Source organism: Vulpes lagopus, chromosome X, assembly GCF_018345385.1.
Source record: "Vulpes lagopus strain Blue_001 chromosome X, ASM1834538v1, whole genome shotgun sequence".
NCBI lineage: Eukaryota > Metazoa > Chordata > Mammalia > Carnivora > Canidae > Vulpes > Vulpes lagopus.
The window spans coordinates 19,627,792-19,699,880 of NC_054848.1; the positions used below are offsets into that span (position 1 = coordinate 19,627,792).

At 38.4% G+C, this 72,089-nt stretch overlaps 2 protein-coding genes across 2 annotated transcripts; one reads left to right on the plus strand and one right to left on the minus strand.

The window, feature by feature from the left end:
• Nucleotides 1-2,133: 2,133 nt before the first annotated feature.
• KLHL15 (kelch like family member 15) lies at nt 2,134-37,109 on the minus strand. Its single transcript, XM_041741427.1, has 3 exons — nt 36,974-37,109; nt 22,820-23,531; nt 2,134-7,525 (listed from the first exon to the last, which is right to left on the minus strand). Exons 2-3 carry the CDS (start codon nt 23,522-23,524, stop codon nt 6,416-6,418), a joined length of 1,815 nt encoding a protein of 604 aa, XP_041597361.1. The 5' UTR covers nt 23,525-23,531; nt 36,974-37,109; the 3' UTR covers nt 2,134-6,415.
• An 11,927-nt stretch (nt 37,110-49,036) lies between these two features.
• On the plus strand, nt 49,037-68,050 carry EIF2S3 (eukaryotic translation initiation factor 2 subunit gamma). Its single transcript, XM_041741849.1, has 12 exons — nt 49,037-49,184; nt 49,762-49,825; nt 50,908-51,035; nt 51,125-51,246; nt 52,272-52,366; nt 55,547-55,705; nt 56,948-57,082; nt 59,262-59,356; nt 59,693-59,837; nt 61,224-61,393; nt 61,658-61,830; nt 67,628-68,050. Exons 1-12 carry the CDS (start codon nt 49,116-49,118, stop codon nt 67,689-67,691), a joined length of 1,419 nt encoding a protein of 472 aa, XP_041597783.1. The 5' UTR covers nt 49,037-49,115; the 3' UTR covers nt 67,692-68,050.
• The last annotated feature ends 4,039 nt before the right edge of the window (nt 68,051-72,089 follow it).

The following is a 72,089-nucleotide window of genomic DNA, read 5'->3' on the forward strand; positions in this document are numbered from 1 at the left end:
ATTGTGACCAATGAACACTTTTAACCCCACAGGGCATTTCAAGGGATTAATGGTCTTTGAAACACCCTTTGGTTTTACTTGAAATTTTCTGCCTGGATCAGAAATACTGATATATTAAGGGAAGAAGTATGTTCACAACTATGATAGCTGTATGCATCAACCTTCTAGACACGGGAATGGTTGGTAGTGGAAATGAATGGAGGAAATCCCTTAGGGAGGCTAATTTCAGCAGCCAATCAGGCTCTCTAATACAGTGCCCCTGCTCACCAGGAGCATTTCACTGATAACCTTCCAAGCTTCTGTTTTTCTTTAAGGAGGCCTTCCTGCATGCCTAGCTTAAGTCAGACTCTTGGAAAATAGAGACACAGTATCTGCCCTCAAGGAGTACAGTTAAGGGTGAGATAGAGAAAAGTCACAACCCGGGCCTCAGAAGGTGCTGGGGTTACGACCAACAGCACAGTGAACCTGGCCCAAGGCATTAAAGACTTGGCAAAGACTGATGTCCAGGCTGGTCCTTGCAGGTCAAAGGCGGCTTAGCCAGGAAAGGCAAGGGGGAAGAGCATGTGCAAAGGCAGAGAGGCCAGAGAAAACCATGTTCGGGGAGCTCCAAGTTGCTTACGTAGCTGGGACATGGGATGTAGAAGACTGGACAAGTGCTAAGGGAGCAAAACGAAGGGCCTTGTGTGGCATGCTGCTGAGTTTGGATCTTATTCTCAGGGTGAAGGGAGATTATGAAAGGCTCTTGGATCTCAGGATGATTTACCTTTTAAAAGCTCCCTTGCGCAGCAGTGTAGAAAGGAGATCATAGAGGTAGATCAGAAAGCCAGCTCAAAGAGGCCAGTAAGCATTAACCAGGGCCTGAACAAGGGCAGTGCAGATGGGCGAGAGGGCAGCAGAGTCTCGAAACCGACAGGGCTGGATGAAGCAAGATGCTGGGGCGACGGAGAGAGACGCAGAGGCAGACTGTTGTCAGGCTTCTGACTTGAACAATCGCAGGCAACGGTCCAGCCGCACAATGGAGGGAACACAGGACAAGGGGCAGGTGTTTGGGAAAGACATTATGTACTCAGGTTTGCACGCATTCAGCTTGAAATTGTGATTAAAAACGTGAGATGTTCAGGAGATGGCTGGAACTGTGGGTTAAGACATACAGATTTGACAGGTGTCAGAAGTTGTTGAAGCCACAGGTGTGGTGAGGTTGAACAGGGAATGTGCAGACTGAGCAGCAGACAAAACTGGCAGGGGACTCTCTCTTCCGAACACCTACAGCATCTGCCTGTAACTCAGATGGAATCTGTCACGTGCTGCAACATTTAGCTTGTGCCTATTGTGCACAAAAAGTATCCTGCTAGAAGTGAAGGTACAAAGGGGAATAAAAGAAGGTCCTTTCATCCACGGAGACTAGGATGTCGTTGTGGAGAAAGAATTACACCCCAGTGATCATGCAAAATGAAATGAAGAGCTATAAATATGCTGAGTGTAGAAGAGGCAATTAATTCAATGGGAGAGAGAACACAGGTTTCTGGAAGAGAGGAGAGCATCTGAGTTGGGGTGGGAAAATAAGGGGATTTCACAAGCAGGGACGGGGAAAGAAGACAAGTAATTTGAGGCTAGAAACTAACAAAGATCACAAGAGAATGGAGTGTGGGAAGCGACGGAAAGAGGCTGATAATGGTAAAGTGGCTTGAGGCCAGGACCCAGGGAATCCTGCTGAGGTTTCTCAGGAGTCCATTTTAAGGAAGGCACACAGGAGCCTATGTATATCCAAGTGCCTGTGATGTACCGGCTTCATTTCTGCCTTTTTTTGCTAATTTCAGAAATGCCTTTAAGAACAATCAATCATAAACGCTACAGGGAACCTATAAGATCACCACACTGCATTTCCACTCTGCAAAACTCTGTTAGTGGAACTTTAATTACTTGGCTTCGTTATACAATTTCCATTGCATGTAAGTGTAAATAATTTCACTCTAATGTGCTCATTTGAATCTGTGGCTGAAAGCATTGGTAGAAATCAGTTTTATGGCACTTCCTTGGCACACTGAAGGAAAACAAAATGTATACTGTTAATCAAGTCATGAGTGACTTTCAAAGTGATGGGTTGCATAAAGATAGCAAATAATGAGATAAATATTTTAAAGATTAAAAATATTTTATTTAAACTTTTCTTCATAAACACTTTTAACATTTTTTTTCAATTTAAAAACAGAATGGATAGCATAAACATGTTTGAATAGATTATATTCACGGCTTGGGAAAAATTACCTGACAAAAATGTAAAGGCTTTCAAAACAGGTATAAAAGGCAAACCTTAAATTATTCTAAGATTTTTTAAATCGGCCCTAGGATTATTTGACTACTGGCCCAAAATGTACCTAAAGGTCAAAATATTTTTCTATAGACAAAGTATGCCCAAGAGGCAGAGGGCATATGTGAGTTAGGTAGAAAATAACCTCTCTGACCACCTCACTGGAACTCTCCTTCAGAAAGCAAACACCTAATCCTTACTGATATACTGATTAATAAGGTTTTTAATGCAGTTGTTCCCAAAGATGTAAAATGAAAATCCAAGAATATTAAAGGGGAACAAACCAAGCTGATGGCATTCTCTCAGTGTTGCTCGTGTAACACCAAAGTTACACGGGTGTATGTACTGAAAGGCTAGGACTTCCACAAGCTTACCTATTCCAGGCTATGTCTATTGAATATTTGACTTTATAAACTCTCAATAAACTAATTTTTCAGGACTTTAATTTTTCAGATAAATCTCTTTTTAGAAGATATTTATTCCCAAACCAACTCTAATCTGATTGAACAAACATATCCCTAAAAATGTTGAGTACAAAAAAAAAAATCAAAAACGTGTAATAGGCAAAAAAGAAAAATGGCACTAGCAGTTTTACTGCCAGATAGCCCTCAGTTATATCTAATTTACACTATTGTCTATGTTGTGTTTTACTTCAGTCTGAAACTTTAAATTACGTATTCTCAAAAGAGCTAGTCTTTTCTGAGATAGCTTATAAACTGAAATATCAATTTATATTATAAACTGAAATGTTATGACCTACAACCACATATACATATATAAAAATAGTCCCACTGAACGTTTGACATGTTTAGATTATGCAGCTCAAATAATTTGTTATAAAATATTTTAAAGCTTAGTTTCATGTAATTAAGACAAAACTCTCCATTTTTACCACTTCTCTCCACACAAATGTGTGTGTCCTTTACTATGACTCGAGCAGGCTTCCCAGAATGAGGTGTCCAAAGGTGCTGCTTTAGAAAAGATAAGTGAAGGGCTCAGTCAATATTTCACAAATTAGAGTAACACGCACACAGAGCAGAGTAATGAGGACACAGAGAATGCTGTCTCAAGAAAAGCTAATAATTCTATTAATTAAGCTTTGCTTCTTTTAAAAACCAGTAGTATTTCTTCCAATACAAAACCTTCAATGTGAGAATCTTGAATTTTATGAAATGGTTGTAGTGCAAGGATTTTCTTTAAGCAGATTAAAATAAAAAACTGAGAAGGTCAAAGACACAGAAGAGAACAAACATTTCTAATTAAGATGTAATTAATGAAGATCAGCTATTTTTGTAAAGTCTGCTGTTTAAAATATAAAGTGAAAACACACAAAGATCACAACAGTTACACTGTATAGTTTCCAACCTCTGACTTTTTTTTAAAAAACCACTATTTTGAGCACATACAACGTATATAAACAAAAATGGTTCCAAATGAAGCACACAAAAAATAAACTTGAAAAAAACTTCTATGAAAAAATTTTCCATAGATTAGTATAACAAAAATAAATCTCTTTCAACAATTAAACCATATTTTTAAAAGGGAATGTAAGTTAATCATGGGTTTAAAATAACCTATATTAGCACTACATTTAAACAAGATGAGTTTTCTCATACATTCAGAACCCAAGCAATAGCAACTATCCTTAAAGCTCAAAACTGATAACAGCTAACATCAGGTCAGACATGACTTACGTATGAAGCTGAACCCAGAGTTAGTTCAAGTTAAGATTTCACAAATTTTCCAAAACACGAACTTTGATCTTGGTCTTTGTGTCTTGAGAAAGGAAGACCAAGAATATTCAACTGTTTGCCCAGATCTTACCCTCACTAGGGCTATGAAGTCATATCTAAACAATTAAAGAGAACCACCACTGGTGTGTGAAAGCGTAAAAGCCTGATAGGGGTACCCTGTCTCGGTCTTTTCCAGCAAAAGACAACAATGAGGAAAATAATGAAGACGTTATTGTTATTTTCTTTAAAGCAAGACAGCACACACAAACAAAAACACTAAACCAACTAATAACATTAGAAAAACAATTAAATGGCTAACCTAACTGCTAGTTTTCAAAAGTAAAATGACTAACAAGGATTTTTTAAAGGTAGGAAAAGACTTTTACCCATATTAACCATGGGAAAAAAGGTACTGAATTTTATTTCTAGAAAGTGAAAGTAAATGATAGAACCACTTAATAAAAATTTAAGTCTCATATACAAAAGAGTATCATTAATTTTATTTCTAAAATCAATGCCAATGTTTCTCTTTCTCAAAAACTACTTGTGTACCTGTTTCTTAAACTCAAATGCCTCTCAGTTCTGGAGTTTTAAAATCAGGTGTTTTTGTCATAGTTGTCTATCTCAATTAACAACAACAACAACAACAAAAAAAAAAAACAACACAAAGCAAAAGTCTTCACATTTCCATTTCCATGACTTCACTCTTCCATTTTGTGTTCAGTGGTGGCAGCAGCAAAAAAAAAAAAAAAAAAAAAGAAAGAAAAGAAAAACTAGAAAATTTATACAACAGCCATAGAAGAAGGCATTGCAATATTGCACCAACATCCTAAGATCTGGCAAGTTTTGCCAGTGTAGAACTAACTTGTCTGTATCAGATATAGACTCTACTCAGGAGAAAATGGTATCAATTTGAATGATCCACTCCCCAGTTATTCTTGCTTAATTTTGTCAACTATGTGTTTTTCCTTCGAGTTTCAAGAATTGAAAGGTGCGCGGCTAATCCTAAAACACTTATCATAAATGCTTTTAAACAGTTATTCCTGAACCATTCTGAACTTTGAGGTTCCCATCCTTCATGCTAGTAGCTTTCAGTAAATAAAACAAAGGCTGAGGGCTTACATCCCCAGTGCGACTAAGTATTTTGTACTAAATAAACAAGTAGATATGACCAGTAAGATTATAATTCTGTTTCTTACCTCTAAAGTCAAAAATGAGCTCAAATTTTCCACGAGTTGCTACTTTCCATTCAATAACAGATGCAGCAGCCTTACTGAATGTAAAGAATGGGAGTTGCACTTACTTTTAAGGGGCCTTTATTTAGGAGTCTGGTATTACCTAAATTCTCTTTAAAAGTGCTTGCACGCTGCAGGGCCAGGGCTGCGTATACCAGTCCGATTCTCACTAAAAACAGGGTAACGTTAAACAGACTGCAAAGAAAAACATTTTCAAAAAGAAGACATACATTGATAAGGAACACTAATGTTTACTTGTGAAAATAAAATATAAAATGTTAGTTTTCAGAAATCCATACGTGTTTCAGGAATACAAGGAGCTCAGATATTACTGAATCAGTATGGACTGAAGATAGGCTACTTTGATACCAAATGAGGACTCCAGTTATTTTAACTTTCTAAAAATGTTAATACATGAAAAGACGTTACATCTAAAATTCAACAAGTATGGCAAACTGTGTGTGCAAGTGCACTAGCTTAAAAATATAGAATCCTAACCACGCATAAAAGGAGATGTGCCTTATATGTTCATAAGATGTATGCAAGTATGGATATGCTTTCACTAACACAATGCAGATAAGAGAAGGCAGCTTAGAAATAGTGTTTTGAATATAAAAAAGTTACTTTTGTAGAAAATTTATATTTTTGCATTTTCAGCAAAAAGCCATGCAAAAAGGTCAAGAGTTTTAACCTTAAATAATAAAACCAAAAGGTCTAACAGACTGTAATACACTGAAATAAACGTTTCAAAAAGACTTCAGGTTGAGATAGGAACCAAAATTACACCCAGTGACACTTATCAGGTCTTCTCTTAGAAGATGCAGGACTCCTACGCTGACATCTGAAAGAAATGTTTTAAAGCATAAAATCAACTTCCCAGATAAGTGGATCACTCTATTCAACTGCTTCTGGAAGTAGTTTCAAGAGCTAGCGCTTAGAATGAACTTATTGCATGAGTTTGAGGCCACTGAAAAGAAAAATAAAAGGATGCTAGCACAGAATGAAACATTTTTTACGCTATTAGACCAATGGCTTCGATAGTAAAACTGGTGAGGTTTTTCTTTATGTTTTTTTTTAATTAACTACTTTGTCACAAACGAATTTTGTGTTTGGCTTTTTTGAAAGGGAGAAAGACGTCACTAGTTGCAGCGTCTGACCTCGTCCAGTATGTACTCCGGGAAATGCAGGTTGCACACCTGTAAACCATCCAGCTTGCAGGGCATCCGTGGGTACTCATCTTCCTTCCACTTGTTCTCTTCCGGGTCAAAAGTAAGAATGGAATCGCTGTAATGACCGTTGTAGCAAAGGCCTCCAAGAACCATTATCTGTTTGTCCAGCACAGTCACACCATGGCCACTTCTGCCAATTGGCATGGATGCTAAGATGGTCCACTGATCAGTCTCCGGGTTGTACACTTCTGTGGAAGGGCATCCCTGAGATTCAAAAGAGGCCCTCAAGATCACACAGACGCCACCGAAGACATAAAGCTTGCCGTTGTAAGAGATCATCTTGTGAAAGCATCTTGCGTAATTCATCTTGCTCTTATTCTCCCAACAGTTGGTAACCACTTGCGTTCTTCTGGTCCGCTGTTCTATGGTCCCTTCTTTACTGGGGTCAAACACGCACACTTGTTTGGAGGTGGAAGATGAGGTGATCCCACCGGTGATGAACAACTTGTTATTGAGCACTGTCCCTTCATGTCCATATTTGTTAACGGGATAAGGATCCACGAATTCCCATTTATCATTGGTGATGTCATATCTCTCAGTTGAATAGAAGGTCTCATCTCTGGTTCTGCCTGCCACGGCATAAATAAACTTGCCAATAACACCAACTGCGAACTCTGAACGTGGCACTGACATGTCTGCCATCCGGAGCCAAGAGTTCTGCCTTGGGTCATACCTGAACACTTTGGAAGAAGCATGGAATTCACCATCTGGGCCCAGTTCTTCACCACCCAACAGGAACACAAAGTTGTTGACGATAGCAAGGCAGTCCGGGCGCAGTGGAACCTGTGGGCCCTCCAGTTCCCACCAGACTCTTGGTTTCTTTAACAGGAGGATTTTACTGTTAACCATGCTATGTCCAATCATTCCTCGGAATACTGTAGTCTGGGGTTTGGCAGAGCGGATGCGGCTTGACTTCATGTCCAACAGAGGCTGCTGGTGAACATTCTGAAAGTAATTCAATGCTTGGTCAACTTCATAGCGCAGCTGTCGGGAGTATCTATAAAATTCGGATGTCTTAACCTAAGAATACAAGTAAGAGAATTTAACCAAAAGAAAGAACATCAATGGCAAACAAAATATCAAAGCCAACTAAGATGATTAGTATGTGATTCCAGACTATCCTAAAACTGCTTTTCCTGTTACAATCACAGACTTTCTTTTTATTTTTTTATTTATTTATTTATTTTTTTATTTTTTTTTAGACTTTTTTTTAGACTTTCTTTTTAAACAAAGCTTTTATCCTATTTGTTTTTATAATAATCTATGCACATCCCCAAGCCTTTTAAAGTAAACAAGCTATTTTCAAGGCACAAGCTAAATTCTTCTAACAAAATGTACTAATCATCTATTCTAGGCCAGGCCCTGGGATACAAGTGGTGTCTGTGAGGGCAGAGGTTTCACAGTAGAGGAAATCACAGCCATTGTTGTCTTAACCAAGAGGAACAATGTTAAGACCAACCATGACTGAATAACTTGGGCAATCAAGTTAGTGAGTTAGTAAAAACTTAAACGTATACAAAATTCTCTGTAGGTTTTTGACAGAAAGATTTGGTCTGATTGCATCAACTCCTAAAACCATAAGCCGGTTGGCAAGGTCCAATTTTTTCCTTTTTGTTTTTGGAGCTGGAACTACCTCATTGTGATGACTTTTTTTTTAAACCAAGATCTTATGAAGCACTTTTAAGTATTGTGCTAAGTTATATAGGGAAATAAAAATCTTAAGTATGAGACTGGGTCTATTTCCTCAAAGAACTTTGAATATGTTTGGGGAAATGAAAACAGATACAGATTGGCCAACAAGTAAATGAGGCCGTTGCCAATTGGGAAAAAGAGTGTATAGCACATCTGTGAGTGCCGCAGGACTGAAGATGTGGCACATACCACACTGGCCCCAAATGCTCACGGACTCCCTTGGAGAAGAGGCAGGGGGGCTGGACAAGCACGAAGAAAAAGCCTGGATCATAATGTCAAGGATGAGATGAGAGTCTTCTATTTCGGCGAGAAAATCTGACATTGAGAGAGAAGATGGGCAGAGGCACATGACTGATGTGAAGCAGCAACAGGGTGCAAAAGTGAGGACCCGAATTGATCTGAGGATTTAGACTTGAGGTGCTCTGGAGAGTGGTATGGTTAAGGGACACTGGAGAGGCATGCCACTTCACTGGGGATCAATCTGAACTGCTGAGAGGATGCTGAGGTGGAAATGTCTCAGAGCCTGTGGGAAATCTGGGGTGACTGCTTGGGAGGGAGCCGACACCAGGCATATATATTCAGGAGCTCCCTCTTTCTTTCCTCTCCTCTTTTTCCTCCCTCCTTCCTATCTTTCTCATTTACTTCCCACCTTGGTCCAAAAATAAAGTCTGAAACAGAAAGTACCACAAATATGTTTTAAGTATTTTGCTAAGTGTACTTCAATATAACTGGCTTCCTTTGTAATCCAAAGCATTTAACTTGATTTAAAAATCATTATTCTGAGAAGGGGTCCTTTCGTGGGTTTCACAGGGCTACCACAAGGGTAAAGGGCACAAAAAAGTTTGAGAATTCCTTGTCTGACTACATACAAGAGAAAAAAAACAGGTAGCAATACTGCACTGGGGCTTTACGTGTCATATCTCAAGTTAAGTTATTTCTCCCACCAGAGAGTAATAATCATCCCTGTTTTCCTGATGAAACCACCGAGGCAGAGAACCTTAAGTGACCGGCCCCAACTGTTCACGTGACTCACACTGGCAAAACTGGGATCCAAACCTTGAACAGGACAGTCTTGCTCCAAAGCTCAATCAATTTCTAGAAGGGGACAGCAGAGCTTCCACTACTCTTTAGGAAACTTTCTAGATGACAAACTCATTTATTAAAGCACACAACATGTTCAATGAATTAGTCTAATGACCCTTCTCAAAGAAAAGATAGTATAAGGACTCTTGAAACAAAGATTCAATCATGTGGATCACAATGACTGGGCATCCAACCCCAATCTTCCTAGCAAAACAGCAAGTGTGGAAGAGATCATATAATGAATAATGGTCAAGAAGTAATTTCAATAAAGAGACTAATAATAAATTTAAAAATCTAAGATCTGAAGTCTCACCCTCGACTACTCTTACTTCACATGAACAAATGAAATGAAGTGAGCTTTGATCTCTTATGATAAACAATGGAAACCTGTACAGCCATCAGCACTGAGTACGTACTGACACAGAATGATGTGCACAATATATTCAGTTTTTAAAAACCAACAAAAACAGGGTAGCCCTGGTGGCTCAGCAGTTTAGCACCACCTATGGCCCAGGGTGCAATCCTGGAGACCCAGGATCGAGTCCCACGTCGGGCTCCCTGCATGGAGCCTGCTTCTCCCTCTGCCTGTGTCTCTGCCTCTCTCTCTGTGTCTCTCATGAATAAATAAATGAAATCTTAAAAAACAAGCCAACAAATACACTGGTATCCCAATTTAAAAAGATTTTGTGTATGAATGCCTGCATTAATAGTGATTATCTCTGAAACTTCACAAACATCTTTGCATTCTTTTTTGTGTATCGTATTTATAAACAAAAAGTCTTGCCATTTCAAAAGTGGGTCTCTCAAAGTCATCAAAAATGTATTTGCTGGGATCCCTGGGTGGCGCAGTGGTTTGGCGCCTGCCTTTGGCACAGGGCGCGATCCTGGAGACCTGGGATCGAATCCCACGTCGGGCTCCCAGTGCATGGAGCCTGCTTCTCCCTCTGCCTATGTCTCTGCCTCTCTCTCTCTGTGACTATCATAAATAAATAAAAATTTTAAAAAATGTATTTGCTTAGTAAAAATGAGCATCTTTTCATTTTCCATTCATTTCTTCTATGAATTGCCTAATGGTGTGCCTCACCCATTTTCCTCATCTTTTTATCTGCAAGAGCTAAACAGCAATACCCTGGAAATCAACAAGAAACATAAACCTCAAATTAAATATTTAAGTGCCTACTGTGCACAGCCAGTGGCCTGAGAGCTACACGGGTTTTGAAGTAACAGAATCCTGTCCAGCACTGTAATTAAGCACCACATCAAGCAGCCCAGTGTGGCAATTAAGAATCCAATTTAGAAAATATCTGACTTTGGCACTCACAAGTTGTGGGATCTTGGGCAAGTAACTCAACATCCTTATACCCATTTCCTCATCTGTATTACTGGGAAAACAATAATAGCACCTATGCCTCATAACCCTAAGGTAGGAGACAAGCAAGATAATCTATGTGAAAAGGACAATATGGTGCCTGTCACATGGCAGTATACAACAAATAACAGCTATTATGAGCTACTATTACTGACCAGTGGACATCTGTGGAATGTCAGTCAGCTTAAGTCAATGCATTTGATGATGTGTTTTTGGTCTGTGTAAAAATTCAGCCTTTCAGAAATGAGAGGAAAAATGAGAGAAAACTTACTCTGGACCTAATCCTGCCCAATAAAACATGATCGGTAAGATGCAAGGAGGAGGAAGCTTTACAGAAAGCAGCCATGTCATTTGGAGATTGAGAAAGGAAGGGGAATGCTGCACATATTGGATAGGCAGATTTCAAGTTTTTTAAAGGAAAATTAGGATCAATTCCAAGATCGGAAACTGTGTAAAGAAGCTCAAGAAGGCTTGGAGGCTCTCAAAAGCATAATGCTGACTGCATAATTGCAAAACACACTGATGAGGGGAAGAAAAGGGGAAAGTATCTAAAAAATCTGATGTGCTGCACAGAGAGCTTTCTGGAATTCAGATGTTAAAAAACCACTTACGACAGATGGTAAAAAAAAAAAAAACAGGCACATAAAATAAGTATTACAAAGGGTGAAACGGAGCTTTAAAAATACCGTGAACAAGGCTAAAGCCTCAGGATGAACTGTGACTTAACAAAGTGCCAGATAATGAACAAATGGTGTCTTAGAGGTTAAAGTGAAAAAGAGTAGAGGCAAAAGTAAAGCCCCTCCTGGATGGGGTGGTTAATGTAATATTAACAAAGACCAATAGCCTTCTATTTTATTTCCATTCTTGGCTAAGAATGTTTTATTCTTTCTAATCTAAAGATCAAACACAATGACAAGAAGAAACTTAAATCCAAGATGGCTGAGGAAAAAGAAAAGAAAAACTAGATAGATATTCTCACCAAGTTAGTCATTTGATCTCAAAATCACATCCTGGAATCCTGAGAGGCTTCACAGATAAAGCTGCTTAATTGTTTTCTGTAATCTGTGTGGAATCATGAAGAATGGGAAAGTACTATAAATCAGACTTCCAAACTACAGACTGGTTAGCCTGAGGCTGATCCTGGATTGTTAAAACAAAAACAAAAACAAAAACAAAAAACATGCCAGTTGCGATAAGAGCACTACACGCTGGGAGGCAGCATGACTCACCCAGCAATGGCAAGACTTGACCATTTCCAGTGTAATGTTTGAGGATGTAACAGAACTGGTAGAGAATGAGAGAACCTATGACTTTGGCAAAGTAATTAACAAATCTAATCATAAAGAGAAACACCAGGGACCCACGAACCACCTGAAACTGCAGCAATAATTGTTTTAATGCATCCGGGGGTGGGGGTGGGGGGGTAAGGTGAGACGATGAGAAGTCCACAGCTTTTATCAAATGCTCCAGGGATCTGTGAACTCCAAATGTAAAGCTACAACTGACTATCCTCAACACGAACTAACAATGTAATATGGCAGAGTAACAACGTGGACTGAATTAAACTAGACAATCCCACCCTCTCCATTTGGTGAAACCACAGCTAAGAGGGCTGAGTTCCATTGCTACAAATTAGATATCACTAAGTGGACCACATCCCAAAGACAATAGAGGGATCCAAACCATAGGAAAAATGGTAAAACTGATGAGGAATGTTCAAATTCAAGAGAAGACTCTGGAGAAAGATAGCAACTGTTTTTAGGACCAGTAAGTGGAAGAAGGAAGATCTTCGGCTGGTCTACAATCTTTACCATATGCAGTCATTAAAAAGAATGAGGCTAATCCACATGCACTAACACAGATGTTCAAAATGTCAAATGATAAAAACTGCCTAAGAGTATATATAATATTCTCAAAAAGTAAAAATGGACTGTTTTATACAGTTGGCAGTATATTCAGAGGAAAACATATGTCTACCCGTACAACAGTTACCAGTGAGCTTTTGGGGGACTTGCCCCCTTTCAGGTTCTATATAGGTCTGTATTTGGCTTTTTTTACAAGGACTATAGTAAGAAGGGTATGGATACATATTTTCCCCAAGTCAGGACTGTCTATCTCTGGAGCCAGTGAGCAATCTTGCCAGTGGAGGTAATCCAAGTGTGACTGTGGATCAGGAGCACAGGAGAGGGGTTCTGGCATCACGTGAGGACGAGGCATAATGGCCTGTGACAGCCTTCCACCTTCCAAACCCAGGCTCTTACAGATCCCATCAAATTGAGTCAGCTTAACTGCTTCTTACAGTGATTTTCCTGTCTCTCATTTTCTATCCAATCTTCAGGTTCCTTTTTTCTCATCTCCATTCATTCAACTGTGTTCCTTAGAAACTCGAGTTCCAAAGTTTAAAAAGTTACTTCAACTCTGTTAAAATCCACATAACAGCTACCTATCTTTATCCAGCATATTCTACCTGTAGGCCCTCAATAATGAAAGTTGTGCCTTTGAGATAATCGATTATACAGTAAAACGTCTTCTAACCAAAGAACTTTAGCTCCTAACCCCTGCCACAGCTAGAAGTTCTAGATCTACCTTGTCCTTTTCCCAGAGCTACAATTTTCCTCTAAAACCACACAATATCAATAAGCATAATTAGTTTCTTCTTTCATGATAGAAATGGGGAATTAATGCCTCTTTGATAATCCTGGACAAAGTAATTACAGATATACTCTGCTTTAAAACAAAAAGCATAGGGCTAAAACCTATGTGAATGGAGTCATTTAAATGCATTAACAAAGGGAGCTATCAAAAGAGAAACATGTGGCTCATCTTTTTGTAGAGAGAGCATTTCTCCCAACATTCACTCCTCACATAACAGATTATCTATAGATCAGGTGTTTCCAAAGGCAAGATATGGAGAAAAATGACATTTCTTTCACGTTCTAAAGAACTACTTTCCTTATCCTTTCATAGGATTAAAAAAGCTGTCTTGTTTTAACACTTAGAATATATTATCACTTTTCTTACTTCAATACTTAAAAATCATATTACAAAAAAGTTACCTCTTAAAAACAGTGATCTGAAAATCTTAAATTGGCCATTTCTTCCTATGATTTTCTTTTAATTTAATGTAATTGTGTGTATGCATATAAAGGAGAAAATGTGAGAAATTATTAATTTTGAATGTGGTTCCTGTACATATATAGTAAGTTGAAGAAATAATAGCTAGCCATTACCACTGGGCAAAAATTCCATGTTTTTCCCTCTGCTGTCAAAACGTTACATAATCCATTAAAATTTTAACTTTTAAAGGTAATTTGTATATACCACTCTTAATTTTGACAATTAAAACATAAACAGCAATGTATCTAAAACAGGCATTTTCACAGAGCTTATTACCCTTATTTGATTAAAAATCTGCAACTTAAAAAAGCTACTAAAACTGGCTGCAGTCTAGGGTGCCTGGCTGGTTCAGCCAGTAGAGCATGTGACTCTTGATCTCGGGGTTGTAAGTTTGAGCCTCATGCTGAGTGCAGAAATTACTGAAAAATAAAATTAAAAAAAATAAATGGCTACTATCTAAACTTCTTTTAGGTCTTTAGCCAGCCAATTTCAGATATTATCTATTTCACCTTTGGAAATGTATTTTAAATGCCCAGTATAAACTAAAAACCAAAAACAACCCTTGTCTTTTATTATTCATCAGTGGGGGTGGGAGGTGGCCACTGGTAACTGGAGTAATTCCTTAACTAAAGAACCCAGGTCTTAGGCTTGACATTGTCCCCAAGTCACTGTGTGACTATGGACAAGCCTCTGGTTTCATATTTTCTCCTTATAAAAGGAATCAGCTGGATGAAGACACCTCTGGCCCTTTCTACAACCAAAAAATGCTAACCTAAATTTCAGAATGATGAATATAAGGTGTCTAGTGGAAGGAAGATGGAGTGCTGGCTATCAGTTTTATCATTCCCTCTCCATGATCCAATCTGTTCAAAAGAAATATCCAGAAACAAAGCAGTTACTAAAACAAATTATACCCTTGGGAACCAAAGCTACATTTAGTATTATTTTGATATTCAGCAAAATGTGGAGCAGTCTTTATGTACTGTATTACAAAAGCATCCATCCTGGTATGAGAAGTCTATTTATAAAATCATGCTCAGAACTGAAGCTTCTACTCATTTATGTTACAATCAGCACAAAAAAGCTAGGTGCAAAATACCTTTAATTAATCCCTTTGTCCTGAAAAACCAAGTTAATGACCAAGGATAAGGCTATAAAAAAAATCAGTTCCTGCCAAGCACAAATCCTCTAATACTGTAATTGCAGTCAAATACCAAACAGTAAAGACAAATTTTAATAAGGATTTACCTATCCTCTCTCCTTCAAGCAGGCAACAGTCTAAATTACCGAAAAGAACTTCAGAAGTAACCAGTATAAATGGGGATGAGGTAGACCCTCATTAAGATAATACTCTATCTGAGTTTCAGCACAATTTGGTTAGCTCTATCCCTTCAACTTCTCTAGAGTGAAAAATATGTAGTTCAAAAATAAGTATGCTCAGAAAGTCTAATTTCCTTCCAATTTCAGTGCAATGGTCAGAGAACACCACTAGAAATTAAGCAAGTGTGCGTGCACAAGCCTAAAAGGTAGAAAATGATGTGATTTCTAAAAAGCCGCTTAAGACCATATTATCTGATTATAGTAATATTTAGATAGCACTACATTCTAGAATTTTTCCTATTTATGGAAATACTCTCAATTATGTAAATATTTTAAAACAGAAATAAAGCCAAAAAGTTTTAATCCTAAAACTAACTTCTGAATGATCAAGGCTTACCTATGACACATGAAACATTTTCTAAGTAAATATTAAATTTGAGAATTAAAACTTTAAAGCCTAAAATCTCAGTATTTGCCCTTGTTCCTTTCCTGCTCCTAACCTTGTCTCCATTTTCTGACATCTCTGATCTTGTTTGATGTCTGCTTATCATTTGGTTTCTCCTTCGTTCATTAAAAAAAATTTTCTCCTTTTACAAGTCAATATAGCTATTTGCACTCCATCTCTTCCTTCACTTTTACTTCATGGTTAATTTCCAATTCTAGGCTTTTCATTTCTCATTTATTTTATTTAAGAGAAAAATCAGCAAGACTGAATTTGTAAACTCTCATTTTCAGTAGGTTCCTGCCTGCTTTATACACCTCGTACCACACTCTCCCAGGGGATCTAACACCAGTCAACACCCTGAATTACTGCACCCTCCAGGAACCTGCAATGAACCCAAGTTCAAAAGCAGAAAACAAGAGCACTCTGCTTCTGTATGTAGAAGATAGAAGACTTGAAGAGAAAGACACTTTGAGTGCTTTTTAAAGAACTGTGCATGTGTTAATTACAATCATACAAGTCCACAGGGCTGGGGAGGAGGTTGGCAAAAAGCAGATGGATGCAGAAAAAGACACTAAGTGAAATGCAAAAGTCCGCTTAACCTATTGACCTAGTTTCTACCCGAAAAACTGCTCATCTCTGTGCTTTCGCTCCAAGGGGCAAGTGAGCTGATTGTTAATTTAAGCAATTTCAAGTTTACAGCTGGTTAAGTACTATTTAATATATGAAGGGAATTTTAAACTTTTTCAAAAACTCAAACTTATTAGGAACTCTAAATTTCACATTTGAAATCTAGGTTACTGGTTTAGTAAAAATTTTGTATCATCAAACACAGCACTGCTTGTTTCTCATGTACTTCTGTGAGGGCTAGAAGCAAATCTTTTTTCCTCTACATTTGTCTGGCTGTAGTTGAAGTCACTAGAAATAAATTTTTTGAGTTTTCCACTAAACTGTGGTACACTACAGGTAATAATGGTCTGGTTGCTGGACAGAAATTTTGGCTCACTCAACTGCTAGATTAGTCAAAACATGTCACAGTAAAGGAATTCTGGAGGGTATATGGCACCTACACTTTACATAAATGTGTCCTTACCCATATGATATTGCTCATTACAAGTGGTCTGTACCTCAATTAACCTGGATATCACATCATCCGAGCATGACATTAAGGATAATCAATGCCCTCAAGTCCACTGTTAATGCTATCTAAATCAACTATGCTAACAGAGAAAATATTTGGAAGTTTATCAGTGTTTTGTGAAGACCAGTTCTGAGAGCTACTAATGTTGTTAAGTATCCAAGGTATACTTGGACACTTAAATTCGTAATCCTTGAATTCTTTCCATTTCAAGGTGAGCATGACACATTATCCCCATTTTAACGTGTAGCTTTTAAAGCCACAAATTCTGCACCTTAAGTAAAATAAAAAACCTTTTTAAAAAAAGTACTAGTAAGTTCTTCTGAAGCTTTTTAAATTCTGATCCTAGGATCAATTTCTACTAATAAGAAAGCTGTCTTTTTTTTCAGCAGACTATCAATATTATCTCAAAGTTGTAAATATAAAAAGTTTTCATAAAACGCAGATATGGTTTGTTAAATCCAAATATATTCTCAGTAAAAGAGAACTTTTTTCTAACTAAAACATTAGCTTTGTTCTTTAAAAGTTACATAAATCCAAGTTTGGGGGAATATGATGAATTACATTTATTACATGAAGAAAAAAGCACATTAGGGAGTCTGAATATCAGGAGGTAGTTTATAAAACATTAGGAATAAAGCAGAATACATGTTTATATTCTGCTCCTTTACTAAACAGCCAATGAAAAATCAACCGTAAAAGCCTAATTATAAGCTGAACAAATGTGTTTTTAATCTTTACAGGACTGAGAGTTTCTTTCCTTTTGAAAAATTGGAAGATATTATGATTAATATAATTTCTAAGGGAATCATTGGCATGCTCTTACCTTATACATATTTATGATACTAAAGATTCCCTGGGTTCAAAAATATTAAAGTGTCACTGTACTAGAGAATCAACATACAGGTATTTTAATGAATAATTTAACAATTTTGCTACAAAAAAGTATAATACGTATTTTGCCAAATTTACTTCATAAAATGTTTTTAATAAAGCAGTAATTGTTTTTTAAAAACCAAAAGACCACAGAAAGCAAGGTTTAAACTATTTAAATCTTCACATCACTGAAATTAAAGGGACAAATGTCAGGCATTATCTCTGTTAACAGATGCAAAAAGACCCTCAGAGCTAGGGGAAAAAAAACATGCCAAAGACATGTGTGTAAGTAAAAACTGAAAATGAAGTCTAGATTTAAAACTGGGAATCCACTATAGACAAAAGGAATCATGAGAACTCTTCAACAGCTAGTATTAAAAGGAGATACTTAAATTTCTTTTCAGCTTTCTTTGATTATACATTGAAATCCCAGAATCATGCTTGCACATATGAAAGTTTTCCTACACCTTGTACCTTTTTTCAGTACCATTAAATGTCTCAGGCTATTTTATTCACACAAACACACTGGGACTTTCCTGACTCTATATTCAACAACTTCAAAATGACCCAAGCTGGGCCACAGGGTAAGTGTTAGCTTCTGCCCCTCAGGGTCCTGTCTCTCCCTGCTCTAGTGGCTGTGAATAGGAAGCCCCTGAACTGGGAAGCAAGCAGACCTGCGTTCCATTCGGAGCAGTGCCACCTATTCTGGGATAAGATTCCTAACCTTTCTGAGCCCGTTTTCATATCTATAAAATGGAGATAACCTACAGAATCTACCTATGTGTAGAGCACTCGATGCACAACGTGACATATATAAGGTGTTCACTTAAGTAGATTCACTGCTTCTAACAAACTCTGGTAAGGAAATCTGGAAGTCTTGATCTCTTGGTGATGGTCACATAGAGTACTCAGTACAAAAGTTAAGATCGTCTGTTTTCAGCTGGGGAGAAAAGTAGAAGACAATGGGGAAAGATATTGCAGAAGAATAAACCCAAGCATTTCAGCATAGCTAGAAGGCATGGTTCAGGTCCCTGCGATGAAGGAGGGCTATTCCTTGGAGGAGAAGCAGAATGCCCCATTCCCTATGAAGCCTCTGCTCAGATCTGTTGATAACTACCAAAGGAAAAATTAAAGTCTCCACAGGCTTATTTCACCAAGCTTTGTTCACTTGCTTTTTATTTTCCTGATGCCAGGGTTAAGGATTCTGACAGAGATGCTATACTCAAGTTAACTTCATCAGTCATTCTATGGAACAGTTAGGTAGGTAGGTAAGTTCATTTAACACTAAACTGCAGAGAACATCTCAAATGGCTGAGAAACCAGGAGAAGGGTTTAATATGTGAGAAAGGCTGTTTACTGCACACATATTTAGAGAGTTTCTAATGAACAACTCACTCCTTGAACTTCTAGAGCAGCGCTGTGCAACAGAAATATGAAGAGCCACAAATGTGAGCCAATGATCAATTTTACACTTTCTGGTAGCCACATTTAAAGTAGTAAAAATGGTGAAGTTGATTTTAATAATGTATTTTATTTAACCCAGTATACCCAAAATATCATTTCAAACTATAATCAATATAAAAATGAGTAACGAGGATATTTACACCTTTTTTGTCATCCTAATTTTTTAAATCTTAATTCAGACTTGCCACATTTCAAGTATTCAATAGCCACAAGCAGTAACCGTATTGAACAGCACAGCTCTAGGATCACAGATATACACTAATTTTTTTATTAGAATGAGTAATCTTTTATTCTTGACTTCAGCTAGTTTTAATCCCATTTAATTGAATGGAAAGACTCAGTTTTTTTTGTAAGGAGGTAAATTTTAAGAATCTAAAAGAAATCTAACAATACTGTGAATAAAATTCTTGATTATCTTTGTCATAGGATTGGGCTACATAGCCTAATGAAAAAAATGGTAAATTCTAAGTTTGATCAGAGTTGATAAGTGCCAAAATGTCTTTGGCATTACAACATTTTCCTATAACTGTTCCTGAAGAAACACAATGCTGAAAAGTAGGTGTTGTTAACAGGACACGTAAGGAAAAGAGGAACTAAGTTAACACCAACACAAGGAAATAATCTGATAAATCCAGAATGTGGGACACACTAAGACAACCAGTGTTCTGATCTTTCTCACACACACACAAAAAAGCAGGGGACTGTTTTAGATTAAGATTAGACAGAAGTCATAACCAAAAGTAATGCATAAATAATGACTGGATTCTAGGGCATTCTGAGAAATGGGAGAATTCAAATATGGACTAGCTATTAGATGATATTGTTAATTTACCTAGATGGAATGGCATTGAACATGGGTAGGAAAGAGTCCTTATTTGTATAGGAGAGGCATGTTAAATTTTTAGGGATGGAAGTATTATGATGTTTGCAACTTATTTTTGAAGATTCAGCAAAGAAAAACCTAGATAAAGCAAATATGGTAAAATGTTAACAGTTCTTGAATCTAGGTGACAGCTACAGTTATCCACTATACTACTCTTCCAACTTTTTGTGTGCTTGAACATCCTCATCATAAGCAAGAAAAAGGAGAGAAAGTTCTAGAGTCAAAGACATAATAACTCAATATGTGGTATGAACCTTGATTAAATCCTAAAAAAAAAAGCTAAAAAAAAAAAAAGACACTTGGGGGACAAGTGAGAAAAATTAGAAAATGAAGTGGATATCATATGACATTAAGTAATGACTGTTAATTTCAACAATGGTATTATGGTTATGTCGAATTTCCTCACCCTTGGAAAATGAGCTGCTAACTCAAGTAGTTAGGGATGAAGTACCATATGTCCACGACATTCTTTCAAATGGTTTTACATTGCTAAAGCCAATGTGGTAAGATGATAACTCTAGTAACCTATAGTATATGTTTATGGGTGATCATTCCACTATTCTTTCAGACATTTATGTTTAGAAAATCTAATAAGTATTTTTAACAATTTAAAGCTAAAAATAAGTGCCTATCTATATTCCATTTTTCTAAATTTCAGCAAATAGGAAAAAAAAACACAAATCAAAACTGCCTGTAGTTTTCCCCGTGTAAATTCTCTTACTAAAGAGATCAGCCCAGATGTAACATATCTTTATTTCTGTGCCCTTTCTGGCACCATGCATATATAATAGGTATTAAAATGGCTGTGTGTGAGACCTGCAGCATACCAAAGGTAAAGGAAAAATAGATGGGCCCTATTTTCAAGGGAGATCAAAATCGTATGGTACAAAATAGTTCAAATTATTTCCCAACCCAATTTTCCATTTTAGTTTGGTCTATGAAGAGCAGTTCTCAAAAATCTGCCTAACATAGTGTTTCTCAAAATTGAGAAAGCCATACATTCCTCCTAAAACTAATATAACAATATATGTTTAGTTCTACTGGAATTAAAATAAAATAGGAAGCCACAGATTCCTTTGATAAGCATTAATTCTCATACATCGCTAAGACCAGAATCACGGACTACCATTTATCTTACCAGTATTACTAAAATAAAACTAAGAGATTTCCATTATATTATCAAAAACAACGGTTTCTCTGTGGCCAGAGCCTTATTAAGTTTTTCTAAGAAATTAACTCAAGAAGGAAGCCTTAACATTTTTATTCTGAGGAGATACCCAATACCTGGCTAATGGTTAATAACCACCTCCTCTGCTATTATAAGCAAACAAAATCCATCAGAAGGTACAAGTGATGCTTCATATAATTTATAAAACTATCCAATGGTATTAATTTTCATTTCAGACACTGTCACTACTGACCACCTTGAATTGGTAATTAGAATATAAAAAGGCTCTGCACTCAACTGCTAACAATTATCCATCATATTGTCCCACAAAAGGAGAAGTTTTATTTCCTATTTCACCAGTACTTCCATTTAGATTGAAGTTGGAGGGTTTTTGTTTTAGTAGTAGGAAAGCATTTGCATTTAATGTATAAAGATAAAACAGGATTCCCCAAGGAAAGAGAGCAATAAAAACATATAGTAAGGGAAAAAAAATCAAATCAGACAAATGATTTACATAGTTGATGCGGAGCCGATTATCACCCAACAAAAAGTAATTAAGAAATGTATTTTTTAATTTCAATAATTTCTGCCAGATCAAGTACATTCTGAGAATAAAGATAAAATCCTGTAAAATTGGGTTTTCTATTAAAAGTATAAGTTAATGATATTCCATAGCATTTGGGGGGGGGGGTGGAAACATGCCACGCTGCTGAGTGTTATTTTTCAAATGGTGTAAATAACTCCCCCTTTGCAAATATTATATTTTTTATCGCCAGGTGTGGTAACTAAAGCTGAAGAACTATTTAACATGAAGGGTGTCGAACCAAAGATTTAAGTGTGCTTTCTAGAAAGAAGAAATGATGCAAGAGGTAAACAGAGCCCCAGAGGTAACCATGTGATTAGAAACCAATTAAGTTAAGCAATTACTGAAACTGCTTTCTCTCCTTTCAGCACGAAAGGACCACAAGTGAGACTCTGATATAAAAATGAAATATGCTTGCATACAAAAAGGCCAAGGCTGTTTTGGAGAAAGACTATTTTTCAGATAGCAGAACTATTACACGGTAAAATGTGCACAGGGATGTTTCATTGATGTAGACAGAGGATTTATAGTCTATTAGTTAGAAATGCCAAAACAATGGTTTTAGACATAAACGTTTTCATGGTTAAATTCGGTTAGTATTCATAGTGAAAGAGGAGAAAAACAGAACTACTTACGAGTAGGGGAAAAAATCAACTAGGTCAGGGTAGGGGAGAATCACCACTAGAGCCTACTGGCTTTCAAGAGCAATTTTATGTTTACTCACTACAGTTTAGAGGAATACAGAACTGCATTAACGCACATCATTCAAAACTAACGAAACTCCTCTCAATTCTAATTTCAGCATGTATTACTTAAATTAACTTTTAAAAATAGAGCTAGCCTGACCCAGTTCAGATTTAATTACTCTGTGAAAAGAAAGAAAAGTTAAAGCAAACTTGGAATATTTTGAGTTAAATACTTATGTTCCAACTTTAAAAGTATTTTTAAAATAAAACTACTCTACTACCTACCTGGTTCATCTTTCACCCACAAAATGTGTTTCTTAAACCTAAATGCAAAAGCTACAACAAATCAGACTGCTTGTACATAAACTATTACAAATCAGACTGCTTGTACATAAACTATTCTTTTTAACTCCTGACCAAGCCTAGAATCTTACCTTAAAAACATACTGCTTTAACTAAATAAGTCCTATCTACTGCTTTCAAATGCACTGACCTTCTCAAAAACACTGGATGGAGTCATCAAACAAAACCTGATGTTCTGAATGATGGTATCGGTATGTCTCCAGCGTCTTCTATCATGCCGCAGCCAAGACTGCACAGCCTCGTACAGCTCTATCTCTGGGAACCTGCTCAGATGATCATTATCCAAGTAAGACATGAGCTTCTCAAAGCTCAGATAAGACAGGAAGTCAGGCCTGGACATGAGTGGTACAAAGTTGTCTAGCAGAAAGGCGTCCAACTTCTCCCTGACTCCCTCGATGTTAACACCAAAATCATCTAAGAGTCTCATAATTTCTGCACAATTTTCTAAGCAGATTTTCGCTAATAGAAAAGAGCAGCAGAACTTCACCACTTCTATAAGTTGAACATACATGGCAGCCTGAAGGATCTCATGAACAGTATTCATACTCAGTTCTATAGTTCCATAGTACATAAATTGAAGGACGTGGCTGAAACCAGTAGCAGTTAGACCTTTTAAATGAATTTTGTCCTGATCTCGCTCCCTCATGTCTGCAGTAAACATAATTCTGAAGTAATCACTCTGGGTGGCCAAGAGTGCTTTATGGGCCTGGAACTGATGATCTTCAATAACCAGAGTGACATCAAGAAGCAATCCCTCCTCATACAGTGCTCTGAACCCAGCAGAGACACTGGTGTCATGGATGGAGGAACAGAATCCTTCCACGTCCCCTGCCATGAATCACCTGGAAAAAAGGTAATCAAAGAAAACTGTGTTAATCATTTCCATGCATTCTGAAGACATTATTAGTTTAGGAGCTTAAACAATTTTTCATAATTATCTCAATTTCACTGCCTCAGTCTTAAATGTACAAGCCCTTTGGGAGAAGACAACCTAAAGGCTTCCCTTTTTTTGGCTTCCTCACCTGGGGAAAAAAGTCTATTACATACCTATCAAATAATGTAAATTGTTAACTTAACAAACAGTATATGCCCAGCCCATTGGTTTTACACTGTTCACCAAGTATATTTCAATATGTCCCCAAATTATCAACACAAAAAGATTTCTCTGCCAAATGCTGAATTATGAGAAAAAGCAGCAAAAAAGAAATCAAACCAAAAAGCACTGCTGTTGACCTTGAAAAAAACCTAGAAACTTACCCAAAGGAAGTAATAAGATAAATATGCCAAGTTATACATACAAGATTTTTTCTTTCTAGCCTTACTTATAACAGAAAACTGGAAAATATTCAAAAGCCCAACAACAGATTATTAAATAAATACGGTGCTGTTGTCTAATGGATTACTGTAACAACTAAAAACAATGGCAGCAATCTACCTATTCTGACAAAGGATGTCTATTAGGTATTGTTATGTGAAAAAACACTGAAGGAAACTGCAGTTTATTTGGTCTATTTTCCAAAATAAAATATACATATGTATGTTGAGATTTGAAAAAGTCTGGAGGAACATATGCCAAAATGATATCCCTGGGTAGTAAGATTTCAAGAAATTGAGGTTTGCCTTCTCCTTTTTACTTACCTCATTAACCTTATTCTAAAATACAATGATCACACATTGCTTACATATTTAAAATACAAATAATTTTTAAAGGGAATGAAACCATATTTTTTGCATATCAGAGAAATGAAGCCAAGATAGTTAGAATAATTAGATCTCCTAAGCAGAATAAACTAATTCAGTCTATTATACTGTTTATGAAGCAAATTTTCTCCTTTTCACACAACCTCCTTCCCACCCTGTCAGCCAATGGCCATCTATCCTCTCTTCTGCTCAGGGGCCTCCTCCCATCCCAAATTCCCTCCCTACCCTTTCCTCTGTGCCCAGTGGAACCTTGCTTCAGTGTAAACAAACTTCCCTACCAGCTCCTGCTAGTCACCAAATTTTCTCCACAGTCTGATTTAAATACCAAAAAAACCCCTCTTGTACAGATTAAAACCTACCTTCTAAGCCTTCTTGTAGGTGTCTACTGTCCTTTTTCTAAAACATACCCTTTTGCTCAGATAAAAATCCATCTTCTATTCCTCCTTGTCACTTATCAAATACACACATCCTGATCAATCACTCTCTCCTGCAAGTTCACGGACAACTCTGGCCGAAGCTGATGTTCTCCACTTCTTCAATGTTGGATCACTCATGCAAAACCCGAAAAGTCCAATTTCCCTAGCCACCTCAACTCCTACAACCCCCCCCCCCCTTACTCCATTTTAAAACCTTATTCCCATACCTGTTGGATCTCACCACAATCGAAAACCGGTCCCCATCTAAAATCTAAACGGTCAACTTTTCACTCAGGCTTAACCTCCACCTCTCTTTTTACTTGGCCTATCACTTCCAAACTTTACCTCTGTCCTCCAGCTTGGACTTTCTGGCATTAGACCCAATCTCCCCACTCTATTACCAAGGCCGCCTCCTTTACTTGCTGAAAGAGTGCCTCATGTGTGCCAGGCATTATGTTAGGCATGGAAGTATGGGCCTTTTGGGAATCCCCTCTGCACCCTAGGTTTGGCGGAGCCCTCTGATATGACAGTGAAAAGGCAGCTTCCATGGACATGCTAAAAGCACTATTTCTCCACTCTTGTGAGTAGGTGATCACTGTGTTTTTCTATTTTGTCATCAATATGTTATCTGTGAAACCCTATGTTTAATTTTTTGACACATTAACCCATTGATTCAGCAGTTATCTCAGTCTAAAGTCATCTTAACCCACAAAACTTTGTGAATTAGCAAGAAAAAAGTCAGAAAGGATAACATACCAAAATGTTAAAAATGGTTATCTCAGGATGGTAGACTATCAAGCAGTTCTAATTTTTTCCCTTTTGCTAAACTGTGTTTTCTAATCTATCTGCCACAAAAGTGTATTATTGTTTTGAAAGTTCATTTTAAAAATTTTTTTTAAAAGGCGGGGGGGTTGGGGGTGGGTGGCGCCTGAGTGGCTCAGTCAATTAAGAAGCTGTCTTCAGCTCAGGTCATGATCCCAGAGTCCCAGGATCCTGCATCAGGCTTCCTACTCAATGGGAGTCTGCTTCTCCCTCTCCCTCTGCTCCTCCCCTGCTCATGTTCATGCTCTCTCGCTCTCACTCTCTCTCAAATAAATAAAATCTTAAAAAAATAAAAAAATAAAGATTATATCCTAGTCCCTATTTCTCAGAATCCTTCTGCAGCATGACTTACTCCCTTGGTTCAACACTTTCTCAGTTTCATGACACTATTTCCCTGATTTTCTTTCTATTCCTGGGCTACTTATTTCTCAATCTCCTCCCTGGGCTCATTTTTCTTGAATGAACACTGCTGTTCCCCCAGAATTCTGCTCTCAGACCTTCTTTCTTTTCATCTAAACATTGTGTCTCCTTAAATGACTTCTTAAAAACCCATGGGTTCTCCTAATACCTACCTTTACCAATACCTTGACCATCTCTGTCCAAATGGTGAATGGTCCACTAGATATTTCTTCTGGGTAACTGGGATCTCAAAATCATCATGCCTAAAAATAGTCATAATTCTACTCTCTCCCAATCGGTTCTTGCTTCTGTATTTCCCATCTTACCAAGAGGCATTCTAAGTGCCTCTTGTCCCAGTTTGTCCCTAACTTACCTTTCAGTCTTAATGATTAAACGACATAATATGTTCACTTACCTAAAACAGCAAGTATGCACAAGGTGAAATTATTATCAAGTTTATTAGTACTCCATTAATCCAAAAGCTATACTTTCATTTTGGAAAGGCAGAACACAAGAGGGCTGTTTATCATTTGGAAAAGAGATATAAGATATCTTAGACACTGTAAGCAGAACAACTTTACTAATACATTCAAGATTAAAGTAAGCTACTAGGGTTTTTCTTTCCCCCATGTTATTTTTAGAGGTAAAATTAGAATTAGAGCTTTGAATTTTCTAAGTGATATGAGGCATATACACACAACTGCATACTGGGAAGAAAAGGAACATCACACAGTGTGGTATCTGAATAATCGAACATTATGGTTAATAGAGGACTATCCACATCACACTAATGATCAATTTTCAAAATAACTGGAATTAAAAAACAGTAAATTAAAACAGATGAAATATCTGATATTTCATTATCTTTCTCAGGATCACTATGGACACCAATTATCACTCTGACTTGTCAAGATATTGGTCACATTTAATGAAGATTTAGTAATAGAAGATTGGACATCGGCATTCATATACTGAGAGTAGATTGCTTTGTGTTTTATTAATCTGTTATTTTGATAAAAATAACCTAAAATACCATATATTTCACTTCCTGTCAAAGTTAACCCTCTCAGGACACCTGGGTGGCTCAATTGATTAAGCGTATGCTTTCGGCTCAGGTCACAATCCCAGGGTCCTGGGCTCCATACTGGGCTCCCTGCTCAGTGGAGAGTCTGTTTCTCCCTCTCCCTGCTGCTCCCCCAGCTTGTGCACTATCAAATTAATTAATTTAAGTAAGTAAATAATTTTTTAAAAAAAACAAAGTAAACCTATTTAACAGTTATCACTATCTGAAAAGGTCTCAAACAGCTTTTACCTTTCTGAAAAAAGTTGAATCTAAGGAAATTTTTAAAAGGAGATACTATACTGCAATAAACAAAGAGGTGCATATACCTTTTTGGACTTATGTTTTCGTTTTCTTTGGGTGAATAGCGAGAAGTGGAATTACTGGGTCATATGGTAATTTTATTTTTAATTTTTTATGGAACCTCCAGACTCTTCTCACAGTGGCTTTACCAACCTGCAATAGCCAATATATGGAAGCAACTCAAGCGTCTAGCGATTGATGAATTGATAAAGGTCACATGGTGTGACACACACACACACACACACACACTACAGAATATTACTCAGCCATAAAAAAGAATGCAATCTTGCCATTTGCAACAAGATGGATGGACCTAAAAGGTATAATGCTAAGTAAGTCAAAGAAAGACAAATATGATTTCACTCATATGCAGAATTTTAAAAGACAAATGAACAGGAAAAAAAAGAGACAAAAACAGAGTCTTAAATGCAAAGAACTGGTGGTTGCCAGAGGGAAAGTTGGTGGGGAGAATGGGTAAAAAAAAAAAAAGAGGATTAAGAGTACAGGTCTCTCTCTCTCTCTCTCTCTCTCTCTTTTTTTAAGAGTACAGGTCTCTTGAGCACTGAGAAATGTCTAAAATTGCTGAATCATTATATTGTATATCTGAAACTAGTATAAGACTGTATGTTAATTATACTTAAATTTTAAAAGAAGTAAAAATTTAAAAAAATAAAAGAAACTATGCTTTCTGAAATAAATAGATAGTTGGTAGATAGATAGATAGATAGATAGATAGATAGATAGATAGAAAGAAGCAATCTAGGTTCCAGATACTTACTATGGTAAAAACATCACAGGGCACAGAATCAAAGGGGGGGGGCGCGGAGAGGAGAAACTGGAGTCAAAAGACCCTTAAACCATAAAGACAGCACTTGTACTCCTCAGGGCACCCAGCCCACTAAGGGGGACTCCAACCAGGCAGGCTTCCACTCCGTGATCCTGTCTAGTCACATAAGGTCAGAATGGGGTGGGAAACGTGAATCAAGATGAACACTCTCTTGTCAAGAATTTAGAAAAGGGATAAAAGAGACATGCACTGACTGTATGTATGACTGGACCTGGAATATGTCAAGGAGCAGCTGTGGGCACCAACTTCTGCCTGCCACGCAGGCTGAGTTATCAGAGAAAGCCAATGGGCTAAAGAATAAAGCTAAGATGAGAGGATAGGGAGTGCTCCCCAACACCCTCATTTTTCCAGTTGCTAATAGGGCCCACCTCTATTCCTGTTCCCGGGTTCTAAGAGAAATTCTTCTATGCTTAAACTAAATCCCTTCTTACTACCTCGGGTGGGTTTTTCCTTCATATTACCATCAAGGTCCCTAACTAACATGGTTTTAGAACAGAAATTGCTATACTTGAAGTTACTCAAACCTTGGTCTTATCTCTGCATCTGTAAAATCAAGAGCATTTAACATGAGCCACCCAAAATTTTTAGTCATAAAATTCTCACTTATTCTACTATTCTCCTACAGAGGTATAATAATGCACTTACAAAGGCATACGGTTATTTTTCAAGTCTTAGCAATTCATTTGTCAAGTTTACTTGATCTAAATGGACTTCTAAAACTAATTTGTGATAGCTGGGACATATCAGTAACTTCTTTTCTCCATGAAAAAGCTTGGTGCATCTATCAGTAAGACTAACAGCTTTAAAGCAGCAGCAGTATTTTACATTTTAATAGGAAGTATGTGTATAAGCAGAAAATGATGAAATATTCAGTGATTAACTGACCCAAGATTTAATCTCTAAATGAAAGTAGTGAATTAAGAGTACAGGTGTGGAGTTAGAGGCCTATGTTTGAATCTCCGTTCTACCTCTTACCAGCTCTGTGACATAGGGGCAAGCTATTTACCCTCTCTGGGTTCTCATGTCCTTATTTGTAAAAAAAAAAAAAAAAAAAGTGACATCAAAGGGGCACCTGAGTGGCTCAGTTGAACATCTGCCTTTGCTTCAAGTTGTGATCCCAAGGTCATGGGATCGAGTCCTGCAACAGGCTCCCTGCTCCATGGGGAGCCTGCCTATCCCTCTCTCTCTGCCTCTCATGAATAAATAAAATCTTAAAGAAAAAAGTGACAACAATATCAATAGAACCTTCCTCACATAGTGCTGTGAGGATTACATCAGTTAATACACATAAAGACTTAGAACAGTATACAGCCCTTAAGGACACCAAAATGTTAGGGCTTATTATTATACCTCTTCAGTTGGTGCTACTGGAACCAATAAAATAGACCTGACCCTTTAAAAGTCTGGTTGTCTCTGGAAAAACCCTTCTCCCTAGGCACAGTACTTCTTTCAAACCCCAACCTGCCTTATCAGTTAAGTCTCTTAGGACCCAGGCCAACTTAACTTGATAGACACTAGGGTTGATGGGTGAAATTTTTCAAGGTCATACGACTAGTTAAAAATAGAGATAAAACCAGAATCTGATTTGCAAAAAATATAAAGGAATTTGTATTCTGTTGTAAAAAGCAAAACTTTGAAATTAAGAGTGGTTCATTAGTACTTACCACCTGCATGATCTGAAGAGTCTCTTAACTTCCTGACTTCATTTTCCATCCACACATTAGGAATTATCATCACTACCTTATTATTGAGTGGCAGTGGTGATTAAATGAATTCACTTAAATGCCTAGCCCAGAGCAAGGCACTCCACCAGAGGTCACTCAACGTTGGCTCCCATTGTCCAACTCTTGCCTATTGCTCTTTCACCATTCACAAAACCATAGGAACTTGATACCCCTCCAAAATCAATTCTACAGATTCCACACCCTCCTAGAATTCATCACAATGTAAGTTTATGAGAGATCAAGAGATGTACTAGTAGTCCAAACACTGGACCTCATTTTGCAATGCATTTTTTTTCATTTTTTCTCATCACACAAATATAATTTTGTAGCTTGTATGGGCTCTTCAAGTTTTTCTGCCCTAACCTGAGTAGCTAATTTCTACATATGTGCTGTTCAACATACAAGCCACTAGCTACAGGGCTATGGAGCACTTGAAATGTGGCTAGTCCAAATTGACATGTGCTGTAAGTTTAAAATAAATGCCAGATTCTGAAGAGTTAGTACAAAAAAGAAAGTGTAAATTTCATTTACACAAATTTTTGTACTGATCACATGTTGAAATAATATTTTGGATATAATGGGTTAAATAAAATATATTAAAAGTAATCTCAGGCAGCTCCAGTGGCGCAGTGGTTTAGCGCCGCCTGCAGCCCGGCGTGGTCCTGGAGACCTGAGATCGAGTCCCGCATTGGGCTCCCTGCATGGAGCCCGCTTCTCCCTCTGCCTGTGTCTCTGCCTTTGTCTCTGTGTGTGTGTGTGTGTCTCTATGAATAAATAAATAAAATATTTTAAAAAATAAAATAAAAAAATAAAAGTAATCTCATCTGTTTACTTTAAAAAAAAACCACGGCTATAAGAAAATTTTAAATTACATGTCTTATATTCCATTGGACAGCACGGATCTACAATATCAATGCTTAAGGCATCAAACAACCAAACTTACAAATGAACACATGAAACAAAACCAACTTGTTCACAATTCATACCCTGGAAGCTACAAAGAAAAGGAAAAAAAAAGTGAGGCTTAAATTAAAATAAAAAACACAAAACACACATATAAGCAAATAAAAAATATTAAATATTAAAAGGAAAGTAAGAATACAAAAAGTAAAACATAACTTACACATAAGAAATCTCTAAGAATTATAGCAACTTACAGAATAAGTAATTTTAAGAATCACTGTGAAACTAAACTCAAGAACTACATACCTTAAAATAATAAAAACAAACAAACAAACAAACAAAAAAACCCGAGGGGCCCGCGTGGCTCAGTGGTTTAGCGCCGCCTTCAGCCCAGGGCGTGATCCTGGAGACCCACGTGACTCAGTGGTTTAGCGCCGCCTTCGGGCCAGGGCCTCCCACATCGGGTCCCACATCCGGCTCCCTGCATGGAGCCGGCTTCTCCCTCCGCCTGTGTCTCTGCCTCTCTGTGTCTCTCGTGAATAAATAAAATCTATTAAAATAAGTAAATAAACTTAAAAAAACTACATATCAATGAGAGCTGGTTAAAAAAAATCCATTAAGGGGATCTGAGGAGAGAGATTTACTAACATACAAAATGTTCAATGTACAGAAATTCTGTATCCTCACTTTTCAAAAACGGATCATCAGATTAAAGGAAATCATGGTTTATAAACCCATATATATATATATGTGTGTGTGTGTGTGTGTGTGTGTGTATATATATATATACATTCTACACTTAGCCTTCAAATTTTCAAATGGCAGGTTTTATTCAAAAGCGGAACCAGGGCAGCCCGGGTGGCCCAGTGGTTTCGCGCCGCCTTCGGCCCGGGGCGTGATCCTGGAGTCCTGGGATCGAGTCCCGTGTCCGGTTCCCTGCATGGGGCCTGCTTCTCCCTCTGCCTGTGTCTCTGCCTCTCTCCCTGGGTCTCTCATGAATAAATAAAAAATCTAAAAACAAAAAAAAAGCGGAACCAACTTAAACTAAATGACAAGACATACACTACTGGGAAAAAATACTTAAGAGTATTTCATCAACTTGGCACTGATTAAAGAAAAAAAAAAGCCTCATATTTTCGACGCATAATGATTAGTATAGCAATTTCCAAAATGTCGTCTAGGGACAAATGGGGTCCTAGTCCCCTAAAGGACTCTGCCAAAGTCAAAACTATTTTCATAGTAATGATTTTAAAAGTTGGGTTTTTTCGGGCAGCCTGGGTGGCTCAGCGGTTTCGTGCCACCTTCCGCCGCGGGCGTGATCCTGGAGACCTGGGATGGGGTCCCGCGCCCCGCTTCCTGCATGGAGCCTGTTTCTCCCTCTGCCTGCATCTCTGCCTCTCTTTCTCTGTCTCTCTCATGAATAAATAAATAAAATCTTTAAAAAAATAAAAATTAAAGTTGTTTTTTCACTTTCATTCTCTCAGTATTTTCTAGAAGCTAGACGTGCGATATGGTTAACAGAGTAAATGCAGAAGCTGGTAAGAAGCCCATTGTCTTTCATTAAGTCAGACATTAATTAGATCTGCAAAAAGGTAAAAATGATGCCACTCTTCTCACCAAATTTTGTTTGGTTTTGGAAAACATTTAATTTTCGGCAAAAATGCTAATTAGATTTTTTAATTTTCTAGTTTTAACTTAAATTTGGTAAATATAAACAGATACAACCCACATAGCTAGAAGCTCTTTAGGATCTCCAAAATTTTTAATAGTATGAGGTCTTGAGACCAAAAGGTATGATCAAGAGATCAATGCAACACACGCATATACACAAAACATACTTTTCCTACCTCTGCCCTGAAAGACTATTAATGCTATTTATATCACAGAAATTTCTAACAGTTTAAACTCTCTAGTGACCAGTAAAGAAAGAAGTCTAGTGGGGGTAAAATTGGACAGGAAATTAAAGGCAAAGAAATTAAATGCTTCCTTTTCAGTTAGAAGGCTGCCATTCCGATTTGAAGGCAAATTCTAGGCAATAGAAGACATTTCAAAATTAACCTCCATGTTTATGCCATAAGCAATAATTAAATGCTTTCATATTCCTCCCAAAGCTCCTTAAAAATTCATACAAAATCCTAAGTCATTTGGAACAAAAGCTAGATTCTCAGAGCTTGATATACTTTTTTCAATGAAAAATTTAAATCATTTCATACTACCTTTATCCTCAAACCGGTAGCTTACCAAAGTTGATAACTAATGCAGAAAATCCCATAGTTGCACACTGAAAAGAAAATGCAAGGCTTACTACGGATAAAAATAGAATTAATTTCTGAGTCATAAAGTTTCTCACCATTTCTGTAACTTACAAAGAAGAAAATTTAAAGTCTGGGAATCTCAAAGTGGCTAAATTCTCAATCTAAAAGGCAAGAAAAATTTAAAAACAGACTCATTGTATTAGCTCTATCAACAGTCATCTTACTCTTGGATAACACTATTCAAATGGAGAAACAACTCAGTTTAATATGGAAGGAAAGGCTGCATAACTTTAATTTGTTTAATACTGGAAATTCTTTCTTGTCTATCTAAATGTTTTTACAGCTCAGTACCAAATTGTAAATGACTGTTTAACTAAGCTTTTAGGAAGGCTCTGGGTTCTCCAGTCTCAGGTTGGCACCTATTATCCAAATTACTTCACTTTTCAGGTATGTTTAGTATTTAATCATTCTATAATACAAGAAACCTTGTAAGAAAAAAGCCACTCCTGCTTTAATGCTATTTTTTCATCAGGAGATTTTCATTTAATGCTCCTCTGCCTATTCCTCAGTACGAGCAGTAGTAGTCCAAGAGTGATGTCATGGAAAACAGCTTCCCTAGCCTTCAGAGATTGGATCCAGTGAGAATTCTAGGAAAAGCCTCTATTGGGGAATAAAACCCCAAATCTTCTAAGTTATTTCCTAACAATAAATCATCAACATTATAATGTTAACATCCTAGTTCTCTACAAGAATTATAAAAAACTAAATCTTTTGGAAGGTCCTGATGTTCTGATACAGATTTCCTGCAAATCTTTAAGTGATGTACAATCATTAACTAAATTCAATGATTTTATCAGAGACAAAGGAATAAATTTTCTATCTGTTCTTATTTGTTTCAATGATTCAGCCAGATGAGCTTTAAAGGCCTTATATTAAAAACAGAGTATCTTGAGGAAATACCTTGCCTTTTCTAGTTTCTTCCAAAGTAAAAATTTCTATATCTGAAAAGGCCTTCCACCCAGTAGCAGTACAACATATACCTACAACAAAGATGAATCATGAGAGCCCCTCCAATGATTAAGATGGTTAATAATAATGCTCTATTACTCTCCCCCCTTGTTCATCCTGCCCCGATACACTGGCCTCTTTTGCTGTTTCTTGAAAAACAGCCACACGCCCACCTTAAGGCTTCTACACTCACTATTCCCTCTGCCTGGGATGTTCACTAGATTTCCAGATATATAGAGAGCTCCCTCAGGTCTTTATTCCAGTGTCATCTCAGTGAGGCCTTCCCCAAACCCCATCTTTAAAAAAAAAAAAGAAAAGAAAAACCAAAAAATCTCACCCGCCCCCACAATCAGAAATCCTCACTTTCCCTTTCTGCTTTATTTTTCTCCATAGTATATTAAAATAGAGGTAACAGGCTCTTTTACTTATTTAGTTTACTTTTGGGGTTTTTTTTTCTTTTTTCAGTTTTGCTTTGTTGTATCCTTCACAACCTAGAAATAACAGCACTTGGCACATAGTAAGTGCTTAATAAATATTTATTTGTTGGGTAAAGAGATAAATTTAATCCTCATAACTCTCCAAGTTCTGTAACTATCCCTGATTTAAAGATGAGAAGAATCAAAACTCACAGAGGTTAAGAAACTTGCCCAAGGCTATGATTCTTAAGTCATGGTGTTGGGGGTCCGCCCCACTTCAGAGCCTCTGTGTTTAAACAGTGTCCTACAATGCTTCACCAGTGACTTCTTCAATAAAAAACTCCACACCAACTACACCATTCCAGTTAAGGGGAAATATATGCTAATAAATTAATTCAACCCCTCAAATTAAATATTCATTCTCCTCTCAGTTAATATTATTTACTCTTAAAATATTTACAATGTGAAGGGCAAGCTGACAACAGGCCAGCTAATTTTCAGGGCCCAAGCGAAATGAAAATTTGGGCCCCCTTATCCAAAAGAAGGAAAAAATGTCGTTAAAAGTACTAAAATAAAAAGCCTTCTCCTTTCTTCTGAGACTTCTCTTGACTTGTCATGGTGTTTTTTTGTTGTTTAATGCGTTCTAAGTGAAGAAAAATTAAACATTTAAATTAGCATGAATTTTACCATTCACCTTTATATTGAACAATGCCAGTTTTATATGCAATTATACCAACTTCAGGGCTCTTCCGAACACCCACAAAGCCAACCCAGCCCTGGTTCCAAGATTTTAGCCCCAGAGAACCCAAATCAAGGCAGAGAGAAGGTCAAACCTTGAAATTCCCAATAAAGCGGTGATCTGCCAAAATTTTATCTTCAGGACAAATGATAAGTCCAATGCATAAAAGCTAGAACATTAAAATAGGCTCTTCCATTTGCTAATTTAATCCTGCCCGCTTAAATTATTTTGTCTTTTTACACAACACAAAGGCATCCTATACAAAAACAACTGGTATTGGATTATAAAATAAAACATTTCAGAAAAAAATCAGAAAACCATTTGCTGGCTAAAAATAATAATAATATAGTTTAAAAAAATGCTTCTCTTTCACTTTTTGTGAACCATTTTTAAGCCAAACCATACTACATTTTTGATGTACCCAGTAAGAACAATTCCATACTGTTACACATATATATTATAAATTCTGACAAATAATAAATCCAATTTCTCAAACCACAAATATTTACTCCATTATTCCTAAGTTAAATCAGCAAGAGTGCAAATTAACACCCATTCCCACTGAAAAACTGGTTCTAAACACCTACTAAGTGCTGTGACGATTTAAAAAGAGAATTAAATTATATAAACACTATTACATTGTCAAAAAGTTGAAAATTTCTACATTTCTAGATCTTTTAAGAACCACAGACATCTGAATGCATTTGTAAGCTCTTCAAAAACAATTCTCAAATTAGTAGATACTCAGGCATCCTGTTCCCTAGACACGAAAAACAGCATTAAAATTGGAGTATATATCTTAAAAGCATTTTCTAAGACACAATTTAATGAAATCAACAAAAATAAATGTAAATTCGGAAAATATGTAAGACTAAAACACAAGTGTTAAATAAATATTCCGAGTAAGAAAAAGGGCATAAGCGGCCTAGAAAAATGAAAAGCAAAGCAGTAGAGTAACGTTAAATTTGAATTAAAGAATACCGTTATTTAAATAAGCAGTTAGCATTTCGTAGGAAGAAGGCCAAGCAACGTGACTATTATATATTTCTAGTCGATTCACGGCACTGCTTCGCTATTCCGTACTTATTGCTTATACTTATAATACGGGGGGGGGGGGGGGGAGAGGCAGCAACAGTTAGCCACTACAACATTAACCACTCTGGCAAGGGTTACTTAAAAAATTGCTTTGCATTTTTACAACACTTTACAGCTATAGGTTATTTTCACATATATGACCTCATATAGTCCTCGCTACCCTGTGATGTGGCTATTACTGACTAGATTTCATAGATAAGAAACCGAGGTTCGGTAAGCGATTTTCTCAGCGTCACCCAGTCGAACCCAGACCTTCTTATTCCACGTTTTATGCTTCGCATTTCGCATAGTTCTATTTCAGGCATAAACAGAATTTTTAAAGGGAAGGAACGGGTTAGGGAGAAAATAATCATGGTACCTGCAGCTGTGTGCTGCAAAAAATGGCTGAATTATGCTTCTTCCGTTTTTTTTCCCCTCCTTAAAAAAAAATTATATTTCAAACAATTTAAGTAAACTCAAAGACAAATTAGGTCCCGGCGTCTACCAAATGTTTGACTCGGGTCTGAGCAGAAAAGGCTACCGAATCCGTGCCGAGCACGGGGCCGCGGACGAAGCCCGGGCTCCCGCAGGCCGGCGGGCCAGGGGCGGCTACGCACCTCGGGGGTCTGTCCAGCCTCTAGTGGACGGCAGTCTGCATCAGGAAGAAGCGGGCCGGCGGGCCGGGCGGTGGGCGGTCGGGCGCCGGGATGGCACTCGGCAGGCTCCTCGAACCTCTTACAAGGGGCCGCTCCCGGGCCGGGCCGGGGCGCTCAGGCGGGGGGCGAGTCTGCGCGCCTGCGGCCCCCTCGGAACCAGTCCTGGGAAAGAAGACAGCGCTGAGTCGCGAGTCGAGACAGTCGGGCTCGGCGCGAGGCGGCGCGGCGTCGGGGCCGGGCCCGGCCTTGCCAACACCAGGGGCCTCGCGGCGCCCGGCGGGGCTCGGCTGGAGGACCGACGCGGGGCCACAGGCGGGGGAAAGGGCTGGGGGGCCGCGGGCAGCGGCAGAAGCGCCGGCGGTAGCGGCGTCGACGACGGCGTCTCCGGGCTTCTGCCCCGAAGCGCGCCGAGCCTCAGGATCACCCACGCCGGGGGTGGAGGAAGGCGGGAAAGGGGCGGGCAAGGGGCGGAGCGTGCGGGGCCACGAGCCAGGGGCCGCTCCGGGCCGCGCGCCCCCTGCGGGCCGCAGGAGCCGCCCGGGGCCGGCCCAGGGAGGCGGGGCCCGCCGGCAGGGGGCCCCATGCGGCGTCGTCGCAACGCGGAAGCCTGCCACGCGGGTAGGGAGGTCGAAGGGTGGGAAGGCGAGAGTTGGAAAGCAGGCTTCGGAGGCGCCGTCGGCCCCCATCGGCGCCTCGAGGGGGCCCGCGCGCGGGCCGCGGCCCGGAGGGTGTTTACCTTCCCCCTGGTCGAGCGCCAATGCCGCCATGTTTCAGCCAGCGCGCGTCACTTCCGGGACCGGGGGAGCGGGAGCGGGTGTGGGAGCGGGGTGGGGGCAGGGCCGTCCCACGCCCGCGGGGCCCCACGCTCAGGCCCGCCACGCCGGCGGGCCCCACCGAGGGAATGAGGCTGCCCGGCGCTGCACTGCGGGCGCGACCTAACGCGTTTTCCCTCGTGGCGTCGCCGTCGGGGCTGGGAATGCTCGGTGGTGCTCGTCCCGCCGCAGCGGTCCCGCTCGGTCTGCGCGAGCCGGGGGCTCGAGCTACTGCGGCGCGCCCACCCTCCACAAGTTGTGGAGTGGGACGCCCGGAAAATGTCTTTTTGCATCTCGAACACCACGGCGGGGGCGGGGGAATCTGCGACGACGGGGAGGAAGCCTTGCCATAGCTACCTGTTATAAAATTGACTACATCTGCGCCAAATGACATCATTTTTGCACGGCAACTTGCAGGGTATTATTGCGTCATAGTTCACTCGGCTTATTGCACAACAATTACACGTTTCGGAAATGCATTTCCCAGAGGTGGGAAAATTCATGGAAAACGGCATGTCTGCACCGCACAGAAATGTCGGCTCTAAAAGCGCTATTCTATTTGCGTCAAAATAAGATGGCAAGAACGCACATTCAGAGAGCAGTGATTTGGGGAGGTTCTTTTTAAATAAGCTACAGCTGTAGCGTTCTAGCGAATGCTTTTAAAATATCGCCTTTTTTTGATTTAAGAATATTAAAACTACACCATAGGACTGCTCTGTAAATTTGTTGTGAAATCTCTTTGTGAGAAAAATGCAAATAACAGAAATACACAGCTGGAGGCCAGTGCTTCTGCAACTAACCTTAAATTAAGCCATCCATTGCCCATTTCTAATCCTAAACTGAGGAATTTCTCCTACCCCCACCCCCACCCCACCCCCCGCCGCCATTTTCTCTCTAGACCAATATCCCGATGAATTTACAGTGAGGTGTGTGGCTGAAAGCGATCATTATCTCTTTCTAGCAAACTTGAACATGCCATGTTTCCCAGGAGGCCAAGATAGCACACGGTGTACTGTTTTGCTGAAGTAGCTAGTTCGTGGGAAAAAATAGAGAATCACCTGAACCCTTCGGAGACAGGGAAATAAGCTTACCTTTTGTAACTTAAACTATAAAAACAAGCTTTAAAAAACTATAAGCCCTGAAATATACTTTAAAATGGCATACGTGCAAGTTTGAACATTTGAGTTTTCAGACATTATTCTTGAGCATTTAAAAGTAATGAATTTTGATTTCTGTATATGAGCCAAATAACATTAATTTTGAGGTGTACATTACATAGGGTAGCAGCGACCTGTCTGTCCAGAGAGAAACTTACGTTCTTCATTCAAGCAGGAACCAAAATGTGTCTGTGCTCCGTGTAGCTGGTATATATACCTATGACACAATGACACAAACCATAAACCATTCTGACCAGTACACCCTTATTATGACATTAACATTACATAGCCTCATATGTGATATTTCATTATGTCCAAAAGGTCCTTTTTAAAAATACTCTCTGAAACTGGGCTGCATCTTTTCACCAATCTATTTACTATGTAGAGTCCATTCCTAGGGGTAAAATGTTCTATGTAATGACACCTCTTTCACTCTCATTTTTTTAAAGTATTTTATCAAAGGGTCTATAGTACAGTAAGGAGCATTCTGCTTCCCTGAGACCAAAGTAAAACCACGTCATTTAAATAAACTAACTCCTCCAGGTAATTCCTGTATTCAATTACTTTCCCCACCAATTACTGGAAAGTAATGGGAGCTCCCAAATACCTTGAGGGCATCCTTCCACACTGGTGGATTCCCACGGGGGCAAATGGAAGCTGTCTTTTCCTAGCCCTCTAACTTAAGTGTTTGAGAATGCTCCTCAAATCTGCTACCTTGCAGTCTGAAATGTCCTGAGGCATGCTAGAGGCTTGGGTCTAAGAATGGTGGTAGAGTCGGAAGGAAGTTTCTACCTGGAAGTTCTGAGGATTTAGGATACTGTATAATCTCCCCCTGCCCCACTTTACTTATTTATTTTTAAAAGAAGTCGAGGCTTGGGACGCCTGGGTGGTTCAGAGGTTGAGCATCTGCCTTTGCCCAGGGTCCTAAGGTCCTGGGATCGAGTCCTTGGGCTCCCTGCAGGGAGCCTGCTTTTCCCTCTGCCCATGTCTTTGCCTCTCTTTGTGTCTCTCATGAATAAATAAAATCTTGAAACAAACAAAAAAAAAGTCGAGGCTTTTTAGAAACCCAGACTCTACAGTAAGGTAATTATCTTGCTAATCACTGCATGTATCCAGCTCCCACCTTAATCTATGGGAATCAAAGAATTATATTTTCAGTGAACTCTAATAAGGTTACATATGCATTCTCTTTCCCCTTGAAAACTGTTTTGACAGGCACTCTATAGCTTTTCAGGGGTTTTAAGGCATCTTGTTGGGGTACAGTCCATCTCAGTCCCTCAAAGTTCAATACCCTCCCCCCCAAATCAGTACCAATTTCTGCCAGTACACACCAAGACCTATACACTGACACATTCCAACAGGATGGTGGCTGTTGGGCAGCCTGGGTGGCTTAGCGGTTTAGCGCCGCTTTCGGCCCAGGTCGTGACCCTGGGGTCCTGGGATCGAGTCCCACATCGGGCTCCCTGCATGGAGCCTGCTTCTCCCTCTGCCTGTATCTCTGCCTCTCTCTCTCTGTGTCTCTCATGAATAAATAAATAAAATCTTAAAAAAAAAAAAAGGATGGTGGGTGTTGTCCTAAACTTTATTTTTTGGTCCATATACCACAGGGAACCTTCAAAATGCAATCTGAGGGGTGCCTGGCTGGCTCAGTTGGAGGAGCGAGCAACTCTTGATCTCAGGACTGTGAGTTTGAGCCCCACATTGTGTGTAGAGACTACTTTAAAAAAATAAACTTAAAAAAAAAAGCAATCTGAGAGGTTCCACAAATTTTCCAGCCTTTAAAATTTGTTGTTTTTACAGCCCAATAAGTTGAGCCTTTATGTTGCATGACTAATCGGAAATCCATGTCTTCATGAATGTTGGAGGATTCCTAGCTAATGCCTACATACCTTGGTTGTTGCTGGTCACCTGTCCCTTGGAATTATTCCTTGTTTTTTTTTAAGATTTTATTTATTTATTCATGAGAGACATGGGGGTGGGGTGGGCAGAGACACAGGCAGAGGGAGAAACAGGCTCCACACAGGGAGCCCGATGTGGGATTCAATCCCAGGACTCCAGGATCACGCCCTGGGCTGAAGGCAGCACTAAACCACTGAGCCACCCGGGCTGCCTGGAATTATTCCTTGTAACTTCTCTCCTATTATTTTTAGCCTTCTGGTCTGTCACCACCTCTCCACATTTCTCCAGGTCTCCCTGTGTACTTCCCAACTCACAAACTTGATTTTCCCTCTGGTTCTCTAGCAAAACAAAAAACTAGGGGGAATCCCTGGGTGGCTCAGCGGTTTAGCTCCTGCCTTTGGCCCGGGGTGTGATCCTGAGGTCCCGGTATCAAGTCCCACATCAGACTCCCTGCATGGAGCCTGCTTCTCCCTCTGCCTGTGTCTCTGCCTCTCTCTCTCTCTCTATCATGAATAAATAAATAAATCTTAAAAAAAAACAAAAACAAAAAAACTAAAGCCATCAGAAGGAAAATTCAATCTCTTTAAACAGGACATGGTTTCTAGAGATCCCTAGACAGGGATGTCTTCTCTGGTCGTCTCTAAGTCAGATCTATAGCCATTAGGTGGGAACCCTTTCTTAAGGATAGGAAAGGGGGGATCCCTGGGGGGCTCAGCGGTTTAGCACCTGCCTTCATGCCCAGGCCGTGATCCTGGAGTCCTGGGATAGAGTCCCACATCAGGCTCCCTGTGTGGAGCCTGCTTCTCCCTCTGCCTGTGTCTCTGCCTCTCTCTCTGTGTCTCTCATGAATAAATAAATAAAATCTTAAAAAAAAAAAGGATAGGAAAGGGTTTGTCCCGTCTCTATTCCAGTTTCATGAGCCTTTAAACCCATCCCCGGGCCCTGCTAGGAGAGTACCAGATCCCTAAGTATCCGAAAGGAATGTGGGCACACGCAGAGAAAACCTTCAAAGGGTACTCCCCCACCACAGAGTATATTTGAAGTATTTATATTTGTGTTATTTCATCAATGTGGGGAGTTACCTCAATGAAAATGAATTGATAGCTTGACTTAACCTTGTATGACCAAGGGGACTCAACAATGTGATTCTTTCTGGAACCAAATGCTTCATATTTCACTTCCATCCATAAAGCCCTAGCAAGTAATTCTCTGCTGGCAGTTGTGAGAATAACTGCTTTGTGCTTGTGGCCAGCTAACAAGGGTTTAGAAAGATTCAGGTTTGGTCTCAGAGTCCCCAACACATTGTGACAGGTTTAGACCACATGGGTGCTCTGTGAGAGAGCACAAAGGTAAAGGGATATAACCCGGGCTTGAGAGGGTCAAACAAGGCTTTGAATTTTACTTTTACAAGAAAGTAATTTCTTTTTTTTAGATTTTATTTATTTATTTGATGGAGAGAGAGAACAAGAGAGCCCAAGCGGGGGGAGCGGCCGAGGGAGAGGGAGAAGAAAGCAGGCTCCCGACTAAGCAGGGAGTCCAACGTGGGGCCCAATCCCAGGACCCCAGGGTCATGACTCGGGCTAAAGGCAGACACTTAACTGACTGAGCCATCCAGGTACCCCATCAGAGGAAGTAATTTCTAAATTCAGTCCAAAGGGAAAGGGAAGAGAGTAAAGAACCTCCCATAGCACAGTCTGTTCCAGGCCTAAGAGAGGCAGCAAGGCAGCTTTATTCAGAGAACCACTGATAATTTCATAGGCTTATAGTGTAGGACACAAGAAGGACAGAGGGAAAAGAAGAAAAACCAGACCGCTGAGTATAGACTGAGGCCTTCCTGCGTGGCCTCTCTCACCATGCTTTTTCAACTCTAATACTATTATACTAGTGAACATATTAAATGATCTTGCATTTTTACTCCTATATAATTCCATAAACTGTTTGTTTACTATAGTAATCTAATCAATACTAATCTACGCTAATTTACTTTTTCATGCCATCAGTATTTATGAGTGCCTACTGTGTGCCAAGTCCTGTACTAAGCCCTGGGGATCTGTCAGTGACCAAAACGTATGACAGCCCTTGCCATTTCAAAGATTAAATAAATGAGGTAATAAATAAGCAAATTATGTGGCCTCAGAATGTGATAAGTGCAATAGGAAAAAACAGAGCAGGACAAAGAGATTAGGAATGTTGAGGAGGACTGTTCCAGTTTTAACTGGGATGGTCAAGTTAGGAGATTGCGTTTGACTTAAAGCAGGTGAAGGACCAGACTGTGTAAAGCTTTGTAGACCATTGTAAGGGCTTTGGCCACTGAGAAACTGGGAACCACTGGAAGCTCTTGAGAAAAGGCGCAATATAATTCACACTAAGGCTGCTGTGTAAATAATAAGAGTTTAGGCATATGTAATGTACAACATGATGACTATAGTTAACACTACTGTATGGGATATTTGAAAGTTGCTGAGAGAGTAAATCCTCAAAGTTCTCATTACAGGGAAAAAAACACATTTTTTTCTCTGTATGAGATGATGGATGTTAACTTACTATATTTCACAATATGTTTATGCCAAGTCATTATGCCATACACCTTTAACTTATACAGGGCTGTATGTCAGTAAAACTAAAGAAAAAACCCACTGGACATATAACACACATACACATATCAATAATAAAATAGGCTATTTAAAAATTTAAGTAGACAAATGTGAAAGCAGGGAAATGGGTAAGGAGACTTGTCTAACAAAGGAATAGAACACTGGCTAAAGGAGAGACTGTAGGAAGTGGCCAGACTGCAAATATTCTGAAGGTATAGCCAACAGAGTTTCCTGGATATTGGGATAAAGGGAAGACAGATGTCAAGGATATCACCTAGGTTTCCAGCCTGAGTGACTGGAAGGATGGAACTGGCATTTCCTGACATGGGGACGATCTCAAGAGGAGCAGGCTTGAAGAGGGGGTGGGGGAGAAAGGAGGAGGGGGCATGCCAAGGGGAGGGAGCTATCCCGACCGAACAGGGAGCTGGTGCAGAAGACTAGAGTGTGCTATGCTTACCAGCTGGAGAGATAGGTACTAGAAGTTGCTAAATGTCTGTCATCAATAAAAGGTGCCATGAATGTTGCCAATTTAACTGAATAGATTACTTGGAAATGCAGAGTAGACAAGGTCCCCTTGAAAATGAACAAAGAATGTTTAAAAAGCTAATCATTTTTGTACTCCTGCTAAAACAGCAAAAAATAACACTATGTTTCAGAAGCCTCAACATTGCAAGCCACATGTTCATGAGGTGTTTATGAGATTACAAAGGGGCTGAATGAAGTAAAGCAAGGACTGGGCCTGAGGCACTCCAATATTAGGGAGTCATCCAGGAAAAGATAAAGAATTGTCAAGGAGACAAGAGGAGTAGCCAGTGAGATACGGGTTAAACAAAGAATGTGATATGCCAAGCCAGATAGAAAAGTATTGTAAGTTGTTAAACATCCACTATCTATAAAAGACGAAATGAATGTCACCGTTTTTTAATGGACTATATTTACTTTGAAACACAAAGTAGACAATGCCCCCTTGTAAATGAATGTGTGAAAAAGGACAAATTCCCCCCCCCCCCAAGTTAATCATTCTTATGTTCTTTATGAACCAATGAAAAGCAACACTATACTTTAGAAGCCTCAGGGTACAAGCCACATATTCATAAGCACTGCATTTCAGTAGATGTGCATGAAAACACACACACACACACACACACACACACACACACACACACACACACACACACACACCAAGTGTGAGCGCCAGAGCTGAGGTGAGTGGGAGCAAAGACGAGCTGCTATATGGTGTTTGCTCAATGAAAGAAGTGAAAAAAAGCCTTCAGTAATAACTGTTGCCAGAAGCACAGCTTTAGGGTTTGGGGAGTGTGGTTAAGGATAGAGACGGGATTGAATCCAAGCTCTGAGGTTATTTATTGGTTCTAAAACTAAGTTCTTTAAAAAAAAACAGTGATTGCATAGCTCTCTTGGGACAAAATGTCTTTGTCAATACAGGGTAGAGAGGGACTTTAGGTAAGTTAGTTCTGGCTGCCACAGCTTGGGGCGGTGGTAGCTGAAGTAGAAGCAGGGAAAGCATTACATGAACAGCAGGGCTCAAGCCTGGCTGAAAGGACCACTGAGCTTCATGCTTTCCAGCGACTTGAGAGAGGAACAGCACTGTTTTGGTGAGGGGCGTTTCAATGCTAAGTATAGGTAAGGCAGGATAGCCCTATGGGATTGAAGTTTCAATACTGTTGAAATGGTGATTCTCCCTAAATTGATCTGCAGATTCAAAACAATCCATATAAAAAACCTGGTAGGCTTCCCCCCCACCCCCTATCCCCCGCTTTTTTGGCAGAAATTGACAGGCTGATCCTGAAATTTATATGGAAATGCAAAAACTCTACAAGGGCCAAAACAGTTTTGAAAAAAAAACATAGTTGAGAGACTTACACTTTTCAATTTCAAAATGTACTATAAAACTACAGAAATCAAGACAGCGTGGTACTGGCATAAGTATGGACATATAGATAATGGAACAGTATTTAGAGTCCAGAAAAACCCCTTTTATGGTCAGTTTATTTTTTACAACAATGCCAAGGCAATTCAATAGGGAAGGGACTGTCTTTTCAACAAATAGTGGTGGGACAATTGCATGTAAAAAGATTTAAACTTTTGGATGGAGTTAAATTCTTTCCTCACACTTTACACAATAATTAACTTAAAATAGATCATAGGCCTAAATATAAGCGCTAAAACAATATTTTTTAAGATTTTATTTATTTATTCATGAGAGACACAGAGGGAAAGGCAGAGACGCAGGCAGAGGGAGAAGCAGGCTCCCCACAGGGAGCCCAGTGCAAGACTTGATCCATGGACCCTGGGGTCATGCACTGAACCAAAGGCAGACGCTCAACCACTGAGCCACCCAGGCGTTCCAAAACTATCAATCTTTAAAAAGAAAACCTAAAAAAAAAAAAAACACCCTAGAAGTAAATCTTCGTGAACTTCAGCTAGGTAAAGCAGTCTTAAATAATGATACCAAAAGCATGATTCATAAATGAAGAAATAAATTGGACTTTATCAAAGTTAAAAATTTTGCTCTTCCAAGATACCATTAAGAAAATGAAAAGACTGGAGCACCTGGGTGGCTCAGATAGTAAGTGCCTGCCTTTGGCTTAGGTCATGATCCCAGATTCCTGGGATCAAGCCCCATGTAGGGCTTTTTGCTCAGTGGGGAGCCTGCTTCTCTGTCTCCCTCTGCCTGCGCACTTGCTCTCTCTGTCAAATAAAATCTTAAAAAAAAAAGTGAAAAGAGAAGCGACAGACTGGCAGAAAATGTTTGCAAATCATGTATCTGATAGAAACTTGTATCCAGACTATATAAAGAACTCTTGCAACTCAATAATAAGAAAATAAGCAACCCAATTTAAGAATGGGCTGGAATAGCTTTTTTGCCGAAGAAATGTTAATGGCGGGCAGCCCGGGTGGCTCAGCGGTTTGGCACCGCCTTCAGTCCAGAGCGTGATCCTGGAGACTCAGGATCGAGTCCCATGTTGGGCTCCCTGCATGGAGCCTGCTTCTCCCTCTGCCTGTGTCTCTGCCTCTCTCTCTCTCTCTCTCTCTCTCTCTGTCTCTCATGAATAAAATAAAATCTTAAAAAAAAGAAATGTGAATGGCTAATAAGTACATGAAAAGATGCTCAACACATCATTAGTCATTAGAGAAATGCAAATGAAAACTGCACCTATTAGAATGTCTTCAATAAAAAGAAAAAAACAGAATCAAGCATTGGGAGCATGTGGAGAAACTAGAGCCCTCATAGATTGCTGGTAGGAATGAATGGTGCAGCCACTTTAGAAAAGTTTGTTCCACAAAATGTTAAACATAGATTTACCATTGCACTCAGCAATTGGACAGCTAGATATTTACCAAGAGCAGTGAAAACATGTTTTCATAAAAATGTGTACAGAAATGTTCATAGCATTATTCACAACAAAAACTTGTACACCAACGTTCATAGCAGTATTATTTACAATAGCCAAAAGTGCAAACAATCCAAATATCCATCAACTGATGAAAGGATTAACAAAATATGATATGCCCATGTGATGGAATTATTCTAACATGGATGAATCTCAAAACCACTATGCTCAGTGTGAGAAGCCAGATGCAAGAAAACATTATATGCTTCCGTTTATGTGAAATGTCCAGAAATTGTCTGTAGAGACAAAGATCTTTAGTGGTTGCCTGGGGCCAGAGATGGAAAGGGGGATTAACAGCAGGTAGACATGAGGGGTCTCTTTGGGGTGACAAATATTCAAAATTTGGACTGTGGTTACACAGCTCTGTACATTTACTAAAATCACTGACTTGTATATTTAAAGTGAGTGAATTTCATGGTATGCAAGCTTTACCTCAAAGCCGACTCTTTAAAAAGAGTATGCTTGTAATTGCCTATGAATTCCAGTTCTGCTACTTAGAAGCTGTGGGACTAAAAAAAAAAAAAAAAAGAAGCTGTGGGACTGTGGGCATGTTATATAATCTTTCAAGGACCCACTTTCCTCACCTGTAAAAATGGGGTAATACTATCTACCTCATTGGATTGTTGTGAGGGTTAAATAAAATAAATAAATGCCTATTAAGTCAGTGCCAATATTTATAATTCTTAATAACATTATTTCTTGTGACATTTCTACTTCCAGGATACGTTTGACAATAAAGCATATTATGTTCTATTCATTATCAATGAATTTTATTTTTCACTGAGATACAATTCACATACAAGATTCACTCTTTTAAACCATACAATTCATTGGTTTTTAGTATATTCACAAAGTTGTGCAACCATCACCACTAGTTCAACATTTATCTTTCATTATAGTTGACATACAATATTACATTAGTTTCAGGTGTATAGCATAATGAGTTGACATTTCTACATTTTTATCACCTCAATAGGTTTCCTGAATTGGCTGGTATAACTATTTAGAATGTAAGATAAATTCTAAATTTATAAACTTACAAATTTATAAGTTGTTAAATTTAGGAAAGAAATGCTTCCATTCAAATACAATACATTGTACAGTTCTCTACCATCACTTAACCAATGAATGCACTTACTGAAATAAGATTTCCTATTTTAGGTAAACTGTTGTAACCTAAAACTTATGTGATAGAAAACCTATATTCCTATTAATCTTACTTAAGTATTCAATAAACACAGGTAATCTAAATTCTTAGTCGCTTCTCCTTACATTTTTTGCTGGCTAGAAATGAACAGCTGTTCATGACAAAATTTGTAAAAGTGTAGAAATGCATGGGGAGAAACAAAAATTACTCGGCTTCTTTTTGATACCCTGTGAAAAAAAGTAAAGTCCCCGAAGTCTTTTAATTTTAAAATACCGATTGGATGGTAATTTTTCCATTAAAGAAGTTAGTTTTTCTGTATGGGCTTAAAACAAAAGCAAACCTTCTTGGGCGCTTTTACAACACTTCGCTTCTATCCTACGTTAACTCTATGCTGTGCAGTTTAGAGCCACCATGGACCCGCCTTCCGGGCCCTAGAAACCTGTCTCTGAGAACAAGTTAGGGACTTGGCTCTTCCCATCCCTGGGCCTCTGACCACTTCATGAAATCTCCGCGCGAGGGCGCCCTCCCCGCCACTCGCCAGGTGACGCGCAGGGCCATGAGCGCTGCCAGCGTGGCCATTACAGGCGAGCCGCACCCCGAGCCGATCTCGCCTTATTAAATTATGGAAATCAGTAAAGATGGACAGCCCCTCCGTCTAGCCTCACCCCCCCCCCCCCGGCCCCCGCGAGAACGTTCCCAGGTTCCAGGAAACTTCCGGCCATCCCTACGGGAACCGGAAATGGCTTCTCCCTCGCCAGCGCGCTTGGCGGTTGCATCACCCGCCTAGCAAAGGGTCTTTTTTGGGGCTGCCCTTAGCGTTGCCTACACAAATATCCGCCAGGGCAGCAGCGTATGGATTCCGAAGCTTTGCCTCCTGTTTTCTAGTGAGTCTTCAGGCAGGCACTGCGTAAGCCCAAGCGGAGAGAAGTCCAAGCAGCGAGGCCCCTGCCGTACCGGCTCCCCTCTTTTCCCAGGCGTGGGTCCTAGTCGGCCTTCCCGCCCTCCGTTTCCCCGCCCCACACAAGGGGACCTGCTTTCGGTCAGGCAGCGACTGAGGCGACTTCCTTCCTCTCGGAGCAAGATGGCGGGGGGCGAGGCTGGAGTGACTCTGGGGCAGCCGCACCTTTCTCGCCAGGATCTCGCCACCTTGGTAAGGTTACGTTCTGCAGGGATGCGGAGTGAACTCAGAAATGGATCATCGAGCCTCCCGGGAGGCGTGGAGACGAGGCAGTGCCGGGATGTCGGGAGCATGTGTTAGGGAGATTCGGACTGGGGCGCCCTAAACCGTGTTGGTGCCGCCGCTTGCACCTCGGCACGTCCGCGCGAGCTTTGCGTGGGGATATGAGGTTGTGGGACCTCAAATCCCTGACGGATTCGGCTGGAAAGGCCTAATGCTAAGTGTTACTAAGGCTTTTGCTTCTGAAGATCTGGGAAGGGAATATCCACATCATCCTCAGTGCTAATGCTGTCAAAGTGGGAGGTTGGGGGGTCTCGGGCTTTCTCATCTCCCATAGTGAGTGGAGGTGTAGTCTCCTGAAACGATGAAGGGCTTTTAGGGCTTCCTATTCATCCGAGTACAAGAAAGCACTTTTGCAGGAAAAGTGCTTTAGGGAGTAGAGGAGAGCTGTTCACATGGTGGCAAGCTGTGGGTAGCAAATGTAAAGTCAAAGGAAAAGCTGTGATTTGTCTTATGTACAGCGATTTAAAATAAAAATGTTTCATTGTAGGATGTTACCAGGTTGACTCCACTTTCACACGAAGTTATCAGCAGACAAGCCACAATTAATATAGGTAAGATAAGAATAACTTGGTGACCTGACTTGCTTGATCAGGACGAGTAATTTTAACTTCTCCCTTTGTGTGATTACCTGAATTTTGTGAGGTCACAGACATTCAGGAAATAGACATTGAGCTTGTGTGAGCAAAGCACCTGCCAGATTTTGTGGGAAGCACATATTGTTCATGCTTAGTTTATGTATAGGTGAAAAGAAAAAATACAGACACATGAAAATTTTAGTAGCATAAGGCAAGGTGTAGTCCTATGTAGCAGAAGAGATGAAAATGTGGTGGTATTTGCCATACAGGGTTATTGCAAAGGCATAATTTTCTAAAGTTTTATTTGGTATATAAGCTATTAATAAGTAGAAGGGTCCCCCCTCCCCACAATTGCCATCTAGAACTTTACAGAAGAAGATATGTTGACTGAGTGTAAATTTAGGGTATTTGACAACCTGTACAGACAGCACAATCAAATCTAGTTAATAGTAAAGCTCTGCCATCAGGTTATTAAAAAGCTATAAGATATATGCTATCCTTGATAGCATTACCATAATTAAACCTGGGTTGTTTTCCTGTTTTCATAGATTCTTTTTGATTGTGTCAGGACTCATACCTACTTACTTTGCTCTGGTTATGCTGTAAAGTTCCTTAGTATATAGAATTCTTTCTTGTGGAGTGTTTATTTTAAATGAAGGCAGTCTTTTATGTGATTGGAAACATAAGATGAATAACTTACTATACTGACTGTAGTGTTTTTTTTGTTTTGTTTTGTTTTTTGAGATTTTTAATTTATTTAGTAGAGACAGGGAGAAGCAGGCTCCATGCAGGGAGCCTGACTTGGGACTCGATCCTGGGTCTCTAGGACTGAGTGTAGTTTTTGAATGAGATTGTCATTACATGGAAAGTTCCATTCAGTCCTGTACCAGAATAAGGTTTTAGTAGGAAAGAATATGAAGGAGGAAAAATTGAAGTCACTCTTTTACATTGATATTTATAGTAAGTTATAGCTTTGGATTTTGTACTCCAATGCTTTTTGAAATAGTGTTTGGTGTAATTGAATGCACATGAATTAATTTCTTAAACTTTGTCTATAGGTACAATTGGTCATGTGGCTCATGGGAAATCCACAGTTGTAAAAGCTATTTCTGGAGTTCACACTGTCAGGTTCAAAAATGAACTAGAAAGAAATATTACAATCAAGCTTGGATATGCTAATGCTAAGGTGAGCTGTGTACTGTGGAACTAGAAATAACTTTGATTATTAAATGTGCAGATAACAAGTTCGAATATTTTCTTCGTTGGAATTTTTAGATTTATAAACTTGACGACCCAAGTTGTCCTCGGCCAGAATGTTACAGATCCTGTGGAAGTAGTACACCAGATGAATTTCCTACAGACATTCCAGGGACCAAAGGGAATTTTAAATTAGTCAGGTGATCTATTTCAAAAAACACATTGTAATGAAACTAATTGCTGAATGTTTTTGTTGCCTATCTATTTTTTGAGTGTGATTCATATCCTGGTTCTTTATCAGAGGATACAGCTTCTACCTAGTGATGTTACTGGGGTTTGGGGATGGCCCACAAGGAAATTTTTTACATTGGGGCAATGCTGGGACTGGGTAGAGGTGAGTGAGGCCCTTGCCTTGGGCCCAGAATATAAGAGAAAAAATCCTAAACAACAACAACAACAAAAAAACAAAAACCTCAGTAAACAGTATTTCGTAGTGGTGCTTTTTGAAAGTGATGCAAAGAATTGTCATAAAATATCGTTTGTTTAAAAAAAGACAAGCTCAAAATCACGGATCTTTTTCCCCTTGCTTCAGTATCACTATTTTGGGCTCAGTGTGACATTGTTAAGTTAATTTTGATATTTTGCCCATCATGAAATTTTTGGCATTAATTTTGTTTTTAAGTTTAAATATTTATCTTGATTAGTGAGTTTTTTGTCACTCCCTTAAATTTTGCCCCTGAAGCAAATATCTCACTTGGCTTCACCCTACTTCTGGTCCTCAGATGGCACTGGGAAGAGGCTACTCATCTCTGCCTTTGTATTATGAAAGCAGATGCAAATAATATGTGCTTAAGTGGGCATAGGCAAGATTTGGCCTAAGGGCTTTAGTTTGCTAACCCCTTTTTAGATCATAACAATGTGAGCATACATTCTTTAAAAATAGTGATTTTCAGTAAGTAGCAGTTTTGCTAAAATAGTACTACCATCTCTACTTCAGATTGGCAGTTCCAGCTTTTCAAGGTGCTAGAGGAATTTTTTTTACAAATCATTTTTTCAGATGGCATTGCCCATTCTGTAAACACTGTTTTAGCTTTCAAATTGGTGACATTTCTAGTATATTTTCTATACTATATTCTATACCATATTCATTTTGATTGGATTTGGGGATTTCTATCTTTTGAAATTGAATTGATCTTAGGACTAATCGTTATTTCTTAATTGCTAGACATGTTTCCTTTGTTGACTGTCCTGGCCATGATATTTTGATGGCTACTATGCTAAACGGTGCAGCAGTGATGGATGCAGCTCTTCTGTTGATAGGTAAATATATCAGAATTGGTTTTGACAAATCAATGTGGAGCAAATCCAAGATGTTATATTTAAAGGGGAACTAAGGCCATTAAGGGCCATATCCGTTACCTAAGAGCGACACAAATGGGAGTTAACATGTCATCCATGATGACATCCCTGCCTATCAGGTATCATAAAATAACTAAGCAAGATAGCTCTGGGGCTGTATAGGTTAGTATATATATATATATTTTTTTAAGATTTATTTATTTATTAATGAGAGACACACACAGAGAGAGAGAGAGACACAGGTAGAGAGAGAAGCAGGCTCCATGCAGGGAGCCCAATGTGGGACTTGATCCTGGGACTTCAGGATCATGCCCTGGGCCAAAGGCAGGCGCTGAGCCACCCAGGCATCCCGGTTAGTATATAATTTTAAATTAAAGTCAGTAGTGCATTTTCCCCACCTAGATCACATGAGATGATTTATTATTCTAGTTTTAAATTTGTGTATAAATGTATGTATATTTTTTGTCCACTGCAATAGTTAACGTATAGTGGTTTTATTTGGATGCAAATCTCATTTATAATAAGTGCTAAAGTGTAAAAAAAATAAAGTGCTAAAGTGTAGACCTCATTGGGATTTTCTTTTTTTTTTTTTTCTCATTGGAATTTTTCAAAGCTAGAGTTGTACTACATTCCTTATGTGAGCTGTCAGATTTCATTGCTAATGGGACATAATTTTTATTTATTTATTAATGAGGAGAGAGACACAGGTAGAGAGAGAAGCAGGCTCCATGCAGGGAGCCCAATGTGGGACTTGATCCTGGGACTTCAGGATCATGCCCTGGGCCAAAGGCAGGCGCTGAGCCACCCAGGCATCCCGGTTAGTATATAATTTTAAATTAAAGTCAGTAGTGCATTTTCCCCACCTAGATCACATGAGATGATTTATTATTCTAGTTTTAAATTTGTGTATAAATGTATGTATATTTTTTGTCCACTGCAATAGTTAACGTATAGTGGTTTTATTTGGATGCAAATCTCATTTATAATAAGTGCTAAAGTGTAGACCTCATTGGGATTTTCTTTTTTTTTTTTTTTTTTTTTTTCTCATTGGAATTTTTCAAAGCTAGAGTTGTACTACATTCCTTATGTGAGCTGTCAGATTTCATTGCTAATGGGACATAATTTTTATTTATTTATTAATGAGGAGAGAGACACAGGTAGAGAGAGAAGCAGGCTCCATGCAGGGAGCCCAATGTGGGACTTGATCCTGGGACTTCAGGATCATGCCCTGGGCCAAAGGCAGGCGCTGAGCCACCCAGGCATCCCGGTTAGTATATAATTTTAAATTAAAGTCAGTAGTGCATTTTCCCCACCTAGATCACATGAGATGATTTATTATTCTAGTTTAAAATAAAGTGCTAAAGTGTAGAACATCATGGGATTTTCTTTTTTTTTTTTTCTCATAGGAATTTTCAAAGCTAGAGTGGTACTACATTCCTTATGTGAGCTGTCAGATTTCATTGCTAATGGGACATAATTTTTATTTATTATATTTTTTTATTAAAATTTTAAAAAAGATTTTATTTATTTTTTTTTTTTTCTCATTGGAATTTTTCAAAGCTAGAGTTGTACTACATTCCTTATGTGAGCTGTCAGATTTCATTGCTAATGGGACATAATTTTTATTTATTATATTTTTTTTATTAAAATTTAAAAAGATTTATTTATTTGAGAGAGAGAGATCGAGAGCAGGGAGGAGAAGGAGAAGCATGCTCCCCGATGAGCAGGGAGCATGACGTGGGGCTGGATCCCAGGACTCTGGTGTTATGACCTTAGCTGAAGGCAGATGCTAACCTACGGGACATAATTTTTGAAAGGATGCCAAGTAGATAGTGTAGGACACCTGAACATCACTGCCTGGGGAAGATGATTGTTGGAGGGCCCAAGAAAACATGCCAATTTCTTAATAATACACTGTTCTAGCCTTACTCTAGGTTCCCCCCCAATCCTACCCCACCCCGCATTACCATAGCCATCTTTATTTGGAAAAATCCAGATATAAAATGTATTCTCTCCGTCTTTCCAAGTTTTCCTTTTTACAAAAATAAAAAGACACATAAAAACCATCCCTGCGGGATCCCTGGGTGGCGCAGCGGTTTGGTGCCTGCCTTTGGCCCAGGGCGCGATCCTGGAGACCCGGGATCGAATCCCACGTCAGGCTCCCAGTGCATCGAGCCTGCTTCTCCCTTTGCCTGTGTCTCTGCCTCTCTCTCTCTCTCTGTGTGTGTATGTGTGTGTGTGTGTGTGTGTGTGTGACTATCATAAATAAATAAATAAATTAAAAAAAAAATCCCTGCTTATCATTCCCATAGACCATGTTTTTCAGGCAGCCCTCTCCCCTACCCCCCATATAGCTACATGCTTCATTCCAGAATGTCTCGCTTCCCCCACATGCTTCGGTGCTTTCCTACCAGGGTAGAGTTCTGAATTCCAATACAAGTACACAATGAAGGAGTATAAAGAACACTTTACATCTAGTGTTCTTATCTCGTTTTGTTAGGGAGTACCCTTTGGTAGTAGTTGAAATTCACAGACTGTAGTGTCTTCTCTTAATTATTCTCTGCCTCTCAGGAGCTTAACTGGGCCATAGCATCTCTAAGACTGGATACAGCCAGAGGGTATACCTTATACCTGAGCAAAGGCTAGGGGCAGACCCTGGGATGCCAAACTTGTTGATCCAAGCTTCTTGCTTAGCACCAGGGATGAGAGCCAAATTATCTGAAGACTCCAGTGAATGCAGGCACAGAGTGTTAAACAAGGACAAAAGGTGGACGCTTGGCAGTGATATGTAGGACTTTTGCTGGTATAGCTAGGACATGCAGAAGTTTTCTTTATTAGATACCAGGTAAGCTTTTTTTAAGTAGTAAAATATACATAAAATTTACCGTTACAACTATTTAAGGTGTACAACTCAGTGACATTAAGTACATTGACAGTGTTCTACAAGCATCACCATTTTCTGGTTCCAGAACATTTTCATTACCCCAAAAGGAAACCTCATGCCCATTAAGCAGTCACTCTACGCTGTGTCCTTCCCCCAGCTCCTGGCAACCACTAATCAGCTTTTTGTCCCTATGGATTTGCCTATTCTGGATATTTCCAGTTAATTCTCATGCATCTTTTTTATTCTTCATCATCTAGCTGGTAATGAGTCTTGTCCTCAACCTCAGACTTCTGAACACTTGGCTGCTATAGAAATCATGAAACTGAAGCATATTTTGATTTTACAAAATAAAATTGATTTGGTAAAAGAAAGTCAGGCTAAGGAACAGTATGAACAGATCCTTGCGTTTGTACAAGGTAAGAAGCCATAATCTATAATAAATCTATGAATCACTTTGAGAGGTATTTAATCCAGATACCAGATGTTAAATTAACTTTTACTAAAAGAGAATATCTGAAATAGAGAAGTTTATGGATCTTAAAACCTATTTCTCTACCTACCACTTCGTAACCACCAGATAGTTAGTGAAATCTGTGTTTGTGAATTTGATAAACTAAAGCGCATACATTTTTTCATCCAGATATATCTAGAATATTTTCTTTTATTCAAGTGTAGTTGACGTACTCTTGTGTTAGTTTCAAGTCTACAACATACTGATTGGACAGTTCTGGTAATTCTGTGCATTATGCAGTGCTCAATAAGTGTAGTTACCGTCTGTAACAACAAAATTGTTAAAATATTATTGACTGTATTCACATTTCATCCCAGTGAATTTTTTTTTCAGTGACTTATTTTATAATTGAAAGTTTAAAGTTTATTTTTGCTGGCTGAAAGAACTGAAGTTATATTCTGGAAACTGTTAGTTTAGGAAAAAAGTCCTCCTTAATGAACAGAAGCATCTTTTGAAAAAACTTAAGTCTTAGACTATTCTTACTGAGTACTTTGATCTTTGGAACTGACAATGATATATTAAATCTTCCTAGTGTTCATTTCTCTAACAGCATAGGGTTTTTCATTTTAGGGAAGACATGATGCATGCTATTGTTGACAATTCTCTCTCAGCCTTGTTGGAAGGGTTGACTCTAATGAACCTAGTTCTGTCATGATGAAAAGAATAAGTCATTTTGATTAAAAACTAATTATGTTTGGTCCATTTCTTTGACCAACCTGTTTAACATATAATTAATAGGGAGCAAATATTATATAAGCCAGTAGTCTTTGATTAGTAAAGAGTCTGTAATTTTACCCTGACATTTATTGGGGGGGTTAATTACATGTTATTAGAAATCTTTCAACTAGTAAAGTGCTTTTTCCCAGGAGTTTTAGTGCTTTATTCCTTTAGACAGTGTTACCATTTTAGTATATTAAATATGTGTGTTAATATATTTTAACAACTTTTTTCCGAAAAGGGACTAGTATTCATTTTTATGAGTAAAAACAGAATGCTGCTACCTTTCTGAACAGAATTAGCACTTTGCATCTGTTGCTGGCATTTGTGGGAGGATGTTTAGGCATCTGTTTTGGTTATCTTAACTGATGTAACAGAAAGATCACGTTTGTAAAACTAAAGAGTCTTAATCTTGCTGAATTTTGTATAGGCACAGTAGCAGAAGGAGCTCCTATTATTCCAATTTCTGCTCAGCTGAAATACAATATTGAAGTTGTCTGTGAGTACATAGTGAAGAAAATTCCAGTACCCCCAAGAGACTTTACTTCAGAACCCCGACTTATTGGTAAGTGATAGTATTTATCTTTAACTCTTAATTTGATCTTTTTCACTTTGGTGGTTCCCTTTGAGGGTGTTTATTAATAACTTCCTCTTTCTGCAGAGATAATAAATAATAATCTTCGTAAAAATTTTTTTGATTCTGGGATTATATTGATAATGCTAGATTGCATTGCTGGAAGAGGGACAGAGTACTGAACACAGAAGCAACTTTTAATCTTTCTGTGATGTGTATATGTATGGTATATTACATGATTAAGATGGAGTCATACAGTATTCTCCATGGAATCAAAATGTTTTAGTCAGGAACAGGATATTAGAAGTTTCATACAGGGCACCTAGGTGGCTCAGTGATTGTCTGCCTTTGGCTCAGGTCATGATCCCAGGCTCCTGGGATTGAGTCCCTCATCCGGCTCCCTGCAGGGAGCCTACTTCTCCCTCTACCTATGTCTCTGCCTCTCTCTGTGTCTCTCATGAATCAGTCTTAAGAGCTTTCATACAAATGTTTTCATTGTACCATTAATGAAGATTTTCATGTCCCTTTCACTTTAAGTTCATAGTACCACTATTGATATAATTTGATCATCTGATGTGGTTGTGGTTCCTCTATAGAGAGGTAGGAGCCTTTTTTTGTTTGTTTTGTTTTGTTTTGTTTTTTTAGGAGCCTTTTTAAAACAGACATTTGAGCTTCTCTGGGCCTGTACCTGGTGCCCCCCTTTATATTGTGGGAAGTGTTCTCTTGGGTGATTATGCTGTGTATCCTTGCTAAGGGTCACTGCTCTCAGGAACTAAGTTCAGTTCATGTAGTTCTAAAGGTGTTTTATGGTTTTATTTATTTTTTTCATGAGAGACAGACACAGGCAGAGGGAGAAGCAGGCTCCCTTTGGGGAGCCTGATGTGGCACTCGATCCCAGGACCCAAGGATCATGCCCTGAGCTGAAGGCAGATAGATGCTCAACCACTGAGCCACCCAGGTGTCCTTGTTTTATAGTTTTAAAACTAAATTTTAATTCAAGAAGTTATACAGAGGTAGATAAAGAAAAGTCCCATCTCCCTGCCTTTCACTTCTGGCCCCTTAGCCCTGAAGTAGCCAAAGTTAACAGGTGGTGTGTATTATTCCCATGCCTTCCTCTTTATTCACATCATTATGTATAAACATGTACATGTTTCCTGTTTTAGTTTTACTTTGTAGAAATGGGATCATGAGGATCCCTGGGTGGCTCAGCGGTTTAGCACCTGCCTTCAGCCCAGGGCGTGTTCCTGGAGTCCCGGAATCGAGTCCCACGTTGGGCTCCCTGCATGGAGCCTGCTTCTCCCTCTCCCTGTATCTCTGCCTCTCTCTCTCTCTCTCTTTGTGTCTCTCATGAATAAATAAATAAAATATTTTAAAAAAAAGAAAGAAAGAAAGAAAGAAAGAAAGAAATGGGATCGTACTCTGTGTGTTACTTTAATATCTAGGTTGTTGGTTTTTTTTTTTTTTAACAGTGTTTGTGGGTTATCCTTTCAGGTCATTACATTATAAGTCAAACATTCTTTTTTGGGGGTGCCTGGGTAGCATAGTCGGTTAGGCATCCAACTTTTGGTTTCAGCTCAGGTCATGATCTCAGGGTCATGGGATCAGGCCCCACATCGGGCTCCAAGCTCAGTGCAATCTGCTTAAATTTCTCCCTCTCCCTCTGCCCCTACCCCCAGTGTGTGCACATGTGCTCTCTCAAATCTTTTAAAAAAACAACATTCTTTTTAAATATCCGCATGAAATTCCATAGTATGGATGTACCATAATATGCTCCCATCAATTTTTATTTCCACTATTTTTTTTTTTAAGATTTTATTTATTTATTCATGAGAGACACAGAGACAGAGAAAGGCAGAGACACAGGCAGAGGGAGAAGCAGGCTCCATGCAGGGAGCCCCATGTGGGACTTGATCCTGGCTCTCCAAGATCACGCCCTAGGCTGAGGGCAGTGCTAAACCGCTGAGCCACCGGGGCTGTCCTCCACTATTTTCATCATAAGTAAGAGTGTGATAAATATAGGAGTAATAATAATAGATTTTGTCACAAAGTCACCCCTGTGTGTATAAATATTACGTGACTATTATTATCCTAGAGAAGTTAACTTAGAAAAAAATATATTTCTTTTAAAGTTAAAATGAGCAGAATTGGCTTTAATTTGTTTTTCTTTTAGTTATTAGGTCCTTTGATGTCAACAAACCTGGCTGTGAAGTTGATGACCTTAAGGGTGGTGTAGCTGGTGGTAGTATTCTAAAAGGAGTATTAAAGGTGAACTGGATTTTGATTATTGTGTTATTTTGTTTTTCCCTGGTCTTAATCATGAAGTGAATAGTATGGATACTCCAAATGAAAAAGTAAACTTATGTGTGTGTGTGTGTGAGGATGGAGCACATTTTATATGGAGATAGGCTTTTGTGGTAGGTAGTTAGCAACAGTTGGTTGGATGGTTCTCATTTTGAAGCTCTTTTCTTTTTTTAACAGTCTTCAACATAAGAGAAATAATTGCCTTTTCAGTTTTGAGGTCACCCTGTTAGGACTTTTGATATGTTAGTGTTAATGGTATCATCCCACAGTGATTCTAATTACTAACTCATGTGTTTACAGGTGGGCCAGGAGATAGAAGTCAGACCTGGTATTGTCTCCAAAGATAGTGAAGGAAAACTCATGTGTAAACCAATCTTTTCCAAAATCGTGTCACTCTTTGCAGAGCATAATGATCTTCAGTATGCTGCTCCAGGAGGTCTTATTGGTAAGGATTTTTCTCTCATCCCTACATTTTTAACATGGCTGTATTTTTCATGGGAAAAGGATTACCCAAAAAGATACATTGTAGATTTTTAAATGAGTATTTTAAATAATTGACTGGGGTGGGGGAACATTCATGTGGTTAAGCTGTTGATTTTAGTTCATAAGATGGTTTCATATGTTTGTAAAAATTATTTCTAAGCATAAAGAAGAACACATTTTGGTTTAGTATGTGAAGTGACTCCTTTTAGCAATAATAAAATAAGTTTTATGATCCAGCATTTAAAATGATTAAGTATACTTTTTTGTCTACACAATTTTGGTGGTAGAGAGTGGTTGTTTTTTTGTGTGTTTTGGAAAGTTATCCACAAATGTCAGTTGAATCCTGTCAGATCATGTTTACTCTGAGGTAGAATTAAAAAATGCCTTCAATTGTGAAGTAATTACTGAGATGATTTATAGGTTTTCTAGTCTCTTACAATTTACAACTTACAACCCATGCCCAGAAAAAGACAAGATTCAGTGAGAATTTGACATGTTGTACCTTTGGATTACAGTAGAAATTATTGGGTAAAGGAGGAGTTTGTTTTTTGGTTCTCTGGTTTTGGGGTATATAATTCACTTTTCTATCCCATAATTAAGAGTTTACTGTATATAATTTAATGATAATGCTCATGTAGCCACTGCTGAGCTTGAACAATTACCAATACTTTACCAGTCTTCATCTTTATATCTTCTTCCCTCCTCATTCACAGCTAAAATATCTTGAAGTGGATCCCAGGAATCATATGTAAAGTCCTGAAGTTAATTTTTTAATTAGCCTTCCAGGGGAGAAATGGCAGGCAAATATTCTACAAATTGCTCGTTATGAATTTTGTATTTTTTCAACCTTTAATAAGTATATTCATACTTATTTTTGAGTTAGGCAATCATCTCTGTCCTTTGTTTATAGAATTTATTTTTTATTTTATCTTTTTAAAGATTTTATTTATTCATGAGATAAACAGAGAGAGAGATAGAGGCAGAGACACAGGCAGAGGGAGAAGCAAGCTCCATGCAGGAAGCCCGACATGGGACTTGATCCCGGGTCTCCAGGATCACACCCTGGGCTGAAGGCAGCGCTAAACCGCTGAGCCCCCTGGGCTGTCCTGTTCATAGAATTTAAATCAAGAGATTGTTCTCAAATGCCCAACTAATCTATGAGTTTATGATTCTGTTTCTTCAGGTAAGACAGGTATTTTGTTATGCCCTATGTAATTCTTATATGAGTATGGGAATATAAATGTGTGTAAAAAAGTATAGGTGTATGCTGTACTTATTTGACTAAGTTTTGTGTAAACAGCTTTATAGAAAATAAAAAGTTGGGCTTTTTTATCTTGTTTTATATCAGGAGTGGGAACAAAAATTGACCCCACTTTGTGCCGGGCTGACAGAATGGTGGGACAGGTACTTGGTGCAGTTGGAGCTTTACCAGAGATCTTCACAGAATTGGAAATATCCTATTTCTTACTCAGACGGCTTCTAGGTGTACGTACTGAAGGAGACAAGAAAGCAGCAAAGGTAAGTGCTTTTTGTAAGTCCTATTTCCGAAAAGTGGCAGCAATGTTAAGACCAGTTTTGAGGTTCATTCTTTTATAGCTAACATGGGATTAAGAAAAGGTGAGTAAATTTGACTTTCAGGAAGTTAAGTCTCATATTAGGTTAGCAGAGATGGAAAATTGCCAATAATCTGTAGTTGGCAAGGATGTAGGAAAATAAGCAGTCATTTTTAGAAAGCATTTTCTTGATTATGATGTTTATTTGTCCTCGATTTTTTTTTCCTAGGTGCAAAAGCTGTCTAAGAATGAAGTGCTCATGGTGAACATAGGATCCCTGTCAACAGGAGGAAGAGTTAGCGCAGTCAAGGCTGACTTGGGCAAAATCGTTTTGACTAATCCTGTGTGCACAGAAGTAGGGGAAAAAATTGCCCTTAGCCGAAGAGTTGAGAAACATTGGCGGTAAGTTTACTAGCCCTTGTCACTATCTAATAAAAAAGACACAGTCGATTCCCCTAAGATCTTGGACACGCACAGTTTACCTTGAGCACAACACTTAGTGACACTTTAGCTCAACTATTTCTTTGGATAACTTTGAATCTGTATTTCTAGCCCTGGTTTGTGATACACACAACATATGAAAAGACCAGGAGTTTATTAGATTCATTATTTCTCTTTTGGCTTTTTAAAACTATATTTGGAAATAATTTCAGACTTAAAAAAATTGCAAGAATTGCACACACCCCTATTCTCTTTTCCTAGATAGACCATATACTTTTACGTGTGTGTGTGTATATACTCTTTTATATGTATAAACTTCTTTCTCGATAAATTAAACCTACAGTTGATATTCTAGTTATACAGCTTGTCCCAATAATGTCCTCTAGTCCCTCTGGTCTAGGCTCCCGCACTGCATTTAGCTGTCATGTCTCTTTTATCTCTAATTGGGTACTTCCTCAGCTTTTCTTTGTCTTACTTAATGTTGACTATTTTGAAGAATACATTTTTACTCTTCCTTAATTTGAGTTTATCTGATACTTCCTAAGATTAGATTCAGATTATGTATTTTTGGCCGGAATACTTACAGAGGTGGTGATGTCTCCTCAGGAAATCACAGCCAGAAGCACATGAGATCTGATTGATCCTCCTTGTTGAGGTTAATTTTGATTATGCAGTCAGCATTGGCCAGTTTTTCTACCTCATCCTCTTTTTACCTGTGCACCTAGTAAGCATTTTGTAGGAAGACTCCCTGAGACCGTGTGAATAACCTACTCCTCATCACATCTCACTCCCCGGATTTAGCCTCCACTGACGATTCGTGTCTGAATTGAATTTGATTTTAGGATTACAAAATGGTGACACCCTTCCTCCAACCTACCACTTCTCATTTATTGTTCTTTCTTTCCTATTATTTACTTAACTAGTTATACTCAGAGTTCTGTTTTATTCAGTAGTTAAGATTTCGTTAATGTCCTTGTTTATTTTGATTGTTCAGGATTTGTCTAGTAGAAGCTCTTCAAGCTGGCTCCCATGTCCTTTTTTTTTTTTCTTTTTTTTAAAGATTTTATTTATTCATGAGAGACACAGAAAGAGAGAGGCAGAGACACAGGCAGAGGGAGAAGCAGACTCCATGCAGGGAGCCCGATGTGGGACTTGATCCCGGGTCTCCAGGATCATGCCTTGGGCTGAAGGCGGCACTAAACCTCTGAGCCACCAGAGCTGCCTTTTAATATGAACAATTCCTTAGTTTCTGGCCCAAGAGATTCTAAACCCATCTTGTACCTCCCCTGCTCCAGTTTTAAAATTGGCCATTTCTCCAAGGAAGCCTGGTTTCCTTTAGTAGGAAATATTTAGAAATGAAGATTTGGGTGCTAGGTCTGCTCTTATTCCTAGGGTGCTCTTCCTTCTAGGTCCTTTGAATGGATAAGCTAGGAAATACATATCTTTGATTTCTGACTCTGCTTTTAGTTACCTGGTTAGTTGCTGAATCTACCCTTTGCTTTCTATTCTGTGTGGTCTTATTCCCCTTATGCCATTGTTTCACACGTAAAAGTTAACTGCAAAAGATTCCTAATTTCATCTTCCTTTGTTAGTTAAGAGCTCAGTCAAAATTTATCTCCCTAAACCATTTTTATGATGCTGTCTTCAATAATTTCCAGTAGGTTCTCACTACTTTATGATACTCTGGACCTTTCTGGAAGCATTTTATGTTTGTTCCTGCTTTGTCTCATACAAACTCTCTCAATTACACTGTTCTGAGACCTCATTATTGTCATAATTATTCAAATCACTTTTGGTTCTCTGTTCTTTTCTCACTACTTACTTCCCTTATTAAGGCTTCTTGATACTGTGCCCCATGAAGGTGTCTCATCATCTGTTCAGAAGATTCATCTCAATTATTACTCTATAATTTAGAGGGAGTTAAACTTCTGTCCCTGGTTGAATTTTAAGTAAATAATCCTGCTTTGTGGTGATTTTTGTCATTTGATTTTACTCTTTGGTGTGATTATACCATTTGCTATTATAGACACACTGATTTCCAGGGTATTTTAAAATAGTCTTAAATAATAAATTTTCAGAAACTCTTAACAGGGAATGTATTATTTGTACTTGGTTAGAATGATTTCCTAGATCAGAACAGATTTTAAAATAAAAGGATTTTTTTTGTGTCTCTCAGTAATACTATAAGAGGATTCTATCCACATGAAACTTTAGATTTTGCTTAAAAATTGGCAAGTCTTCACCAGAAAACTGTTAGAACTAATAATAGGTGGATGCAGGAAAGTTGCAGGACACAATATTAATATATACAAGTTTGTTGTAGTTTTATATACTAATAAAGCAGCAGAAAGATTAGGGAAACAATTTTATTTACAGTTGCTCCAAAAAGAATAAAATACCAAAAAAAAAAAAAAAAAGAATAAAATAGGAATAAATTTAACCAAGGAGATGAAAGACCTATACTCTGAAAACTGTAAGACTTTGGTGAAAGAAATTAAAGACAACACAAGCAAATAGATATACTATGCTTAAGGATTAGAATTACTCATGTTGAAATGTTGCTACTGTCCAAAGCAGTCTATAAATTCAGTGCAGTTCCTATCAAAATAGCATAGCATTTTTCATAAAACTAGAATAAATCCTAAAATCTGTATGGAAAAGATCCCAAATAGACAAAACAGTCTTGAGAAAGAAATATAAAGCTGCAGATACCATAGTCTCAGATTTCAAGCTATATTACAGAGCTGTAGTAATCAAAACAGTAGTAATCAAAACAGTATGATACTGGCACAAAAATAGACACATAGATAAATGGAATAAGATGGGCAAGATATAAACCCATGCTTATATGGTCAATTAATCTATGACAATGTATAGTGGGAAAAGGAGAGTCTCTTCAATGAATGATGCTGGGAAAACTAACTGGACAGCTAAATGTGAAAGAATGAAACTGATGGCTTTTTTTTTTTTTTTAAGATTTTATTTATTTATTTATTTGAAATAGAAAGCATATGCACGAGTGGGGGGAAGGAGCAGACTCCCTACCAAGCAGGTAGCACTAATCGGGGCTCAGTCCTCAGGACCCTGAGATCATGACGTAAGCTGAAGGCAGACACTAAACCCAGGTGCCCCGAAACTGGACCGCTTTTTTACACCATACACAAAAATAAATTCAAGGCCTAAATGTGAGACTGAAACATAAAACTATTAAAAGAAAACATAGGCAGTAATTTTTGACATCAGCTTTAGCAGTATATTTATGGATAGGTCTCCTCAAGCAAGGGAAACAAAAGCAAAAATAAACTATTGGGACTGCACCAAAATACAGAGTTTTTGCACAGCAAAAAATGAAAAGACAACCTACTAAATGGGAAAAGGTATTTGCAAACAGTATGTTCAACAAGGGCTTAATAGCCAAAATATATAGGGGATCCCTGGGTGGCGCAGCGGTTTGGCGCCTGCCTTTGGCCCGGGGCGCGATCCTGGAGACCCGGGATCGAATCCCACATCGGGCTCCCGGTGCATGGAGCCTGCTTCTCCCTCTGCCTGTGTCTCTGCCTCTCTCTCTCTCACTGTGTGCCTATCATAAATAAATAAAAATTAAAAAAAAAAAAAAATAGCCAAAATATATAAAGAACTTGCATGACACCAAACAAGCCAAACAATTCCATTTAAAAAAGGGCAGTGCACCTTAATAGTCATTTTTCCAAAGACATACAGATGGTCAACAACCACATGAAAAAATACTCAACATCAATAATTTTTGGGGAGAAATGCAAATCAAAACCACAATGAATTTTCACCTTACACCACACTGGATGGTTAGTGTCAAAAAGACAAGAAAAAGGGGCACATGGGTGGCTCAATTGATTGGATATCTGACTTGATTTCAGCTCTGGTCATGATCTCAGTGTCGTGAGATCAAGCCCCGTATTGGGGTCCACTCATTCTTAGTGGGGAGTCTTCTTGAGTTTCTCTCTCTCTTCCTCTCTCTCTTCCTCTTTCTCTGCCCTTCCCCCTTGTGCACGTGCACACTCTTTGTCTCTCAAGTAAGTAAATCTTAAAAAAAAAAAAAAAAAGTCAAGAAATAACAAATGTTGGTAAGGATGTGGAGTAAATGGAGCTCTCATGCAGTGTTTATGGGAATATAAATTGGTGCAACTACTGTGGAAAACAGTATGGAAGTTCCTCAAAAATTTCAAAATAATCATGTGATCCAGTAATTCTACTACTGGGTATTTACCCCTAAAAAAACAAAAACACTAATTTGAAAATATATATATATATATATATATATATATATACATATATATATATATATTTCTTATAGCATTACTTACAATAGCCATGTGTCTATCCATAGATGATTGGATGAGGTAGATATGGTATATATACACAATGAAATATTAGCCATAAAAAAATAGAATAAAATCTTGCTATTTGTGACAACATGGATGGTTGTAGAGGGTATTATGCTAAGTGAAATAAATCAGAGAAAGACAGATACTATATGATTTCACTCAAAGGTGAAATCTAAAAAACAAACAGGCCCGTAAATACCAAGAACAAACTGGTGGTTTCTGGTGAGCGGAACAAAGTGGGTAGGGTAGTGCAATAGGTGAAAGGGATTAACACTTCCAGTTATAAAACAAGTCCTGGAGATGGAAAGTACAGTTTAGAGAGCATAGTCAATAATATAATGTATGGTGCCAGATGATGAGTACACTTAATGGTAAACATTGAATAATATATAGAATTGGCAAATTACTATGTTGTACACCTGAAACCAATATAATACTGTATGTCAATTATACTTCAATAATAACAAATTGAAATAAAAAACAGGTTTTTAAAAATTAGCAAGTATGTTAAAATTGTTAAATGAGAGCATCTGAATGATTTTTACATTCATTTTTTTCTTTTTAAGATTTCATTTATTTATTCATGAGAGACACAGAGGGAGAGGCAGGGACACAGGCAGAGGGAGAAGCAGGCTCCATGCAGGGAGCCTGACATGGGACTCGATCCTGGGTTCCCAGGATCACGTCCCAGGCCGAAGGCGGTGTTAAACCGCTGAGCCACCCGGGCTGCCCTGATTTTTACGTTCTTTAGAATTGTGGTTTTACCCCATGTTTAGATGGGTTTTGTTCTAGAAGCTATTGTTGGGGTAGCAATTCAGCCTAGTCATTGATTAGAGCAAACATTGTAAGAGGGAGCGGAAGTCCCTCTGCTATTTAAGAGTAATCTGCTAATAGAGTGTACATTCTTCTAGTTCTCCCCTTAATATTCATTACCAGCTAAGGTCATGCTGAATCCTTTGTGATCTGTTGAGTGCTGTGAATGGTAAAAATAAATAAATAAATAAATAAATAAGCATTTTTCAAGAGAAGAGGATAGGAAATGAGATTTTTTAGAAAATCAGACTGTGATAGACTGTGTATCAGCATGATTCCTTAGGTGGACTGGAAGGCTCTGGTGGTTCTGGAGGGGTGAGTATACTTCAGTAGAGTGAAGACAAACATATTTGTAGTAGCAACTTTTTGTTTGCTTTTTTGGTCATTCATTCTGTCTGGAGCCCATCTTTGTGGCCCTGAGGACCTAGGAAGAAAAGTATCAGCTTTCTTAATGGAACAGCAGTTTTGGGGAACATTCAAATTTAGCAGATAGGCAAGTAAAACCAGTTATGTCATATGATTGTGTGGTAATGATAATGAAATGGGTGTAAAATTCATGGTTTTTAAAATTTTCTTTTTTGCAGTTTAATTGGTTGGGGTCAAATAAGAAGAGGAGTGACAATCAAGCCAACAGTAGATGATGACTGAAGAATTCCAGGGAAATCATACATTTGGATGGAGTTGGAATTTCTCATTACAACCTAGGGGTATATTTTCAAAGCAATACTGGGAAATTAATTTCACAGCTCATTACCTTAGTAGTAGCTGTAAGGTTATTCTCATTTTTTGGTGATGAAAATTTAACCTCTAGTGCTAAAATAGGGTCTACAATAAATGTAAAAATTGGCATAATGTTAGATTCAATCTACATTTTAGCAGAAATTAATCATTCCCAAATAATGTCTAATTTATACATCAGTACAGGTTTGAAATGAAACTATTTGCTAGAACCAGCCTGTTCTGTAGCACACGTATCAAACCTATTTCAAATAAAGATTTTCTTCTTACTTTGCATGATTCATCTTTGATTGATTCCAGGCTTGAAGGACTATTGTACCAGTAAAGATTTGAAGACACAAGTTCTTAAAAACCAGCTTTGGTTTCTCCCATATTTTATGTTGCTTTATCTTTGAAATTATGAGTGAAAAGGAAATTAATAAAAATTATCCTTTAGAGCATAGGAGCTCATTCCCATGGACACACCTTTTTGTTCTCTCCCTCTTTTCCTGAACTGGAACACAGGAAACCAGAGCCAGAGGTTTGTCACCTTCTTCCTGTGGTGTCCTGCCAGTTGTTTCTGCATTGGTTTATACCTGAAATCTGATAACCTCCCCATATTGGAAAACACTGTTAGACCAGATGATTCTAGATAAGTAACGTAGATCTTTATAGGCCTTATTTTATGCTTTTTCTTAACTGCCTAATTGATAACGGTTATAATGTAGATTCTAATTTTAGTAACTTTTGGACCTTTCAAGAGGTCAATGATGTTAGAAAGCAAAGCGTGAGCCTTTTCATTTTTAACTTCGTTTCCATTTTCTTACACTTTTCCTGTACTATGCTTTATTTTTATTTATTTATTTGTAAGATTCTCTTAAAACAGTAGCTCCCGACTCTGGCTAACATTAGATTTGCTGGAGAACCTGAAAAGAAAGAAAGAAAAAGATAGCCTGAAGAGATTCTGATTTAATTGACTAGGGATGGAGCCCTGGCATTGATGTTTTTCACAACTTCCTAGTGTTAAGAAATAATTTTAAGAGAGTTGAGAAGTAGGTGTATCAAATAATACAGAATTGGCTTAGTTTTGGTAGTCCGGTAATGGTCTCTAGTTGCTTTTCTTAAGTTTGCATTAAACTTGATGCCACAGTCTAATAAGCCTTTTCAGGCGTTGAAGCTGCCTTATAGAAATTGAGAAGGTGTGGCTATGAATTGTTACTTAAATTTATAAGTTCTGCAGAAGCATATAATGCTGCATAGTTGATCAGCTTTGAAGGGTTGTATTGTATGTAGCATGAAGGACACATTTAATAAAACAAAGTTCTAATCCAGACATTAATTTTATATTTAACATGTCCGAATTTGTTTTGTAAGCCTCTGCCACCAGAAATTCTGGGATAACAAGACCCAAAGCTTTGGCAGTTGACTAAATTTATCTTAAGTAAATCTCGTGTCACAATAGAAAGAAGTTTGGTCTGTTTCCAACATCTACATGAATTTCAACAAATTTACAAAGCACTATGCGTAATGTAAATAGATATACACAAATGTGAAAACAGTGGGCCTAATTTTCTTAAAACTTGGAATGCATTGGTTCTTAGCAAAAGCTGTACCTGGTTGAGAATCTATCTGCCTGTAATGCACTGTTACTGATGATAATACATTGTGTGTGTAAATCCTCTTGGCTTACCTGTCAAGGTATTTTTGGAGTCTGACCAGTTCTCATTCCCTCCACTTTTAACATAGTTGAAGCTACCATTGGCTATCACCTAGAATAGCACTGCATAACTCCTCCATGCTTCCATACTTGCCCCACTGCGGTCTGTTCTCAACATAGCCGGTGCTACTCTTTCTGTAAGAGAAAGCTGTGTGTACAGCTTAATGATAAGTTGTCAAGTCTCAGAAATGGGGAGCATGAGGGCAACCTAGCTGTGACATGCAAAGGATTTTCAGGCTGCCTTAAGTTCTGTTTCACTGAATGTAAACTCCAAAGATGGTGTGTGTGTATGTGTGTTTTCATTTTGCAGAGGAAAAAGAATTTTATTATTTTTTTAAGATTTTATTTATTTATTTATGAGAGACACAGAAAGGCAGAGGCAGAGAGAGAAGCAGGCTCCCCATGGGAAGCCTGATGCAGGACTCAATTCTGGAACTCTGGGATCACACCCTGAGCTAAAGGCAGACGCTCAGCCACTCAGGCATCCCAAAGAATATTCTTCTGATAAGAGTGCATATAGTTGCATTCATAAAACTTCTGAAATCCTGTTTCTAGAAAAATTGAATATGGTGAAGCATTCAGTGAAATGGATGCTTTTCAAGAAATACATAAAATTTTTAAAAATTCTTGAAACAGATATCCTTAGTATACTTAAAATCAAGCTCAGATTACTAAAAAAAAAAATATATCGGCAGAAATTTCCACAAACTGTATCTTCTGCCAAATTTCAAAGAATAGGTAATTTTTAAAAAAGATTTTGAGAGAGAGAAAGCACGAGTCGGGGGAGGGGCACAGGGAGAACACTGAGCAGGGAGCCCGATGCAGGGCTTGATCCCAGGACTGGGGATCAGGACCTGAGCCAACACCAGACGCTTAACCAAGTGAGTCACCCAGGTGCCCCTGAATAGGTAATTTCTGTTTAAACTTTTTCAGAATATGGGAAATGAAGAGACAAAAAAAGGAGACCTCATAATTCATTGTTCAAAGTTCTATCCCTGCTGCCCAAACCTGGAGAGAAAACTACCAAAAACAAAATGACAAAACCACTGGAACATATTCTCACCAAGTTATAAAATCCATGTTAAAATATTAGTAAATTGGGTCACCTGGGTGGCTCAGTCAGTTGTGTCTGCCTTTGGCTCAGGTCATGATCCCAGGGTCTTGGGATCGAGCCTCTCATTGGGCTCTCTGCTCAGCGAGGAGCCTGCTGCTCCCCCTGGTTGTGCACGTGCACTCTCTGTCAAATAAAATCTAAATAAATAAAATTATTAGTAAATTAGGTCCAGTAATAAATTAAAAGAATAACCTGGAAATTACAGAGATTGAAAGAGAAAAGCATACCTTGAAGATGTATTTAATATAGTCCACAATAACTTTTTAAATGTAGGTAATGTAGAGAAGGAAACTTGATGTCATGTGCTCAGCATCATGGTTTTGAATGATGAAATACTGGAGCACAGTAACATCCCTCCAAGATGCCATAGGTGGGGTAAAAAGTTTGAGTTGGGTAAAAATGTGGAGTTGTGAGGTTAATGAAGTAATAAGTAGAGTAAAATTCAGGATGGGAAGCAGTTATCAGTTGCATCACACTGGAATTCATGTGCTTGTTTCTCTATTCTCATTAAGGTCTGCAGCAAGTCAAGAATGTCAGCTACCACTTCAGTTCTACAACAGTGTTCTTTGGGGCTTAGCAGATGAGGTACAGATATTGGGAATGGAAGCAATAGAACATTATTTACAAGGTATAAGATTGTCTAGAAAATACAACCTAGAAACTGAAAAACATGAACTGCTAAGAGTTCAGTGAGGTGAAAGGGTTCAAGATAAACATGCAAAAATTATTAGTTTATTAAATAATTTACTAATTAGTTTATACCCCCCACACACACATACAGATCAGAAAATACAGTTGGTATAAGCTATCCAGGTATAAATTTAACAAGACTGCAAAATCTTTATGAATAAAACATTGGCTAAAGGACAAAAGAAGGAGATAGAAATAATGAGAAAATAGGCAATATTCCTGTATGGTAATACTCAATATTGTATAGATGGCTGCCATTTTTTGCTATAAATTCAGTGTAATCTGAATAAAAATTTCAGTAAGACTTTAAAGAACTTGTTCAGCTGATAAAGATTTAGAAAATAAATTCACAAAAGTAGTAAGTAAACTTTTAGAAACAAATTATAATGGGAGAGTTGACTTACAATGTTTTAGAATATAGAAAGCTATAATACAAGAAGTGTGGTATTGATGCAGAAATTGATCATTGAAACAAACAACAACCATATATAAAATTTTAATAATATATGCTATAGGCTGCATTTTATGTCTGTGAGGAAAAGGAAAGAATCCAAATGGCTAACCATTTGGAGATTAAAGATCTTTTACTTAAAATCTTATTTAAGATTTCATTTTATTGAGACAAAATTCAGAACAAAGAAAAAGTAAGAATTTTAATCATTTGTATGAGGAGTGCAAAACAAACCCAAAAGGTGTAAAGGAGAAGTTAACAGATCTGATGTCTAAAAGCTCAGAATGAGGCCAAAGATATCACAGATGTAAAAGATGATAGATTGAGAGAAAATATTTATGACTTACATGACATGTG

Coding starts and splice junctions, on each gene's coding strand:
- KLHL15 (XM_041741427.1), bottom strand. CDS start 23,524: ATGGCAGGGGACGTGGAAGGATTCTGTTCCTCCATCCATGACACCAGT. Junction 7,526..22,819: donor CATCCAGTGTTTTTGAGAAG/GTCAGTGCATTT, acceptor TTGTATTCTTAG/GTTAAGACATCCGAATTTTA.
- EIF2S3 (XM_041741849.1), top strand. CDS start 49,116: ATGGCGGGGGGCGAGGCTGGAGTGACTCTGGGGCAGCCGCACCTTTCT. Junction 52,367..55,546: donor TGCAGCTCTTCTGTTGATAG/GTAAATATATCA, acceptor TTCATCATCTAG/CTGGTAATGAGTCTTGTCCT. Junction 55,706..56,947: donor GATCCTTGCGTTTGTACAAG/GTAAGAAGCCAT, acceptor AATTTTGTATAG/GCACAGTAGCAGAAGGAGCT.